At 42.2% G+C, this 56341-nt stretch overlaps 2 protein-coding genes and 3 long non-coding RNA genes across 5 annotated transcripts; 3 read left to right on the top strand and 2 right to left on the bottom strand.

Moving 5' to 3' along the window:
• Window positions 1–21936: 21936 nt before the first annotated feature.
• On the bottom strand, window positions 21937–23909 carry LOC147856440 (uncharacterized). The gene is made up of 3 exons (XR_015530683.1): window positions 23516–23909; window positions 23228–23420; window positions 21937–22514 (listed from the first exon to the last, which is right to left on the bottom strand). It is a non-coding gene; the product is annotated as an uncharacterized LOC147856440 (long non-coding RNA).
• Window positions 23910–31974: 8065 nt separating this feature from the next.
• On the top strand, window positions 31975–34411 carry LOC147856439 (uncharacterized). Its single transcript, XR_015530685.1, has 2 exons — window positions 31975–32471; window positions 33728–34411. It is a non-coding gene; the product is annotated as an uncharacterized LOC147856439 (long non-coding RNA).
• Window positions 34412–39818: 5407 nt separating this feature from the next.
• LOC147856438 (serine/threonine-protein kinase SRK2A-like) lies at window positions 39819–43412 on the top strand. The gene is made up of 9 exons (XM_087329237.1): window positions 39819–40094; window positions 41041–41115; window positions 41218–41319; window positions 41475–41528; window positions 41649–41741; window positions 41856–41948; window positions 42212–42316; window positions 42435–42533; window positions 42832–43412. The coding sequence occupies exons 1-9, from the start codon at window positions 39885–39887 to the stop codon at window positions 43108–43110; spliced, it is 1110 nt and encodes a 369-aa protein (XP_087185363.1). The 5' UTR covers window positions 39819–39884; the 3' UTR covers window positions 43111–43412.
• Window positions 43413–43836: 424 nt separating this feature from the next.
• LOC147856436 (LEAF RUST 10 DISEASE-RESISTANCE LOCUS RECEPTOR-LIKE PROTEIN KINASE-like 1.1) lies at window positions 43837–47619 on the bottom strand. Its single transcript, XM_087329236.1, has 3 exons — window positions 46821–47619; window positions 46682–46729; window positions 43837–45962 (listed from the first exon to the last, which is right to left on the bottom strand). The coding sequence occupies exons 1-3, from the start codon at window positions 47617–47619 to the stop codon at window positions 44875–44877; spliced, it is 1935 nt and encodes a 644-aa protein (XP_087185362.1). The 3' UTR covers window positions 43837–44874.
• LOC147856437 (uncharacterized) lies at window positions 45257–46569 on the top strand. Its single transcript, XR_015530684.1, has 2 exons — window positions 45257–45396; window positions 45512–46569. It is a non-coding gene; the product is annotated as an uncharacterized LOC147856437 (long non-coding RNA).
• Window positions 47620–56341: the final 8722 nt, after the last annotated feature.

The raw sequence follows: 56341 nt of genomic DNA, 5'->3' as shown, positions 1-56341 counted from the left end.
CGAACAGGTGTCGGTTGGCACCGTTTTGTACTCAGCACCGGTGACCTATATAAAGGCCCGGTTACAATGTAAAACTTTGACGGCAATTAATAGAGCTTCTTGTTTTATCTTTAAGTGTTGATTACCGTTCTGTGTTAATTGTTCTATCATGCGTGTGTATCAAGTCTAATGCCATATTGCTAAGTAACCAATTAAGTCTGATGAATCGTTGTGTCTTAAGTTATCTCGCTGTAGCACCCCTTTGGTGAAGTGTCTTCCGTAGACACCCTGTGTTAGGCCATTGTCCGGCCCTAAGGAATAACAGAGTTTTTGGCGACTACAATTCCTGCACAATCGCAGCGAACAACGGTGGGAATGGATGACTAGACCAATGAACGACCCGGTTACGAAGCAAGCAAGGAGACTTGCTGAATGGCTGAGGAAGCGAGAGGCTTTCCAGCAAGCGACAGAAGAAATCAGAGCGGATCGCTCATTTTCCAAGGTGATCCGGAGAGTGGCCAAGGAGTCACTTCGGTTACCACAAAACGACTACCCGGATGAAGGAAGCAGCCTAAGTAGCCTTCGGGAAGCGAAATCCCTTCTCCAGGCATTGGCAGCGGGCGAAGGCGAATCCGAAGCATTTTTGGCTTTTGAAGTGGATTCAGAAGGGGAATACAACGCGCATACGAACTACCGCACTAGTAACGACACCCCAAACGGACCGGAGGACGAGGAGTCGGATACCTTGCCGACACTGGAACCAGAATTGACAAGGTTGGAACCTCCGACACCAGAAGTCGAGCACACACCGGAACCAGAAGTCGAGGAAGAGAGACCTCCGACACCAGAAGTCGACCACACTCCGGAACCAGAAGTCGAGAAAGAGAAACCTCTGACACCGGCAGTTGAGGAGGAGAGGCCTCTGACACCGAAAGAGGAGCAAGAAAGACCCCTAACGCTGATAGAGGAGCGAGCAAGACCTCTAACGCCGACAGAGGAGGAGGAAAGATCACCGACACCACCAGCCCGCATACCGACACCAGACGACGATATGTCGTTCCAATATCCTAGATACTGGGATGATCCGGACGCGGAAGCCCATGTTCATGTGTTTCAACAGACCTGGGAGGCAAACCATGTGTCTCAACGCTTAAATGCGGCCGAAGAGGAACACTAAAAAATGGCAGAGTTCAGCATGACCCTGGAGGGACCTGCCGCCAGATGGCACCGAACACAAGATCCCAGCACCATCCCCACGTTTGAAGCATTAAAGACCAAATTCTTGCATTTCTTTCACAAGGAGATGGACAAACGGGAAATGGTAGGCCTATTTTACATTATCCTGCAGGAACCAACGGAGAACATTCAACAGTTTGTCATCCGGTTCCAGCGGATACACAGTCAGCTCAGTCGGGCACCACCAGAGCAAGAAACAAAGGCCATATTCTTAGCAACACTTCGGGAACCCTTACGAACGGTGTGCACCGTCATTGATTTCCGCACTAGCAACATAGATCAAGTGATCGACCGAGTTCGGGAAATGGAAAAATCAAGTTCATGGCTAACCATGGGCGCACTTCAGCGTGCACTACCGACAAATGAGGACCTCCGCTTCCGGCAAGCAATTCAATGTACGACATGCATGAATGCCAGACATTCGGCGTTGGAATGCACCATGCGTTCCCAATGCTTGCTCTGCCACTCCAGAAGTCACATAATGGAACGGTGTGAGTATAACTTCTTAAATCGGCAAGCACCACCAGTCCGGAAAATTGAACCACGAAGCAACTGGGAGGAAGAAGAAGAATGATGGCGGCGAGAGGAGCGCTACCGGCTGGCACAAGATGTTCGGTACAGCGATCGAAGAGACGCTTATGACCGGTATGACAGACATGATAGATATTGGGACTATAATGGATGGTACGAGAGATACAACCGGGATCACTCCCCTGGTTACAACCAACGACGCGACGACTATGGCAAGTATGATGACCAGCCCCGTCAAGGTTACCAAAACAAAAAGAATTTCAACAAGAAACGTCATTTCAACAAAAACGGGGGTCATCCATGGGAACCGGAAAAGGGCGCTCCAAGCAGCCAACCGGACCAAAACCAAGCACTTACCACAGGACCTCAACCGGGTGCGGGCACAAACGCTGAATCCAGCAACACTCGAAAGGTGTACTGCTATTATTGCCAGCAAGAAGGCCACAATAGTAACCAATGTCCGATGAAGGGCTACGACAAGCGACCAGCAGTAAACATGCTAGACGCAGAAGTCGCAGACTTACAACAAGTCACTACAAGATCAAAAGGCAAAGCCACGGAGTGGGAAACTCAAGAAGCCATCCGGAAGTAGGCAACCGAATGGGTGAAGAAGGCAAATGAGCGGAATGCAGCAGAGCTTGAACAACAAAAGGAGAATGCCGAAGAGCTCACCGACTTAGGGCAGCCCGAAAACCCAACATGGCAGGCGTTACAAGAATGCCAAATAATGTTGCCATTAGGCCGGCTATTGCAACTGGTACCATGCTTCATAGAAGGATTGAAGACGGGAAGGACGGAAGTCGACACACCACCGGCTCCAACATTCTTTTCAAATCCGGAGGAAGGACCGACGATAGTAGACACGAGCAGTCCGGCAATCAGAGCCATCGTGAAAGGAAAAGAGCTACCCGACCAGATTATCGATGGAGGATCCGATGTGAACGTGATCACCCTCCGAACGTGTAACACTCTAGGAATCCATGACTGGGAACCATGCCCGTTTTGGCTTCGGATGGCGGACACAAGCTCAGTATGGCCGACTGGGTTAATACGTGATCTGGAAGTGACCATCGAGGGTCACACATTTCGCATTTCGGTATTATTTCTCTAGCTACAGGCTCAGGGAGCGTACCCACTATTGTTGGGATTCCCTTGGTTAAAAATAGCACACATCAAGCAAAACCGGATGAAGAATATAATTACGTTCCAGCGTGGAAAAGCGAAAATGCGAGTACCGACTCAACCACGGTCGGGTTCCGGCAAGGAATTGACGCCGCTATATGCGGAATGTGTCAACATGCTGGAAGGATTGGCAAAGGAAAGCATTCGTGGATCGTCACCGAAAAGGGAACGAAAAGATGTTCGGAATCAGTAAGCCGGTACTAGTATTCCAGACCCGGATGGGTAAGATGTTGGGGAAGCTACGGTTTCGGTGGACCGGACCATATTGGATCACGCGTGAGTTCAACGATTCCTACCAGTTAGGGACACTCGCCGGCGAGGTTCTGGGTCAATGGGTCAATGGGTTCCGACTCAAACCATACAATGGACCCATGCCAAGAAACCCATTTGAACAAGTAAAGGCCAACATAGAACCGGACACCGGTGAGTCGGAAGAGATGGCAACACGTTTAGCAATCGGCAAGCTCAAAGCCGGTAAGAGGGAGCACGAGCCGCCAAACGGCAAGAACGACGCGACGACAAGCAGTCCAACAGTCAGCAAGTCCCACAATTTGGATAGGGGTTCAGTGGGACCGGATGCGAATTAACCAAACAGTTTTATTTAAAAAATAATAATAATAATCAAATCAAATCAAATCAAAGTAAATCATGCAAGGGTGAGGTGTGAACGGACACATGCAAGAACAAGGAGTGAACAAGCACTTTGAAATGGTACGTAGTGGGCTATTAATAGGGTATTAAACCGCCACCACATGGCACGACATTCTATTTTAGTACACGACGTGCACACACGCGGGGAAGAAAAAAGGCGCCAACATGCAGCAAGAAAACTCCCATCGCATGGAGGTCTTCACATTTCGCGAACAGAGGAGCACAACCGCACACAAGCGATTAAAGATCAATAGACGCGAGCCCACGCACACAGAGCCTCCTGAAACACATCCCTCACCAGCGTTGACCAACCTCGAAGAAGCCATGGACTGCCAAGCACTCTCTAAAGCAACCAAGAAGTGGCTAAGGCAACACGGGTTAGAAGGTTTCCTCATGATCATGGAGGTGCCACCGCATCAGGAGGCGGAGAAGATAGTAAAGGAAATCGACATAGAGCTGATCACGGAGGAGGACATCCATGATTTGATTGGCCTTCTAGAGGGAGGCATCTTCACTATCGACAACCCTACCCCGGAGCAGCTCCGAAAATATTTTGGCGAATACTCTCTAGCCAGCAAGGCCTACAGGACACAGGGCAGCAAAGATACATTATTTCGAGAGATTGCCCATGTGCTCCATGAATTTGGACATGTATACCCTCGACCCCCGTGCATGCCTCAAAAACGAGTTGGCTTAATCATAGCAACGTATGAAGGCGTGAAGGTGGACTGGCCGGTACTGATTGCGGACGGCGTCTGTGCAGCCATCGACTCTGTAAGAGGCAAGGAGGGTCGGAAAATATGGACTGCAGTGGCGCAATGGCTCACCCTATTGGCGCCACCTATCGATCCTGCCAAGACCACAAAGCGGGGGAGAACGACCGAAGGCACCCCAAAAACGGCTTCGAAACGGCAGCAGTTGTTGGCCTCTAAGACAACCAAAGGGACGGCGACCGACACGGACAAGGCGGCAAAAGAGCACGCCAATAGGAAGCGGCAGGTGGAAACGTAGGAGGAGATACTGGCACGGCCAATCAAGATCATATTTCACCGACTGGTTCAACAAGAGTCAGACCCCTTGGTAGCAAAAATCAACATCGGGACTCATGGGGAAGTAGAGGAAGAACTATTAGAGCACCTCCAGCGGCGCCAAAAGGCAAGCACCGCAGAACAGGCTGGGGAGCGTTCGGACCCAAAGAAAGATGGAACGCCTCTACCCCGCATTGAGCACCCCGCACCAAGGGTGGAACCGGAACCGGTTCGGACAGAACCGGTCACAGAGCTCCCTGCACAACAAACTATACCGACGGGTCAGGATACGTCAAGACCCGAAAGTCAAGCGCCAGCAGTACAGTTGCCTCTCGCATCGGCAGGTCAAGAGCAATCAGAGGCGGAGCGGCCAAGGGAGGTGCAACCAGAACCAGAACGGCAAAGTGGTCACCAACTAGAAACAGAGTTGCGGCTCGACGCAACCGGACAAGACCGACCACTGGCTAGTGGAACCAACAGCCAACCCTCCGGACAAGACCGACCATTGGCTCGTCGGTTACCGGTGCATCGTCGGATGCCAGATGCCGCCGGATCACCGGCTCCATCGCCGGTCCGGTTTTGGTTAGCCAAAACCCTTTACGAGTAGCTAGCCCACCTCCACTCTTAGGTCAAGTTACCTTGAACTCTCTATGCTCCACACATAAACACAAAGATAATATCTTTTGCTCCACCTTATATATGATGAGAGCTGTATTTGTCGTGCCTATGTGGGATATCTCACAATTTTCTCCTTTCCTTTTACAAACTTTATACCCTCATATCTTGACATTTAGTTGTTTGTTTCTCGTGTAATAAAGTGCATTCGAAACCTCCATCATTTTGTACTTAGATATTAAATCTATTTAAAATGTTATCTTCACAATTATTGTACTACGTGATTCATACTCGATTTTGTACGTTTTATGGGATTTTCACATTATTGCCGAAAATCTTCACGACAACGTATGGAGCTCCATAAGCAGCATTATGAAGAAAAGGAAAGAGCGACAATGGTATTGCAAAGGCTGCAGAACACCTACCAAAACCAATTGTCACATTACCAGGAGCAGGAGGCGGACACGGTGACACTGATCAAGCAATTGAAGGAAGAACGGCAAGCCGCGGAGGACAAAACAAAGATGGGACTTGAGCGGATCCAGTTTATTGTCCAGGCATGGAGGAACAAGACAAAACACTTGATTGACGAATGCTCCGCGCAATGGTGGGACAAATGGGCAAAGCACACAGTCAAGCTCCAGTTGCTAAGGGCGACGCGGAAAACCGGCAGAAGGATGGCGACGACTGCTACATGCTAACAAAGGAGGACTTCACCGCCATAAGAGATGAGTTCGCAGAAGACTTTGTAACTCTGGCGGAGGAACAGTCAGCAGTGGTTCGACAACTAGTAGCACAGTTGGACGATGATCGACTGGATGCTCAATCCAATTTGAAAGCTATGAGCGGACTAGGATACGGAAAGAAGAAGCAAAGCAGGCGGCGACCGTCAACCTCAGTGATGAGGAGCCATCGTCGGGGCAAGGACCGGACAGAGACAAGGCCAGGACGAGTCAACCGGACTCAAATCCGGCACAACAGTTGACGGAGGAATCACCGCCACAACCGCCGGTACCAGGAGCCGAACTGACGCCATCCAAGGAGCCACAGTCGGAGGATCCGGAACCGGAGCAATAGCGGCCACAGCAACAACAACAACAGATTTCCGAAGAACCATTGGACACCCTAGAGCAGAGTATTCTAGATATCTTGGACGAAGTCTAAGGGCCAGATAGTGGGATTCGACGTACAAGGTACTGTCCCACAGGCATGCAATGTGTTACCTGGCCAGCAAAGGAGTTAAAGACCAGAATGTGAAAGGGATTGTTTATTCGGAATAGATTATAATTAAGTATGTTATGAGACGTGAACGAACGGACCGGAATCGGTATGCTGATCTGGATCCGGGCCGATTCCGAATAGGTGTCAGTTGCACCGTTTTGTACTCAGCACCGGGGACCTATATAAAGGCCTAGTTACAATGTAAAACTTTGACGGACAATTAATAGAGCTTCTTGTTTTATCTTTAAGTGTTGATTACCGTTCTGTGCTAATTGTTCTATCATGCGCGTGTATCAAGTCTAATGCCATATTGCTAAGTAACCAATTAAGTCTGATCAATCGTTGTGTCTTAAGTTATCTCGCCGTAGCACCCCTTTGGTGAAGTGTCTTCCGTAGACACCCTGTGTTAGGCCATTGTCCGACCCTAAGGAATAACATGGAGCACTTCTTGCATTGTCAGTCGTGCCTCAGGAATCGGATGGCAACACTTGAGCTCAACATGGAGGATGCACCTCCAAATTGTATCTGTCTCCACGTGACCTTCCGGTACATCCGTAATCCGAGGATCCAACACGTCCATTAGGGTACCACTCTCTCGCTTCGACCACACCTAGTCAAGGAACATCCGCTCGTCGGGTAGGTCGAAACTCGGCTCGATGGCCCGACGCCCACACGCCACCTCTAGGGCGAGCATGTTGTAGCTATACACATCCACCTTGTTGGTCAATGTGCATGTGAACACGACCTCAGGTGTGATGTATCCAAGAGTTCCAATGGCCGTCATTGTTTGGGTCACTTGGTTGTTGTCCTTGAGGAGGCGTAGAAGCCTGAAGTTGCCCAACATGGCCACAAAGTTAGACGTGAGCAGCACGTTGGCGGCCTTCACATCTCAGTGCACTGCACCCGCCCCATGCAGATGGTTCAGAGCTTTTGTTACTCCCTTCAGGATCTCCATCCTCATCTCACTTCTCAAGGAAGTTGTGTTCTCCTTCCTGCTGCTGAACAGGTGCTCCGCCAAGCTTCCATTGCTCATGAATTGGTAGACCAACATGGCCTCCCCTTTCTAGTAGCACCATCCTTTCAGCTCCACCAGGTGTGGGTGTTGCAGCCTATTGATCATATTGATCTCCGAGAAGAACTCATCGCTCTTCCTCAGCCCCTCTCCTCTCTGTTCAACCACTTCACTGCAAATTCTTCGTACACCATAGATTCACCTTTCTTGCCAGGTTGCAGCATTACTAATATTCTCCCTTTGTAGACAGTGTTGTATGCGTTGTTAAGATTGCCTGCTTACACCACAAATGATAAAGACAAAATATCAGTTATGAGAAAAAAGACAAAACAACAGTTACAAAGAAGTATGTATATATATATGTATGTATGAAGTATTGTTTAGTTTTTCAGTGAGTGATACTACATTGGAGTAATTGTTGTTACTGTAGGTTCTTACATTGTAATACACATGTCTTAATAATATTTTCCTTGTTATACATTGTTTCAATATCTCTCTCTCTCTTCCTCTGTTGTCACTCCATTCCATTATGTTCTAATTTCTTGTACATGGTATCAGAGCTTAGTTGCACGATCTGAATCTCATACTCCCCTCCCCTATAACCAACAAAACTCACCATATATTATCTCAGATAAACAAATCTTAGTACTATCACTATGGCAAGCTCAAGCAGAAAATATACCTTGGACAAATTAACAGAGAAAAACTACAAAACTTGGAAGACTCGAATGGAGCTACTACTTAATGTTGAGGAGCTCCTCGACATCACAACTGGCACCAGTCCAGAACCTAAAAAACAAGAGTAAGAAGAATGGAACAAGTGGCGAAAGCTAGATAAAAGAGCTAGACTAGAGATAATATTAAATGTAGATGAAAAAAAGTCAGAAATTATTCGAAAACTCACATCTGCAGCAGCGATGTGGGCAAAACTAAAGTACCAAGAATATGTGGGCAAAACTGAACGACCAAGAAGGCAAACCGACCCCAGGCACATAATTTGGTTATCCAACAAGAAGATGATAGAAATACATAATACTCTTTTGAAGAGGCACTTGAACAATATGGAGAACATGATGAAGAAGTGTACATTCAAGCATATAAGGCAAACACACTTGAAGAAAAACAAAATGAAGATGATAGCACTTGGTTCTTGGATACTGGGGCTACTCACCATCTAACATATCGAAGAGACTGGTTGGACAACTACCAAGGGCCCCCAATACCATTGAAGGTCACCTTCGGAGACAAAGGTCAAAAAGTGGTAGTTGGGAAAGGTAATATCAAATTAAGGCTCATTATTAATCGTGTTGTACAAATTTCAGATATATACTTTGTACCTAGAATTGCAAAACATCTATTATCAGTGGGACAAGCTACTGCAAAAGGAATGACAATTAAATTCAGCAAACATCAAGCTACCCTATATATCCAAGATTATCAACATGAGATAAAAATTGTATGTCCAAAACGAGGGCAACCATATCCTGACATCAAGGCAAATCAAGGAGAAGCATTAACTGCTGAATTACATCAAGGAGGAGTAGACAATGTGTGTCATGATATGGCAAGACTCGAACCCATGACCTTATGCTACATGGGTCGAGCTCTTACCATTAGACTATGAATTGTAATTTGTAGGATATTATTTTCATTTATGCTTTATCATAGAAAATTGATGTATATTCCAGATCTCTCTAGAACATTCTAGAAGCTTCAGGATTATTCCTAAAAACACTATAAAAGGAGGGACAAGGCATTGTTTTGAACCAAATTGGTTCGACACCAGTCTTAAGCCTCTTAGCCATTTTGTACTTATCCTTCACATAATATATTGGTTGTTATCATCATCTCTCTCTCTCTCTCATCCTCGCTATCTCTCTTTTCGCTTCTCTCTCTCTCTCTCTCTCGGGAGTCTTACGTAGTCCCGTCCTCTTAGTACTAATAGTACTGCTCTTCTTTAGTACTAATTCCATCTCTGCTTAGTACTATTCCTGACAGTTTGAACCAATTTGTCCTCCTACCCTTTTCCCTATACTATGGCTACTGTTAGCGCCCAAGAATATCAATCCATTTTCTCCGAGCTACAATGCTTAAAAGAAAATTTTGTTGCCTTGGAACAAGAAAACCAACGGCTGATAGGGGATCTGCAACAAATCGCTCTAGAAAAGCAACAAACACAGCACTAGCATGGGGAGTTAGCATTACGAGTGCAACAACTCGAAGCGGCATTGCAACAACAAGGATCAAGTCCCCAAGGATTTCATAAAGAGCCGAAGATTGGACTTCCTGTGAAATTTGATGGAACGCTATCGCAATTCAGGGGATTCCTTAATCAGGTACAATTAGTCCTCCAAATGCATCCTTCCCGATACCCCACTGATGCATCCCGAGTCGGCTTAATAGGCACGTTGCTTAGCGGCTCAGCCTTAGCATGGTTCGCTCCGCTTCTAGAAAAACAATCGCCCTTGCTTAATAACTTTGAAGATTTTATTAGTGAGTTCAAAGCCTGCTTTGGAGACACCGATAGCATCACGACGGCGATCAACAAGATCCGGCGATTGCGTCAAGGCGATCATCCAGCCTCTGCCTACGCGGCGGATTTCCGCCTACTCGCTTCAAACATACCCTGGGATGATCAAGCACTAATGGAGCAGTTTCGCTATGGCTTGCGAAATAATGTCAAAGATCTACTTCTAACCTTCCCCGAAGAACCAAAGTCTCTTACGGAGGCAATCAGTCGAGCGGTCCGATGTGACAACCGCCTTTTCGAACGGCGTTCGGAACGTCAATTACAGATACCACGCGCTAGGCCGGAGCCCACTTACGCCGCAGTCGCGGCTAAACCGTTTGCACGAGACATACCTCAAGCAAATACTTCGACACCGATGGAGATCGATACCATGCGTCGACGCGGCCCGTTATCGGAAGAAGAAAAGCAACAACGACGTGCAAATCGATTATGTCTTTATTGCGGTGGACCAGGGCATATCGCAATCAATTGTCCCCATAGGCCAAGAAGACAGGTAAATCAAATTGTAGCTTGTACTAAACCCGAGTCAATTCTTCCCTTAGGAGTGTCTGATAGTATTAATAGTACTAATAGAGTGTTTGATAGTATTCATAGTACTAATAGCCCAAGTATCTCAAATAAATTTGAAATCCTTAGTCAATTAGATGAAGAGTTAAACGATTGAGTCCAGCCAAAATAGGAGTCGTTTGGTTGGACTACAGCCCTAGATCTGTACAGCCCATTAGTGGTTCCATTCCTTCCAAGCAAGTTAGCAATGTGTTCCTAGCCCAAGACATTGTTAGTACTAAAAGTACTCCCCCAGTACCCGTCCTAGCACTTTTAGATTACGGAGCTAATTCTTGTTTCATGGATCGAAATTTTGCCCAAGCTTCTCAGATATCCTTAAGAAAACTTCCTTGTCCCGCATCTGTAGTAGTCATCAATGGTCGTCCCATTGCTTCCGGGAATATTGTAGAAGAATCAGAACCCATTAAAGTTGTCCTAGGTAGTTTTGTGTGTGTAATATCATTTAATATAATTAGTAGTCCAGAGCATCCCATTGTCCTAGGATTACCTTGGTTTGAATTTCATAATCCAGCCATAGATTGGAGAACAAGAGAAGTCTGATATCGACCACCCCAAGAATCAACTCACCGGGTTTCAACCATTTCACTCCATCAACTACGCGAAGAAGGACCCAAGGAGGCAATGTTCCTATTTGCAATATCAGTACATCCTTCTAGCACTATTAAGAAGGACTCCTCAGTACAACTTTCGGCAAAATATCATCCTTATGCCGATGTATTTGACAAGGTAAATGTTGGGGACGAGGTCGTCTATGCGGAAGATCAAGGAGCATTCGATTCTGTTCTGTATACCTGCGTATGACAGATTGTAGGTCGTTGCACAGAGAGAGAGAGAGAGAGACACACACACAAAAGACTTTCTATTCAATAGAAACAATAATACAACACCCAACCTTACAAAAAGGTTACAAGGTCAATATATATAGTGACCGACTTAGGGCAACTACCCTTTATGCTAATTACACAAATGGCCTAAAGGGATAGTGTGAATACGTCCATTATACACTTGTATTCGACACTCCCCCGTAATGGGCGTATACATGGGTTATCTAAGATTACAGGTATAGACTTAGGTTCTCGGACATATCAGCTTTGTTCGAGTCGGCAGGGTCCGAAGGCAGAAGACCGAACTGGTCGGGTCGGAACAGTTGAAGCCGATCATTAAGGAACTGATGTCGGTTGTCGGGAACCATCCTGTTCTGTGTCCGGCTCTAACCGGACTGGTTTGTCGTTACACCCATCTGATGCCGAAGAAACCGAAAGCGGTCTGCCGAAAGACACTTGGTCATTCCATCTGCGACATTGTCGGTTGTGGATATTTTCTCTAGACCGATTTTCCCTGAAATGACGCAGTCCCGAACGAAGTGATATCGAACGTCGATATGTTTGGAGGCGTTGTGGTGAACCGGATTTTTCGACAAGGCAACAGCACCTTGACTGTCGCTGTAGACAACTGGAGCCGAGTCATGGTCGACTTGTCGAAACGTGTGCGCCAGCCGACCGAGCCATAAAGCTTCTTTTGCTGCGTCGGACGCAGCTACATATTCTGCTTCGGTCGTTGAGGTCGCTGTGCACTCCTGAAGTTTCGACTTCCACGAGATTGCTCCATTGCCGAATTTGAAGCAGTATCCGGTTGTTGATTTCCGACTGTCTATACAGCCGGCGAAGTCCGAGTCGGTGTAACCGACTACGCCTGAGGTTCGGTTCGGACCGAAAAGAATGCCATGGTCTTTTGTGCCAGCCAGATATCTGAACACATGCTTGACTGCGTTCCAATGCGATCGGCCAGGATTGTGCATAAATCTGCTAACGACTCCTACGGCATGAGAAATATCAGGCCGTGTCGCGACCATCAGGTACATAAGGGAGCCGACTGCCGGTGCATACGGTACCGACTTCATATCTTCCCCCTCCGGGCCGGATGTCGGGCAGTCTCGCTGAGAGAGCCGAAGATTCATTGGGAGCGGGGTTGAAGCAGATTTGGCTGATTGCATGTTGAAGCGTTCCAAGACACGTCGGATATAGTCGGTCTGAGACAAAAAAAGATGTCGTTTATCGCGATGCCGACTAATCTTCATGCCGAGTATGTGTCGTGCCGGACCGAGGTCCTTCATGGCAAACTTCAACCGCAGTTGCTGAATGAGATCGGCAAGTTCGCCCGCGTGGCGTCCAGAAATTAGCATGTCGTCCACGTAAATGATGAGGAAGATGGGTGATCCATCGTGAGCTGTGTTGGTGAAGAGACAATGGTCATCATCGCTTTTGGAGAAGCCGATCGATTGGATGAAGTCGTCGAACTTCTTGTACCATTGTCGTGGTGCCTGTTTGAGGCCGTATAGACTCTTCCTGAGTCGGCAGACTAAATGTTCTTGGCCAGTTGCCACGAAGCCTTTTGGCTGCTCCATATAAATTTCCTCCTCGAGATCACCATGGAGGAAGGCTGTTTTGACATCTAGCTGAATCAGCTCCAAGTTGTCGGCTGCCACTACGCCGAGTAGAAAACGAAGGGTTGTCATTTTCACCACTGGTGAAAAAATCTCGTCGAAGTCGACGCCATATTCTTGTCGGAAGCCCTTCGCAACTAATCTGGCCTTGTACTTTGGGGTGGTCGAATCAGACGTCTCTTTTAGTCGATAAACCCACTTGCAAGGAAGAGCACGTCGGTTCTTAGGTAATTCGACCAGATCCCAAGTCTTGTTTGCCCGAATGGAGTGCATTTCCGACTCCATCGCCAGATGCCAGGTGGCTGAATCGACAGATGTCGATGCTTCTTCGTAAGACGTCGGTTCGCCGGCGTCGGTGAGGAAAATTCCAGGAGAGTACCTCTCCGGAGGTTGCGACAGTCTCTCGGATCGTCGAGGTATGATTGGACTGGTCGCATCGGGTATCGTGGTCGGATGGTCCGAAAGCGGATTGTTCTGCTGTGCCGAGTCGGAGTTGTCCGAGTCGGTAGTGTAGGGTTCAGCTACCCGTGAAGCTGACCGTGTGTTGAGAGCGGGGCCTTCTTGAAGGGTCGGCACATCGGAAAATGTTACCCTTCGGACTTCGATCGGTTTTTCGACTGATGGATTCATAGCCGACTCGTTGAACACAACGTCCGAACTTCGGACGATTTGTCTGCGTTCGGGATCCCAGAGTCGGTATCCCATTTCGCCGTCGGATCCATATCCAAGGAAAATGCATTTCCTGGACCGAGGTGCAAGTTTTCGGCGATCATCTTTCGGAATAAGGGCGTACGCCTCGCATCCGAAGATCCTCAGCTTGTCGTAATTCGGCTTACTGCCGATCCATCGTTCCTGAGGAATTTGAAGTCCTAGAGGTCTACTTGGCGACATATTGATTATGTGTACTGCCGTGAGTAGAGCCTCTGCCCAGAAGCCATCCGACAGTCCGGAGTGTTGGAGCATGGAAACTATCCGTTCTTGGATTGTGCGATTCATGCGTTCGACAATCCCGTTTTGCTCCGGGTTGTGTGGTGCCGTAAATTCACGTCGGATGCCGCGTTGTCGGCAGAATTTGACGAATTCATCGGATTTGAACTCTCCCCCATTGTCTGTCCGAAAGCATTTCAGCTTTCGGTCGGTTTGATTTTCTACCATAGCGAGCCAATCGGTGAAGATCGAGAAGACCCGATCTTTGGTGCGAATCGGATAAGCCCACACCTTTCGAGTCGAATCGTCAATAAAAGTGACGAAGTAAGAGGCACCGCCGAGAGACTGATGCGGCATTGGGCCACAGACGTCCGAGTGGACCAAATCAAGAGGTCTCGTTTCTCTTGGTGCTGATGTCAGGTGTGATGCGGCTGCTTGTTTGCCATACTGGCAATGCTCGCAGAATTGATGGTCGGAGAAGGAGAGTTTAGGGATGTATCCGGCTCTAGATAGATGCATGATGCCGGCCTTGCTGAGGTGTCCTAATCTTCTGTGCCATAGTGATGACACAGGAATATCCACCAAAAACAGGTTACCCTCTCTGAGCGTAACATGTAACGGATACAGGGAGTGTATCTTGGGTCCTCTAGCAAGTAGGAGGTTCCCCCTGTGGAGTGTCCACCCTCCCGAAGAAAAACCGGCACGAATGCCGTCTTCATCTAGTTGTCCGACTGAGATCAATGGCCTTGAGAGCTCGGGTACATGTCGGACATTGTGGAGTACAAGTGTAGAGCCACCTGCAAGGTTGAGCTCTATTGTGCCGATTCCGATGATGTCACAGTGTTGTGAGTTGCCGACTCGAACTGAGTCGGAGTGACGGATCGTATATTGCCGAAATTGGGATCGATGAGGAGTCACGTGAAATGACGCGCCCGAATCTAAGAGCCATGTGCTCGACTCTTCAGTTGTGAGTAGGACTTCTGATCCGACTGGATTTTCGATTGATAGTATATTCGGGTCGTCTGGTAGCACATCAGCTGAGAAGCTGACGTAATTGATCTCCTCATGCCGGCCACTCTTCTTGTTGTTCTTGTTCTTGAGTGCGCGACAGTCGGCTTTGATGTGTCCGGGTTTCTTGCAATAGTTGCAGATTCGGTTATCCCGTGACTGGCTCCGTCTTCGTTGATTGTTCGGCGGTCGTGAGGAATCTCTTCCTCGTATGTTCGATCGGTCTGTCGAACCTTGTACTACATAAGCGTCGTCTGTTGAGTCTTTGGCGAAAGACTTTCTCCGAGCTGCTTCGGTCAGGATTGCGCTCGTGACTTCGGAGTACTTAACAGCCGTGGTTGACGCGTTGCACACGGTTGTGACGAAAGTTTCCCATGATGAGGGAAGGCTACTCATGAGTATCATTGCTCTGAGTTCATCCTCGATTGCCGTCCCCTGTGACGAGATTTGGGAGCTTATGCTTTCGTACTCATTGAGGTGTGCTTGAACCGAATCGGATTCTTTCATCCGCAAGTTGTAGAGGCGCCGGATCAGAAACATCTTAGTTGCGGCGACCTTCTTTTCGTAAGTGTCCGACAGTGTTTTCCACAGTTCGAATGTTGTCGTACACGATTGCACCGTAAAGTATACCGATTCCGATAGGTGCATCCGAATCGTGGCGCGGACGATTCTGTCCAGCTTCTGCCACTCAATTGGTTTGTATCCTTCTGGAGGTTCTTCATTTTCGATGGGATCGATTTGCCCCTTGACTATGAGATAGTCCTGCATTTGTTCCTTCCAGAAGTTGAAGTTCGATCCATCGAACTTTCGGAGACTCATTTCTGACGAGCCGGATGTTGATGCCATCAAATTCGGTTTCGGTTGACGAAGCTCGGTTCGGAGTTGACTACGAACCTTGTTGGAGTGCAGTCGGTTGGCTCACCCGATATCGTTCTAGTCGGATTTGAACCCGAGTCGGTTCGGCTTCGGAACTTGCTCGAATTGACTCCGGTAGCTTGAGGGACAGAACCAACTGGTCTTCCCGAATGTTGCCGAGTCGGAGTGAGCCCGGTTCACTTCGGATATATATGCCGAATACCGATTATTGAAACCGATTATCTGGACCGATTCTGCTTCGGTTGACTGCAGCAACGAGAGAGACGGATCCAACTGATCCTCCCGAATGTCGATCAGCCAGATGAAGCACGAATTTGGGTTGTTGTCTTGAGACCGATCTGCACCGAGTGGTTACAATGAGCGGCGAGCAGCGTTTGATGACCTCTTCGGATGCCGTTTAACCGAATGGAGCACGATCGTGTCAATGATGCACAAGGGGATTTCACCTCGAGCGGTTACGATCACAAGGAACAGAGTACAACCTGCTGGCTTACTCCAAGCGAAGATGATCTAACGCGATGAGATGCAAGCCTCGTTTCTTTTCTTCTTCTTTCTTTCTTCGAATGACGCGAATACTGTGCAGGCCGTGATGAAGTGAAGAACCGAATGCTGTGCAGGCGGTGATGACGGCCGACAACCTAGCTCTGATACCAGTTGTTGGGGACGAGGTCGTCTATGCGGAAGATCAAGGAGCATTCGATTCTGTTCTGTATACCTGCGTATGACAGATTGTAGGTCGTTGCACAGAGAGAGAGAGAGAGAGAGACACAAAAGACTTTCTATTCAATAGAAACAATAATACAACACCCAACCTTACAAAAAGGTTACAAGGTCAATATATATAGTGACCGACTTAGGGCAACTACCCTTTATGCTAATTACACAAATGGCCTAAAGGGATAGTGTGAATACGTCCATTATACACTTGTATTCGACAGTAAAAGCCGGTACCCTTCCTCATCACCGTCCCTATGACTGTCCCATCGATTTACAACCAGGAACCGAGCCACCATGGGGACCAATTTACAACTTGTCACCCACCGAGTTAGAAGTCCTTCGAGCCTACATAGAGGAGAACTTGGCAAGCGGGTTCATCCGTCATTCGAAATCTCCGGCCGGTGCACCCATCTTCTTTGTCAAGAAGAAAGATGGCTCACTTCGTCTTGTCGTTGATTACCGCGGATTGAATAAAGTCACCATCCGGAATAGGTATGCACTTCCTCTTATATCAAGTCTTTTAGAGCGAGTTAATGGTGCCAAGTTTTTTACTAAAATCGATCTACGAGGAGCGTATAACCTCGTGCAGATCCGACCGGGGGATGAGTGGAAGACCGCCTTTCACACGCGGTATGGGCATTTCGAGTATACTGTTATGCCGTTTGGCCTAACCAATGCACCTGCAGTCTTCCAACACATGGCAAATGATATATTCAGAGACCTCTTGGATATCTGTTTGATCATTTATCTGGATGATCTATTGATTTATTCGAAGACCCAGGAAGAGCACGATTCTCATGTACTATTAGTACTAAAGCGACTCCGCGAGAATGGTCTTTATGCCAAGCTAGAAAAATGTAGCTTTGACTGCAAGCAAGTGGAATTTCTAGGCTACGTCATCTCCTCAAAGGGCATCGCCATGGATACAGCTAAAATCCAAACTGTACTAGAGCGGCAAATTCCACGGTCGGTACGAGATGTACAATGTTTTCTAGGTTTTGCTAACTTCTACCGTAAGTTTATACAGGATTACTCGAAGATTATTTTACCTCTCACACAACTTACGAAGAAGGGCCAAGCATTTCTTTGGTCCATAGAAGCAGATATGGCTTTTCGGCATCTTAAGAAAGCCTTTACATCAGCATCGATTCTAGCTCATGTGGATACAAGCAAACCATTCATCATGGAGGTCGACGCATCAGATTTCGCCCTCGGTAGCATCCTTTCTCAACAAGGAGATAAAGAAGAGTTGCATCCGGTGGCTTTCCATTCGCGCAAATTCGATGTCGCAGAAATCAACTACGAAATACATGACAAGGAGTTATTAGCCATCGTGGATTCATTTGTACAATGGCGGCATTTCTTAGAGAGCTCTCCACATCAGGTCATTGTCTTTAGCGATCATAAAAATCTTGCTTATTTTCAGAACGCTCGCGTACTAAATCGACGGCAAGCTCGGTGGGCACAATTCCTCACGCGTTTCGACTTCAAAATCACATATCGATCGGGGAAGCAGCAACGAAAAGCAGATGCACTATCACGACGTTCATATCTTGCACCTCGTCCTGGTGACGCAACATTTGATAATCAAAAGCAAGTAATCTTGGGACCAACACGATTGCACACGACGCGGATTTTTCACACCCCGATGGATTCACGGATTACCAATGACATACATGCAACCTTGAAGACGGATAGTTTTGCTCAAGACATCCTGGCGCACATTGATACTTCTCGGGCATCCTGTTCTCGGTCTCAACAACCAGGTATTGACTACCGACAATTCGAATATCATGATGGTTTGTTATTCTTTAAAAAGCGCGTATATGTCGTTGATTGCTCCTGTCGCCTTCGAAACGTCCAGCATTGTCACGACACTCATACGGCGGGACATTTCGGTCGTACTAAGACGTTGGAGCTAGTGCAACGATCTTTTTGGTGGCCCCACATGCGTCGTTTTGTCGACGACTACGTTCGGACCTGTGATGCTTGCTGCCGAGCAAAGATGCCACGACACCATCCATATGGCTTGTTGGAACCCTTACCGATTCCAAGTAAGTCGTGGCAGTCTATTTGTCTCGATTTTATCACAGATCTGCCGGTCTCGAAGGGGTTCGATGCTATCCTAACTGTCGTCGATCGATATATGAAGATGGCACATTTTGTGTCGTGTACTAAAGCCATCACTAGCGAGGAAACCGTCTCTCTTGTTATGCGTGAGGTATTTCGGCATCATGGCCTCCCAGACAGTATTATCAGTGACCGAGGACCGCAATTTGTCTCCAAATTTTGGCAGCATCTCTTCAAGATGCTCAAGGTCTCCTGCAACCTCTCCTCCGGCTACCATCCTCAGACCGACGGGCAGGCAGAACGAACAAACCAAACGCTGGAGCAATATCGTCGGTGTTTCCTAAGTTATCAACAGGACGATTGGGCCGAGATTCTCCACTTTGCAGAGTTTGCGTATAATAATGCTATTCACTCCTCGACTCGGGTCTCCCCATTTTTCGCTTATACCGGTTTCCATCCTCGCTGGTCGGTGATCGATACCCCAGAGCTACCTACCAACCCTCGTGCCGAGGATCATTTGGAGAGGCTACGCAAGATCCAGATGGATCTCTCTACTCACCTTCGTCATGCTCAACACACACAGAATACTTATGCGGATCGTCATCGGATTCCCTCCTCTTTTTCCATCGGAGATCGAGTATGACTCTTACGTCGTCACATCAAGACTACTCGACCGTGCGACAAGTTGGATTATCGACGACTCGGTCCCTTCCGTATTATGGGTAAGATTAATGATGTCACATTCCGCCTTGATCTCCCTCCGCAGCTTCAAATACATCCGGTTTTCCATTGTTCTCTTCTTGAACCTTATAAAGCAAACACCATTCCCGATCGTGTGACACCACCGCCGCCCCCACTGGAGTTGGACGCCGGCCCGGAGTATGAAGTTGTTGCCATCCTTGATTCCAAACTTGTTCGCAACAAACTTTATTACTTGGTCGATTGCCGAGGATCATTTGGAGAGGCTACGCAAGATCCAGATGGATCTCTCTACTCACCTTCGTCATGCTCAACACACACAGAATACTTATGCGGATCGTCATCGGATTCCCTCCTCTTTTTCCATCGGAGATCGAGTATGGCTCTTACGTCGTCACATCAAGACTACTCGACCGTGCGACAAGTTGGATTATCGACGACTCGGTCCCTTCCGTATTATGGGTAAGATTAATGATGTCACATTCCGCCTTGATCTCCCTCCGCAGCTTCAAATACATCCGGTTTTCCATTGTTCTCTTCTTGAACCTTATAAAGCAAACACCATTCCCGATCGTGTGACACCACCGCCGCCCCCACTGGAGTTGGACGCCGGCCCGGAGTATGAAGTTGTTGCCATCCTTGATTCCAAACTTGTTCGCAACAAACTTTATTACTTGGTCGATTGGCTCGGTTATAGTCCGAGCGAACGTACTTGGGAACCCGTCGAGCATGTTGCCAATGCACAGGATCTTCTTGCTGATTTCCAACCAAAGTATCCGGACAAACCCGGCCCGCAATTAGCGCCGACTCGTTCCACTCGTCGTCTTTAAGGGGGAGATAGTGTCATGATATGGCAAGACTCGAACCCATGACCTTATGCTACATGGGTCGAGCTCTTACCATTAGACTATGAATTGTAATTTGTAGGATATTATTTTCATTTATGCTTTATCATAGAAAATTGATGTATATTCCAGATCTCTCTAGAACATTCTAGAAGCTTCAGGATTATTCCTAAAAACACTATAAAAGGAGGCACAAGGCATTGTTTTGAACCAAATTGGTTCAATGCCAGTCTTAAGCCTCTTAGCCATTTTGTACTTATCCTTCACATAATATATTGGTTGTTATCATCATCTCTCTCTCTCTCTCATCCTCGCTATCTCTCTTTTCGCTTCTCTCTCTCTCTCTCTCTCGGGAGTCTTACGTAGTCCCGTCCTCTTAGTACTAATAGTACTGCTCTTCTTTAGTACTAATTCCATCTCTGCTTAGTACTATTCATGACAATGTGTGTCCCATATATCTATGGCACTATCGGTTCGGTCATCTACATACACCAACACTCACGTTGTGTCAAAATCAGAACTTGGTAAGAGGTTTACCTTCCACAATTTTTAAATCTATTGATATTTGTGAAGAATACATGTACGGGAAAATGGCTCAAAAATCATTCCCACTAAGTAGCTCAAAGACAAAGGAAATACTTCAACTTGTTCACCTGGATGTATGTGGACCGATAACTCCCAACTCACTCTCTTAAACAAAAGGGAAATGCACTCAAAGCATTTTGTGCATATAAGAGCTTTGTTGAAAATCAAACACAACTTAAAGTGAAAGTAATAAGAAGTGACAATGGTGGGGAGTTTGTTTCACAAGAGTGGGAGGCCTTTAACGAAAAAAATGGTATATTTCATCAAAAGTCAATTGTCTACACACCTCAACAAAATGGGATAGCCAATAGAAAGAATCGCACCTTATTAAATGCAGCTAGGAGTATGATGAAGACGAGTGGAATGGCCTCAAGATTCTAGGAAGAAGCAGCAGCCACAACGTGTTACCTACAAAATAGAACTCCTCACCAAGGTATAGAAGGACAAGAGCCATACACCATGTGGTATGGGTACCCACCTACAATATCACATCTTCAAGTATTTGGAGCGACCGCATTTGCATACATACAACCTGCCAAGAGGACAAAACTTGAGGATCGATGCATCAAAGGAAAACTTATTGGATATGGGGAGCCATATGGTCCAGGAGTAAAAGCATACAAAATTTACCTTTCGGATACAGGTAAAATAATTTTTAGTCTATTTGTGGAGTTTGATGAGAAAAGTCTATTTTCTAGATCATCGTATGTAATGAAAGAACCCGGGAGTGGACACCTTACCAAGGAAATCACAAAGTTAAGACTCCCTCAAGTAGTAGCAACGGAATCTGAACATGATAGGACAACATCAGAAAACTCACCAAATGAACACATGACAACTAGTGACAATCAAATTACAACATCCCCTTCTACAAACCCGCTACTATCAACACAATCTAGTGCATCTTACATACACAAATTCGAGCCTCTACAATATAATTATAAAGGAAAACACACAAAGAGTCAAATTCTACGAAGATTATGACATATGGATCGACACCAAACAAATCCAAATGACGGGCAACAACAAAACTATGGGACGAACACCATCAACACAACAATCATGGTGTACCAACAACTAATGCAACAGAAAACAAAGGTAAGAAACTCAATCAATTACCTCATTCTCAGACCTTAACCATTCAAGATGAGGGGTTGGTAACCTCCACTACCAAGACTGCCACCAAGCCCATGGCCATCAAATTAGTCACTCGAAGTTTTGAGCCCGAGGATGTGCTTGTGTGCCACCAACAACCCAACACCTCTTCCTCAACATCCGGATGTCGAAATCGTGAATCTGAACATACAAGTTCAAGTCACCTACAACCCTACACCTCCTCAGCGTATCCTCGTAATCTCAAAACTGGTAGTCAATTTATTGGCCGATCTGATGCTCAGAGCCCTAAAGGTGAACAAGTGTATGACCGAAGCCTCGAAATCAATGATCAGTCCGTTGCCCAATCTATTACTCGAAGCCTCAAACCTGAGCATACAAGCGGCAACCGCATGCAACCCTGTGCATCCTCCACGATTGCAAGAAAACAAAGCTCCATATCTGAGAATATGGATCTCGACCGCCTAAAAACCTGCAACCTCTCCAAAACAACCTTAAAAGACAAAGAAATTAGGGCTAAAAAGACTAAGGTAAGGTTACTTCGTGATATCTATGATGCAACTAAGGACGAGGTGCTTGAAAAGTCGACATGTCACTTCGTAACAGAGATGGAGTCCGACATATCCATCTTTTCAGCCATCATCGAAGGAGACAACTATGACACGGCCCCAATTCACACCTTCAAGCAAGCATTAAAAAGTAAAGAAAAAGAACATTGGGTTGCAGCTATTAAATCTAAATTCTCAGCACTCCAAAAGAATCACATGGACATTAGTACCGCGGAGTGGCTTTTTACGAAGAAATATGATGCCCTCGGTACTCCTGTGAGGTTCAAAGCGAGATTAGTAGCTCAAGGATTCTCACAAATACCAGGTGTGAACTACCATGAAACTTTTTCACCCACTCTAAAAATCACAACACTCTAATTGATTCTTGCCATTACGGCATATTTAAATCTTGAACTTCACCATGTTGATGTTGAAACGACGTTTTTACATGGTGATTTAGAAGAAGATATATATATGGAACAACCCCAAATGTTAGATAATAATATAGACCCTAATTATGTGTGTAAACTTAACAAACCTCTATATGGCCTAAAACAATCCCCTAGACAATGGTATGCCAAGTTTCATAGGTTCCTCTTATCAATCAAATTTCAACAACTTCAGTCGGAACCTAATCTATATATAAGGAAAACAAAAACAGAATTCTTACTCTTGTTGGGACATTGGAAGACTTGGTGATGGAATTTATTGTAGAGTTACGACAACAATTCCCTATCAGACATCTTGGGCCACTAGAACATTTTCTTGGGATTCATGTAAAATGGAATTGAACTCTAGGTACACTCTCCCTATCACAAGAAAACTTTGTTGATAATATACTAACCAAGTTTGATATGTTTGAGTGTTCTCCAATCTCCACTCCCCTCATAGTACCATGCAAATTATCATCTGAAGATTCACCGCATACAAGTGAAGAAACTTACTTTATGAAGAATATCCCATATCGCCAAGTGTTGGGGAGCATTCGATACCTCGTCAGCTTCACTCGAACTGACTTATCTTTTGCCATTGGATATCTATCGAGATTCATGGAGAATCCAAGAGTTAACCATTGGAAAGCACTTAAAAGAGTATTAGGGTATCTAAAGTACACAAGGGATATGACACTTACTTACACATCATACTCTAAAGCCCAACATTCAAATATCCAAGCTTGGCTATCTACACCACTACATGGTTGGACGGATGCAGATTTGGGGGGGGGGGGGGGCATGGATACCTCTTGATCCACCTCTGGCTATGTATTCCTATTTGCAGGTGGTGCCATTTCATGGCGAACAAAGAAATAGGCTATCGTCGCCCTCTCTTCCACTAAAGCAGAATACATAGCAGCTACTCTCACTACCAAGGAAGGATTATGGTTGAATTCCATCATTGATGAACTAGCCATCCTCAAAATCTCTGAATTCAAGTTATGGTGTGACAATCAATCTTGCATCAAAATCACTAAGGACCCAAAGATCACAGAGCAAAACAAGCATATCCGAGCACGACATCACTTCATCTCAGAACTTCTTAAAGAATCTGTTGAGCGGCAAGCTCAACCGGATCCGGATCGGCATTCGAAAGGATGAGCCGGATCGGTGAGCCGGTGAGCTGGTGAGCCGGTTAGCTGGATCAAGCAGTAACCGGACGCCAAGTAGCAGCTAGTCTACTAGGGAGTTAATATCTCATAGTTAGTGTCAGACGCTCGTGTGAGCATTGAAGTACATTGTACTTCTGTCAATCCGTATGGACTTGTATAAAAGTGTTCACTGAACACATACGATGTACAGACTGAGTAATATTTTGAATTGAGTTTCTGTGTGCTCCCTCTCTCTGTCTCTCCTACGTATTATGTATGTTCTAAGCTCTCCATTAAACCTGTGTTTCTGTTTTCGGTTTTCCACTGCATACGCACGCTATTCTTTTACATGGTATCAGAGTGCGAGGGTTGAGAACCTCTGTAGCTGACATAGCTTGAAAAGAAAACCAACCAAGAAGAACAGGAAAAACAAAATGGATAGAGGCATGGCTAGCTCGCTTCCTACTGAGAAGCTCGACAGAAACAATTATGCATCTTGGTCCTACAAGATGCACCAGTACCCGCTCGGGCACAGTTACTGGAGCTATGTCGACGGAGCAAATGACACAGCACCCGAATCAACACACAGAGATTTCCCAGTGTGGGAACAGTTTGCAAGCAGAGTACTGTACTAATTCGCGTCTTGTGTGGGCGAACAGCTTTTGAGCTATATTCAGGATGCAAAAACGCCAAAGGATGCTTGGGGAAATCTAAAGAAGATTTTCGCCGCAAGCACCACAGCCAGGAAGCTTCAACTCCGACAGGAGCTGAGCAACTTACGACAACGCGACTTGTCGGTGATTGATTACACTTGCCGGTGGTGTTGATCGGCCACTTGCCCTTCTTGTAGACGTCCATCTGGTTGATCTCCGAACCGTGGTCTACCAACGCCACCACCGGCTCCTGGACGTCTCTTATCCGAACCGGGGTCTCCGTAGTGGCTCTTGCCCAATACAGCTTCGAATAGTGGCTTTTCGCCAACTCGTCTTCCAAGGCCATGTCTTCTTGGTGCGTCGTTCGCACCTCCACCGGCTTCTCCGGCTCCGGCTCCGTCGAGAGCCGTTTACGCTTCACCAGGTCCACGATGGAATCGTGGAACTCCTTCTTGGCAATCCCAAGCACCTCCCTCAGCGACAACTCCACCTTGCTGTCGAGAATCCACTCCTCGAGGACCTTCCGCAGGTCCGTCATCCTTTCTATTTTGGTGCCCAGACGGTAACCGGTCGGCCTTGCTTTGTCTACCATGCCGGAATTGCCGGCTTCATTCCTCTTTGGCCCGAACCGGGTCTCATACCACTGCGAGGGTCCAGCCCCTCCGGCCCTCCCCACACGCTTGTCTTCTACCAGAACCTCGTAGTTTTGGCACGCGACTTCCACGAAGCCAGTCTTTTCCTCGACCGGATCGCTCCACCCGGTGACCTCCCGAACCCGTCTTTCCGCGCGGTCTGCTTCCTCCTTCCTCAATCGCACACCAGCGAGGCCTTCTAGCACAAACGGCCAGAACCCGGAGTCCTTCGTCTTCCAGCCTTCGTCGCTTCCAACCCGGATCCCTGACGACGCCAAGTAGTGGATGGTCTCTGCATGGCGCGTCGCCGCTTCTTCCATCAACCTTTTCATTCCTCCTCATCCGATATTCAGCTTTAGGGCTCTCCGGGTTTTGCTAGCGTGCACTTGCCCATTCCACAGGTACACCACGTTAGCCCTTATCACTTCTGCAAAGTCCACGCGGTCCTTCCGGACGTGACCGACCGCGTCACACCACAAGCATTGATGCCCACCCGGAGGCCTTCGGTCGCGAGGCTGCTCCCAGCCATCCCTCCTTGCATGTGCAATCTTGAGGTCTTGTACCATCTACGTCAGCTCTTCCAGAGCCGCTCCCCCGGACGGCCCCTTGACCACGTTGGTCGAAGTCGAGCCTGTATCAAGCCAATCCCAGGTTTCCTCCCTTCGCACCGGCGAGGGTCCCTCGAGCTTTCTTGCCGCATCCGCTCCTGCCCCCGATGAGCCCTTGTCGGCCCACTCACGCCTTTTGTCAAAATGCCCGCAAACCCCTTTTACCACAACCCAGTCGACCGTTAGCCCATCGTCTGTCTCCAGCAGGAGACCCACTTGCTCCCGATCCCACGCATCCACAGCTTTGACGAATAAAAGGACATGGCTCGTGTCCAATACGGTCCTGTCTAGTGCTGAAAGACGCGTGAAGCGTTCTTCAAACTCCCGGAGAAGCGCGGACGAATTCCTCCCCTTTTCGGGGGTCTCCATCCAATCCATGAAGTCCCGCTTCGATAATTGAAGCATGTCATCAAGCTCGTACCATTCGAGGAGCCGCGCTTCGAATTCTCCCCAGGTTCAGCATCCAGCCTGCACCTCGAGCACCTTTGTGTGGATGCCCGGTGTCGCCACCCGAGGGAACCCAGCCAGATGCCTTTCCTCTGGGATGTCCCTCATCACCATTTCGGCTCGGTAGGCCACCAAATAACTCGTGGCGTCCTTCCCATCGAACTGGCCTATTGTGCCGACAATTGCTTCAATGGCCCTATCGAGGGTGCTCGTGCCCTCGCGAGCACTTACTATCCGATTGATTGTTGCCACCATGGCTTCGGCGAGCTCTGATCCCCTCATCTTCGATTCCTCTGCCGCCTTGTTTCACATTGGGTTCACCAAATAATGTCGTGTTGTTCCGCTTGCGCGGGAGAGACTAAGGCGGGACCACAAGGGCCTTGAATCGAGGAATAACCAAACAGAGGGAGGAGCGACGCAGGAAACAATGGCCGAGCCACAAACACTCTCAAATACACAGAGCTCGCAACTTATTCGACAACGAAAAACAAGACAAATATATATATTAGGGTTACAACCGGCAAGCCGGTGAGCGACAACGCTCTAACACTCACACGCACACACAGAAACGTGAGATGGAGACTCTGCCGGAAGCACTCAGGCTTTCCACGAAGCAGAGGCAGCCTCCCAAAAACCTACAGAGAGCAACAACAGAGAAAGACAGAGGAGAAGAGCTCAGTCCCGGTCCGACAGCACTTCGTCCTCGACAGAACGCGATCCCCACTTAGTCCCTTTTCCTCTCCTTTTATAGCCCAAGGAGAGAGGGACGTTACAATCTATTACATCACTTTTATTCTTTGTCCTTTCGGACAGAGATACCCCTTGATTCCCTACCTAATGAATACGCGCTACCTAGGATATTCACATCGCCTAACTATGTTCAATACATCAAAACATGTGCCCGCATGTAAGGGCCGGTTCACGCACACTATTCACCAATTCCTTCTAGGGACGGTTTTCTCCACGACAACATACATGTTAAATATCTACCACTCGAGACACAAGTTGTGAAGACAGCAACACCAACAAGGGACATCAAGCTCAACAATATTGCGGAAAGGGGGATAGAGTAAACAACTTTTAGGCAATGAGCACTTTGATGTGAAAGGACCTCTGAACCCCTTTGTAAAAAACTATAGAAGTCACCATTTAACTAGTGACTTTTGTAGCTGCTCTTCTAAATTCTTCAGTCTCTCCTTTCACTTGATGTAATAGAGCTCTCATTCCCCCCTCTTAAATCTTCTATTTGAGGTTAACAATTAGGGTTAAGAGCTAATTAACAAAACCCTAATCGCTATTGTATATGTGTTAAACCTCTTTTGATAATAAGAAGTAGATTATTTATCTCTTCATCTTATTTTTCTACTACTTAATTCTATTAAGAGAGAGAGCGGGTGTAAACGCTAATCACTAGGGTTAGTTAAGGTCTAATAGCTCTAGAGCGATCAACAACCATTGCTACCTAGTTCACAACCAATAGGGTATATGTGGTTCCAAATCCTATATCAACGGGAGAAAGAACTCCATCGATCTATAGATGTGTTCCGATGTCATGCACACGGGAACCACATAATGTATACATTCATACATACATACATACATACATATGTGAAAATACCTTCTAACAATCTACCAACAACCGTTCCAACACTCCTGTTCGTAACAAGAAATCGAATGAAAGCATTGGGGCTTTTGAGAAGGAACCTAAAGAGGAGATGGAGTTTCTACAAACTCTCAAGTACGACAACTTTGAAAATGTGGTTAATTGCAAATAAGTTTACTTCTTTTTTCAGTGTCAACGTCCACGACAACACCGACACAAACACCAACATTCGCATATCAACCAACAACACTTGTAGGTGTGGTTAGTATAACTTCTCGAGATCCTTGTAATGTCATTTATACATGCAATATTGCGGTCATGAGCTAAATTTGCAAACTTTAAGTAGGTTCATGTAATTATCACAACACTTGGTTGGATGGATTTTAATATTATTTGCTAATGTTTTGCATATTTAATGGAAAAGGGCTCGATTCAACAATATCACCAAACACACTCGAGAGGACAAGGGTGGTGAAAGGTTTGTATTTTCGTACTTTAGTATTATTTCTATTACTATTGATTTCACAAATTTTCTTGTTTTATTTGAATAGGATGTACCAGAAGTCGTAACCAACCAACTTCTAGCATGATCTCAAACCATCCACTTGGATTCACTTATATGGAGCGAGGTAAACCCAAAAATGTGACTCCATCAATTTCTACACAAACATGTGTTAGTTCTCTCTGAATCCTATGTTATATTTATAATAACCTTGACATGATTAATTTAGGAGATGGGATGATGTTCAAAAAGAAGTTAAATGATTTTATTGAGTCATATCTCCCTTGAATGGAGACCCATTGGACGTAAGTTTATATAATTGTAATATGTTATTAATCTTACAATAAAGTATGCCTAAATTTGCTACGTCCTCATTTAATAATTTAGAGATCAAGACAAAACCTGCAAGAAGTTCGTCATTGAGGGTCTACAAAGAGAGATCGAGACCAAGTAATCAACGAAGATAGTCTTAAGGGATGTATTGATTCTCTTGCAGCACATGTGATTGTGTGATACAATCCATGCTCTGTATCATTGTATAATTAAGTTATAGACACTTAAATATAATTAGTTTCTTAATAACAATATACCATTTAGTAATTAATATTTAAACGAACCTTAGGGGAATCAAACCCCCCTAAAAGCAATATCTTGTTGCTTTCACATAGAGTTCCCCCGTCATACCCTCCCAATGTTAGTAATGTGATATCCAAATATTGTAATAATGTAAATGTTTGTATTTGCTATAGCCTATACCCATGCAATTTACCTTTCTAAACTTATATTGTAGTCACCCTCGTGTAGTGTATATGCGGTGCTTCTTAAGAATATGTTGATAGTAATGTTGATGTCTTCATTTTCCTTATAAACTCTTGTCGCTCCAACTTTGTAATTTCAATGGGAATTTGTTACAATTCTATGTCCTCGATATTATCTAGGTCAATCATTGATTCATCTATCTAGGATACATTAACAGTGAGAACTACATCATCTTCATCCTCATCATACTATATTCTCAGTGTTCGTCATTTAGTGTGACCACCATAGGTAATGGCATGCTCATTTGTGTCGTCATCAATATTAGGGGTTGACGTGATCAAACTCGAGCCAAACATCCTTATTCCCTATGTTTTGATGTGCCCGCCCATTATCCACTATTAATCCTCTAAAGTGTTATGATTCTTGTAGAAGAAGGTTTTCTCATATGGTATACCAACAAAGGGCTCCTTACTTTCCAATAGAAGGTTGGTAGAGCCAATAGACCAAAAACATGAAGGTTCACAATGCATGCTAGCATGCAAGCCTTGTTGCTCCACTTGAAACCAATACACTTTTATAGTGACCTATACCACAAAATACCCATATATTGGTGATTGACCTAATTTAAAACACAATCAAGGAGGCATTTAATGTTAAGTGTTATTACTTGTTTCATATCATATACCCACTTCATAAATAGCGTGTATAATCCCTGTGTATCTAAGCTCATCTTCAATAAAAAATTTACCCTTAATGCTTTTCATGTGATTGTCTTTAATATGATGCTGCTACACAAGAATCTTGCGTAATTTTTGGATAATCTCCCTTTTATGTATGTAAGTAAATGTTATCCATTGCCACATGCTACAAGTATCACTTATTGCCTATAAATAGGACTTAGATATCAAAGTTAAGGTTATGTCAATTACAAAATCCATAATCAAGGAGGCCTTTAGTGTTAAGTGTTATTACTTGTTTCATAAATCAAGATTCAAGACACTCTCTTCATAGATAGCTCGTATAAACCATATGTATTTGAGCTCACCTTCAATAAATTGGTACCTTAAGTGCTTTTCATGTGATTGTTTTTAATATGGTGCTACTACACAAGAATCTTGCGTAATTTGTGGATAATCTCCCTTTTATATATGTAAGTAAATGTTGTCCATTGCCCACATGTTACGAGTATAAGTTATTACCTATAAATAGGATTTAGATATCAAAGTTAAGGTTATGTTCATTACAAAATACAATTCAAAGGAGATGTTAATGAAAACGCAATAGATCGTTTGTCACATCCAAATGCTAAGCTGGAGTTGATCTCTCAATATCGGTTTGTTGTTTATTTTTGCTTGCCCACCTCTATCTCATACCCTTTCAAAGAGTGAAGTTGTTTTTCGCAAATGTGTACCTCTTCTTCTAGTTGTATCACTTGAATATTTGTATTTGAATTCTTTAACAAAGTGGGTCGGGCATTTAGTATTACTTAGAATGAAAGTTTACACATCCTCTTGATCCACGTGTGAAAGTTAAAACAATGTCCCTTTGTCACAATCATCTCCTCAAACATTGTGCCTGCTTTGTCATGGTCCACAACAGTGTGATACATGCGACAATTACTCAGAGAAGTAGTACACACATTCTTTATGTAGTCTTCCCTCCACCATTGATCCTTCTTGTCGTGATCTTTGACGAACAAAGCACTTCGATACACACATGCATCTCTCTACCAAAACATCCAACAGGTGCTCACTACACCAACAAGTTCAATCTCATCAATGAGGTGAATCAAAACATGCACTTGAATATCAAAGAAAGATAAGGGAAATCCTTGTTCATTAGACATACAAGCTCAACAACTTCCATGTTCTTTCACTGTATTTTATAGAGATACGATCACTACAAGAACAAGTTTCAGAGCGAGAATAAAATTACAAGAGAAATAGATAGGTTGAAGCTACATATGATAGGAGAAATTTTAATGGCAAGTTCTTCAATGTTTTTGGTAACTTGCGTGCAAGTTTACAACCATATGCAACCTTTTCCAATAGGGTTAGATAACATGCTCTATGGACATTATATGTTGCAACAAACTTTGTCAATCCACCTTTGATCCATGTATCACCTTTTGAAAATCAATATAATTGTCTCTAGATGCACACATACTAGACTCTCCATGATATTCCTATGCCATTTAATTCTAATGTTTTTATCCCATAAAATATAAGAGACATCTAGTTCTATCCTATCCCCATTTTTTGTTGGTTTTCAAGTTAATCTATATGTATATATGTACTTACAGGTGTATTATGAACATTTGATTTGAGGCAAGGCCACAATCCTGTCTACTATAACCATCTTCTTCTCCATAAAAAAGTAGACTTAAAGTTTATATGCTCGTTTGTATAAATTTATGAGTACTGTGTGCATATATGTACATATACATACTTTTCCCCATCTCTTTTTTACCTTTTTATTTTGTTTTACTCATCTTTTCTATGTAAAGCCTTAAAACTAGGAAAAATAAGATTTCATACATTGTAATGTTTCAACATCCCATTCTAAATGATCTCATTTCACTATTCCAATAAGATCATTTCACGTGATTCAATCGTTGGAATAGTACCAAGTTCCAATTATTAAATCATATTGGATTTTTGGGACTATGTGTGAGAGTAACCTAACAAGACAAGAAAAGAGTAATGAGCAAGCAATTACAAAGATGTTGATTCAAAACCAAGAAATGAAGCAAAGGGCGGTTGGAGGTCTACTAAAAGTAAACTTCCCTAACTAACCAAGTGGACCGAATATAGAGAAGAGGGACAAAACTAACAATTGGAACTTCAAATAGAGATTGCCATGAGCTCAATGGGAATATCATGGGGCACATGGTGATTGAGAGATTGATCATCAACAACATCACCATTACCATTGTTATCACACCATCTCATAATCATCCTCATCTTCACCATCACCATCACCATCAATATAAATCCGTAGCCTTTTGTATCTCAACTTTCATGACCTCCATTAAACCTGAAGTTGCCCATGCTTATGGCATCATCTTAGCATCCATGGCCTAGTGGTGTAAGGTTTCTTGGTAACCGGTGATGCCCGTGAGTATTCAAATGCTTGTTGAAGTTGCCACATGCATACTCTTTATAAATTAAAAGCTCATCAATTTATTCATTAGTATTTTAGAAGTACTAGCTATGTGGTCCGTTTGCTCATGGGTCAATGGAGATTTCAAGTTTCTTGTCGTTCTCGTCATCATTGTCTCTACTCTTCACGAGAAGCAGGTACAAAATATAAATGTAAACATAATTGTTTCTATTTCCTAACATTACTTTCATTAAGCTCATGTCCTTGATTTGTGAGGCTTACTACTAAAAGGTGGTGTAAAACACCGAGTGAAGAACTTTGCTCAAATTTTATCCAGAATAATGTTTGATTTAATTAAGGAAAAAAATAGCGTAATTGTTTTATGCCCATTGCCCATCTTGACAACAATGAACCAATTTAGTAGATTACATTGTTTCTGGTTATGATTATACAAGAATTTTTCATCCATAAACAAGTGCATAGATCTCATGTCTCCCTAAATTCTATAGATCGATCTCCATGTCACAAACCATAGGAAACACTATATCACATTTTATTTTGCACACAATTTCTTGCTTATTGATCTATATAAATTTCTTAAACCATAATATGCCAAAGAGAAGGAAGTGGGTTAGTTACAACGTTGACACGTGAGACCCCACTTATGTGGGAAGCCTACCCATTAAGATCAAGTAATCCAAAAGAACACGAAGTTGTTGGTTATTTTTAATTGTAAAAGTATCTACTCCAGTATGTTTGGGGAAATGTACGGTTGATAGTAAATATACAATTCGTTTCCCTGAAATCGATATATATTGATCTCCTTATTCATATTGCAGGGGAAAGATTAAGCATTACACACCTTTTGTTTTGCACTTAATTTCTCACTTATTGATTGATGTACATTTCTTTTAAGAGGGAAACACTGAGAGAAAGGAGTAGGTCAATTACACAATCACCACCACCGAAGACCCCCCACTTATGTAGGAAGCCTACCCATTAAGATCAAGCATGAAAAGAACACAAAGTTGTTGGTTGTTCTAAATCATATAGGTTTCTTTTCTAATACATGTGGGGAACTATATAGTCGATGGTTATTTTGTCGATTATGTTAATGTTCCACTATGATTTAATAGTTCTTTTGTGTTATTGAACGGCAATAAGTTTAATGTTTATCGCTGAAATCCATGTGCAACTACAACTTAATAGCTTTGTACATACATCTATATTATTCGTTTAGTTAATTACTCATTTATTTGTCGATATACGTGCAAGATAGTATGTATGTTTATCCTAATAGCTTAGAGTCATGCCTTGGTATAGTTCAACAATATCAATTTAATTTTCAAAAATTTATTGCTACCATTATCTACAACTTAGATTCATGGTTTAATAAATCTTGCAGCTTTATTCTTTGTAAAGCTACTCAATTCATTCTTTCATTTCAATAGAGGTTGTACATCACTATGTTGAAGTACATTAAGGACAAGATGATGTTTTACCATAGGCGGTCTACTTGGTCTCCACCTTTATTCAAAGCAAATGCTGAAGAAGCAAATATGGTAGGAAGAGACAAGCTTCCAAATTTCTGGAGATCCATGGAATTAATGTGCAATGATCTCGAAAAGGGCAAGGTTGGAAAGGATGAAACGTGTTCTAGACATGGGGTGGAGGTTGGGGCTCATTTTCATTTTTCCTCAATTTTCCAGATACCAAAATAGCAATCAAATGTCTATCCAATATACATGCAATCTAGCACAACATAGCAAACCCCATACTTGGAAGATACCTAAATTGAATTATCTATGAGCAATATGGTTCAATAAAAACAATAAGGTTGTCAACAATGTAAAAACGAAAGATTTAACCCATGGATTATGATTTTGATAAATGGTTATATCACCATAAAAACGCATTCCTAGAATTTAGGGGATTTCATTGCATGTAGGGAGGGGAAATGATAGTGTAGAATTAGAGGACATAAATCGTGACAAAAAATACTCATGAAGGGAGCTAGGGGACTATGGACGATTTGCCATAGGTGTTCATTTGTTGAGGACGAGGTTTGATGCCTATCTTAACACATTGTTGGTCATTAATTGTTGATGATAAAAGAAGTAATCATATTGTTTTTGAATTTGTCTTGTCATTAAGAAGAGGTTTACTAAGGGTGTATACTTTCCTAGATAAAAATTGGGTATGGGCAGGGTGATTTGACAATTTGTGCACCAATATGCATCACTTGCTATACAATATATATATATAGCTTTAAAAAATCAAGGTAAAGCATAGTGGCAATATATTGTCTTTATAAATATAAAATTTGAAGCATTTAGATACGTCTTCAAATTATTGCTTATGGATTCTTCGAGGTTACCTTATTGAAATCCTAACCTCACATCGTCTCAATGCTGTGGGGTCCAAGTTTGTTCAAGTAAGCATGATGTTATGTTACCTTTTGTTTGAGAATTGTGCGCACTAACGATTTGCTTCTAAAATTTAACTAATTGAAAGACCTAATCTTTCTATGTGAAAAAACCAAACTAATTTTCTATACAATGGTGATTGTATGGTATGTGATTGGAAACTAAAACGATTGTAATATTTGTTTATATCATGTTATCATCTCCTAGTGGAACACAAATCTTCGTTTTTTGCGTGCTTCGAGAGTTCATGTTACCTATTAGTCTCCTTTGCTTGTTCCGAGAGCTCATGGCTACCTATGAGGGGTCTAAGGTTCCTTTCGCTTTTTGTGTAGTTTCAGGATGAAGAAAACTTTTGAACGCACTATCCAATAACTTTTTACCTGATTCTCTCACCTTTCTTCACATAAACAACTGACCAAAACAAGAAGGTGCACCTCATTCACATGCACATGATCATTAGTGACACTTTGGGATGTCTCCTTTATGGGTCCTTTCTTAGGTTGTGCACAAGGGGTGGATATGATGTTCCACTCAAATCCTTTAATGCATGTTAAATTCTATGATTAGGAAGAAGGTAAGCTAGTGGTAGTTTTGATGAGGAGACCTTAAACTTTGAAAGCAATCATCTAGCTATCTAATTATATGAATCCACCATATATCAAAAGTTTGGGTAGACACATATGTAGATAATTGCATATGTGACTAGATATATTTTGTTAGAACCATATTGGCCAAAAAGTGCAAGTGTACATTTATCTAAGCTGAGATTATAAATGAAGGTTTATGAACATGGACATAATTGTAACTTGTGATCATAGACAAGTCGATAATTATTTTGATTCATTTACTTTATCATAAAATCCAGGTGACAACAAATTTTGGCATGTGGGATGTCAAAATGAGATGTAAAGAGTGTCCATGTTTGAACATTAGTTGATGGAGATAATATTTAGGTGCTTGAAATGGTATGTAAACGTTTTTAATGCCATGGGAATATGCCCAATGAAACAATTGAAGCAATTCCTATAGTAGGATGAAGCAACCTATAGATAAATCAAAACGTCACTACTGCTACTTCTATACATATCTCTCTCTTCTTCCCCAATCCCCTTGTCAGGGGCAATGTGCCCTTATGGCTCCACCCGTTTAAGAGCGCACACATGGTTGCCCATATGGTTATTTCGTGTATCGTGCTAAACTTGATATTAAAGAGTCACCAACTATTGTGTGTATTATGTATACCTTGCATTTATTATTGGGATGTGATCAATATATACATATTGTTATTTGGAGCATGGCTCAACCTCAAGATAGGTGACTAGGTTTTTAATGATAAGCATAGTGGCCTTACAAAGGAACTCCATCTTTCTTGCATTCATCCTAGGAATTCTAATGTAAATGTTTGCATTATATTACAATGTATTTATATTTGATCTAAATGAGATAGGCCAATATGTTGTAGAGGAATATATTAGAATCCACTTTTATGCATTACTTTATATGTATGTTTATTTGTGCATATGTGCATACACAACTCGCCACAAATGGTTTGAGTCTTGAGATAAGTGCCTTGCACATACTTTACCATGTCTTCAAATTTAGTAACACTAACAATCAACTTTGGTTTCTGCTATAATGGAGATGTTCTCTAGCTTGGGAAAAATTTAAAGTGACGAGAGCATATATTCTTTATGATAGATCTTGAGGGATCCAACAATTGGCACAATAATGCATCGTTTCACGCAAAGGAAAGTTAATTTCATCTTCCATATTGTCGGACTCCGTACTCATATTTCAAGCAAGCCATTTCTCACTTATTTGTGAATGTACCTTTCTCGTTTTAAGAGCGAGGATTCTGAGCCCAACCCACATTATCATTTGTGGGAACGTTAAAGCCAACCAATATGTCTTTCATTCTATATTGACTTTGTTATACATTTAAAAAACTCCACAAACTTCTCAATGCAATTATTCAAGCTACTGTTAGATTCCTTCACACTTTTGCTCCATGCTCATAACAAGTTGTAATGATGAGCTTTATGCAAAAGAGAAAAACCTTTATTTGATGGTGAACTTTATTGTTGAGCAGTGATCGATATGCTGCAACTTGCAAATAATGAATTATATCGTCTCGATATGTAAAATAAGTGGTGTCTTCTTGAGGTTATCGAAAGACAAACACATACGTGATCTAGGCATGACAAAGCATTGTGCAAACAAATTTTGACAACAAATGACAAATATGTATGACAAAATGCTAAAATATATAAACATTTTATGTATGACAAAAAGTACATTCGGCCAAACACACACACACACACTCCATATGTAATCTTGTAGCGAGGAATGATAAATAGATGTTTGTCCTACAAATACTAGAATATCAACGACAATATGCACGTTTTATAAAATGAGAAAGATATGGTAAATAAGTCAAGACTAGATCATAATGACATAAATTTGAGAGAGGCCAAAATGGTGAGAATTACTTAAGATATTGTTATCCATATGGCATGCACCATTAGTTAGGCGATAAAGGATATTGTGGTGTCATCGTAAGGTTGGCAATATGAAATGACCACGCATCTATTGTTCTCCTACAAATGATGAATCTCTACTTTGTTGATTGCATTGATAATTTGTTTTTAATGTTCATTGTTAGTAGTGTGATCGATCATGTTCAATGGGCAAAGTAAGTATGAATGCTTAACATAGACATGTTATCGAGTGTGGCACTTTACTATTCATTGACCCCCTTTTTAAAATAGTTTTGGATTGTGATGATAAAAGTTCTTCGTTGAGAGTAGCTACACACACACACACATATTCTTAAGACCTTGATTGGAGGTATCAAAGAAGTGATGGTAGCATCCTTCATGGTAGGGAAGATGGTAAAATATGGCATTGGATAAAAGCAAGGATGAAAATGCAAGCATATATAAGAAAAAACAATACAAAATGAATGTAGTTCGTAGTATGTAGACAAGAGCATGTGGAATCAAAAGGGGTCACAACCACTTGCAGAATACAGAAACATGGATGTAGAGTCAAATCAAGACGAGGACTTGATAAAGACGTTATGCGCTAAAGCACAAAATGAAAGAGAGTTACATTTATACATAAGATAAGAGGTCCCTACAACGCTATCGCTTATGATTTCACTGTGTTAACTTATTAAAATGATAAAACCAGAGGGCATGGGGTCCAGTGTTTGAGCAATGGGTATGATGTTGCCATCATCGTAGAATTGTTTATAGTTTTAGTTTGAAATCATCCACACACGCGACAAAGCACTCTTTACTCTAGGTTTACAACTTTGAAATAAAATACAGTTCCCCAATACAAAGAACGTTGCTCCTTTGCAAGGCGACGTGAATTAATGCTAGCAAGCAATTTCTTTCCGTATACAATCAATCATATGGTCCATATTGCTCCATGCCCAATGTTTAGAACACATTGTTCTGATTGCTAGAGAGCGTGGTGTGAGGGGGGAACCCAACAAGTGGATATCTATCCATCAACACTTGTCACGAGTGTTTGCCATGGTTGTGGGTAAGTATGGTTGAAATGACAAGTGTATTCCGAATCAAAGAAGAGATAGATAGATAGATAGATAGAGAGAGAGAGAGAGAGAGAGAGAGAGAGAGAGAGTTTTATTGATTGCAATCTATGAGAGGGGGCCTACGCCAAGATCTCTATGAGGATTGACCTTGGGTTCTCTCAAGTTTATCTCTTTCATGTTATGGTGTAAACCACCAAGCCAACACGAGAGAGAGAGAGAGAGAGAGAGAGAGAGGAGAGAGAGAGAGAGAGAGAGAGAGAGAGAGAGAGATGTGTGGGTGCGGGCGGCCGAGGGTTGTCGCGGAAAAGATTGGAGTGGTCAAGAGACACATCGGAAAGGGCCCCCCAGCCCCAACCCCTAGGGGCATCCTTCATAATTATAGAAAACCAATTCTACTTCCTCCTCTCAGAAAAGATTGGAGTGGTCAAGAGACACATCGGAAAGGAACCCCCCCCCCCCCCCCCCGCTAGGGGCATCCTTCATAATTATAGAAAACCAATTCTACTTCCTCCTACATTCATTCATACATACCCGTATTATTTGACACATCAGAAAGGACCCCTAAAACCCCTAGGGGCATCCTTGATAATTATAGAAAACCAATGCTACTTCCTCCTACATTCATTCATTCATACATCCTCATTATTATACCTCTAGGGGCATTCTTGATAATTATAGAAAACCAATGCTACTTCCTCCTACATTCATTCATACATACTGATACATACTCATATTTCTCAATTATTATTAATAAACCGAAAAGAAAAAAGAAGAAAGCATTACTTTATTTATTTAATTTAATTTTATAAGTAAGTAGAAAATAATTCTTTCTTCTTCTCCTTCTCCTTCTTCTTCTTCTTCTTCGATCGACCGCTTGCAGAGCAGAGCAGAGCAGAGCCATGGTGTCATGAAAAGACTGTTATACAAAACAATCCCACCCTAACCCTAACCCTAACCCTAACCCTAACCCTAACCCTAACATATCTCTCAACCCTAACCCTGATTCTTCCTAACCATCTCCCTTCGATACACATGGAAACCTAAAAATAATACGAAGAAGCCATTAAGAGCTCCCCCCTCCTCCCTGCGCCGCCGCCTTCCGAGCTTCGATCCATCAAAATCCAAGTGATAAATTATTCCCTCCTGTATTTGATTCGTCTTCATCATCATCTTTTTTTCTCACCACTACCACTACCATCATCATCATCATCATCATCATCATCATCATCATCATCTTCTTCTTCTTCTTCTTCTTCGTCTCAATCTTAATCTGCATCTTCGTCTTCTTCTTCGTCTCAATCTTAATCTTTGATCATAATCGTAACAATCACCACCACCATATTCTGCTTCACGATTCACCATCACGTATCTTCTTCTTCTTCTTCTTCTTCTTCTTCTTCTTCTTCACCATCACCATCACCATCACCATCACCATCACCATCACCATATTCATCTCCTTTTTTTTTGCCTGATTTCTATCCGTCTGTTTTCAGGTCTAGCAGGGACACAAATCAGTCATCCCGCTTCGTTTCTTCTCTTCTGCAGATCTATCAAGAATTTCTTCTTTTATACACCGCTCTCACACTGTCACACACACCCACATTATCTCCTGGTAATTTCTGATGGAACGCATATCGAGTGCCCCTAGCGGTGCAGGTGTAGGAGGAGCAGGGATGGGAGGGAGCTCCCTGGATATCCCCATCCATGATGATAACGACAGGTACGAGCTCATAGGGGAGCTCGGGACAGGCAATTTCAGTGTCGCCCGTCTCATGCGCGACAAGATCACCAAGGAGCCTGTAGCCATCAAATACATACAGCGTGGCGAGAAGGTACTCTTCTTTTTTATGCCCTCTCTTCCTTCTTCCTTCCATTCCTCTGCTTTCTGATATCAACATATATGTCTGTAATTGTTGTCTTCGATGTCTGAGCTATGGCTTCTTTGGTTCCTCTCTCCCAGATATGTTTACAGCTATGGCGTCTTGACCTCTCTCTCTCTCTCCCATCCCCAATTATTCTGTTTATTGATATCAGGGTTTCGCTGCTTGCGATTATGGTTTCTTTGTTTCTTGCTTCTTTCCACCATAAATAGATGCGTTTACTGCTATGGCTTCCTGGCCTCTCTATCCCGCTTATTTTCTCATTTCTGTATGTCTTCTTCACAACCTCCTTACATCCTTCTTCTTCTTCTTCTTCTTCTTCTAAGCATAGATGTGTACTGCTACGTGTTCTGATGCATTACTATCCGTCTTTCTCTTCCTCCATGATAATTTTACATGAAGTGGACTTTTGCATCTGTAGTTCTGTAGAGCTATGACACGTCTTCATTCTCCTCCTGTTCACCTGATGTGCACGAAAGTGACTTCTTTGTAGCTTGATTTGTGTGTATTTTCAGATTTACCCTGCTATGGCTTCTTTGGTAGCTTAAACAGGAACCTTCACCTTGATAAATCCATAACCAGGGACATTCTTCGAGCATACATACACTTAATGTCTGATATTTTTTGCCTTGCTCCTGTTTGCAATTCTATGGCTCAACTACAGCTTCACTAGTTTGTTCATTCTGCTTGTCTCTATCAGCACGTGTACAGACGACTATTCTTGCACAGTAAATACTGTAATTTGTGTATAATAGTGTTGCAAGACGCTAGACAATTTGAATCTTGCACCGTAAAGTCTTTAACCATTTCTCCAGGCCCATTTTTTCTGAGTGATTGATTGTTTATCTACAAGTGAACTGTACCTTGAGTAAGTCGCTAACCTTGAATTTTCTTTCAGATTGATGAAAACGTGAAGCGTGAAATCGTGAATCACAGGTCTTTGCGGCATCCTAACATTGTCCGGTTCAAGGAGGTAGTGCAAATTTATCCAGGGGTCCCAAAGAGCGAACAAGTGGATGGGTGATTTTTCTGATTGAAATGTGATAATAATGTCCTGAATTTTACTCATATGCAGGTATTCCTGACCCCTTCTCATTTGGCCATAGTTATGGAATATGCGGCTGGTGGGGAGCTCTTTGATCGTATCTGTAATGCTGGGAAGTTCAGTGAAGACGAGGTTCGCGTCACGCTATCGACATGATTCTTTCATAGTTCTGCATCTTGATTCTTGACTGCCATTTCTTGCATTTGAATCTTGACATGCCCACAGAAATCCATAATCTGGAATGACATGCCATCATTACCTTTGCTTGATATGGCCTTGCACTCCAGGCACGTTTTTTCTTCCAACAGCTCATCTCTGGTGTTAGCTACTGTCACACAATGGTATAGAGTTTGATTCAATTTTCATTAATGGATAAGCATTTTTCTCTCATTGTAATCTTAGTCTTCATGAGTTCTTTATCTCATCGCATTTCGTCTTTGTTGCTTGCTCTCTCTTACCAGCAAATATGTCATCGAGACTTGAAGCTGGAGAACACTTTGCTGGATGGAAGCCAAGCACCACGACTCAAAATTTGTGACTTTGGTTATTCCAAGGTAATAACGTTCATCTGGAAATTTGGACATTTTGTATGTGCCCATTCCTTGATGTGTTGGGACTTAGCTGTAATCTTTCCTTGATGTGTAAACTTAAGGTGATCTTTTATGTAGTCATCTCTGCTTCATTCACAACCAAAGTCAACAGTTGGCACACCTGCGTACATTGCACCAGAGGTCTTAGCAAAGAAGGAATATGATGGAAAGGTATTAACTTGAAGTACTGTTTGGTGGTAAGACATCTAGAAAATCATGTGAAAGAAGGAATTTGTTGGCAAATGCATCTGAAATAAGAATTTGTTGAAGATGCGGAGCTCGATGGCAAGGCATCTTGAAATTATAGAAAATGATGTCATGCCTTTATAATGTAGTTCGTTTCAATTGCTTATGTTAGAGTTTATGAGGTGTTACCCTAATTTTGTTGATATGCTTGGATTCTCCCCTTATTTGGCATTCTTTGCTGTTTTCAGATAGCAGATGTGTGGTCGTGTGGGGTGACCTTATACGTTATGCTGATGGGGTCCTACCCATTTGAAGATCCTGAAGATCCTCGTAATTTTAGGAAGACTATTCGGGTATTATATGCTATTTCACAAATTTTCCAATTGTCTCATTGTTGTTTATATAGAGCCCTTACAGATTTGTTTTGATGTGTATTATTTTGACAACATGTTTTCTTTTCTGTTACTATAGAGGATATTGAACGTTCAGTATACAATCCCAGATCATATGCCGCTTTCACCGGAGTGTCGAGAGCTATTGTCGCGCATATTTGTTGGAGACCCATCGCAAGTAGGTTTACTTGTTTTCATTTTTGGATATGCCTTTAATACAAGAGATTGCTTGATGAAGGTAGAGAGGACGAGAAAGAAATTTGAATGTGGCAAAAACTGATACACAGGAAACAGTACAAACTGAATCCAAAGATTCAATGTTGCTTGTAAATTTAATGCAAGAAACGTGATGCAAAAACCTAGTGTTTTATAGAACAATAGATAATTTTGTTTATGGAATATTGTTATGAAGCGAGGATTCCAAATATAACTAATACAAGAGGAAGAGAGATTTTTTTTGGGCTTTTGGGTCTCAGAGGATAAGCATGGCAGAAATCAAGGCACATGAATGGTTCTTGAAGAATTTGCCAGCTGATCTAGCTGAAGGAGCAGAGTTGGGTGCTGAATATCAAGTCGAAGCATCACAAAGTGTAGAAGAGATAGATAGAATAATCACCGAAGCGAGATCTGTTATACCAGGTTATGGAATAGAGAGCTATCTTTCCGACGTTGAGTTTGATGATATGGATTTTGATAATGATGATCTAGATGACCTCGACGACCTCGGAAGTGAAGTGAGTGAAGAATTTGATTAACTGTTTTTAGTAGGGTTTTGTGTGGGTCACTGTGATCATCTTAAAGAAGTTGATGTCATTATTAGGCTGACATCTCCCCTTTGTTTGGGTTCTCTGTACAAGGCATGAATGAACATATATAAGTTGGTTTGCTTTATCAGTGCCAGCAAGCTGGGTTTCTTTTAGGGTTTAGACCATATATTTTGTTGGGAGATTTTCGCTTCTTTCCGACAAATAGCTCATCTGTATGGGTTGCTATGTAATTGTGAAGCCCCCTGGCTTTTTCATTATATACTGAATGCATTAGTCAAACTTTCACAAAATCTTTTAGAACTTTTGTATAAAAAATTGATGCTCTCTCTATGTGTAGTCTCTCTAACTTCTTAATCATTGTACTCAGTGGTTATTAGCTGTCACTGAGGTCTTTATTCTCTTATATCATACATCTTTTATGGGTTTGTGCTGATCAATCTTAATTGTAATCGTTACTATCAACATTCTTAGTTATAGCATTATATATCAAATGCAAGTATCAAGATTGTGTTTATTTCGTCATCAGTATGGAAATCATATGGACTGAACTACCCATAAACCAGGAGTTGATTTGTGAGCATCTTACATTTGATCATTGAATCGAGTACTGATAAACTCGGGAGAGGCAACTTTTTATAAAGTTCTAGTATAGCACACAATCTTTTAAGAAAATCAGCATCATGCATCAGGAAAAAGATACATGGGTTCATAAAAAAACAAATAATCTCTCCATCTCTCAAGGAGAAGAAAATATGTAGCAAATGAAAAAAGGTTATATATGGTACAAGGGATTTTAGACATAAATGGTTCATCACATATTTTAAGATTCGGACAATGAGAGATGTTGCAAAGGAGTAAGACATATTGAGAGTGGAGGTATAGAACATGATAACTCAAAAAAGCTTTCCAAGGGTTGAGGTCCTCGATTTGTTTCTTGTGGATTGACATACTTGTTACTCACCACATAGTAAGGTATACAAAACACATTTGTATGAGTATGGTTGCAACCCTTCCATGAAGGTGGTCAATGGTTGATGTTACTTGAAAGTTGGAAGGTCATAATCCTAGGAAATCATAGTTATAAAGTTTGCAAGGTACAAAATCTTTGGGGGAGGGATGAGTTGCAGGATATAAACAAGGACTATTAAACTAAGTCTTGTGTGATAGTGGTGTAGTAATGAGAGGAGTGTGCTAGGGCAATGATCATGATCAATCACACTATGAAATTGATGAATATCGAAGGACTATCGTCAAGATTGATTCTATGTTATGAGATGGATAAAAAGGGAAGGGATGTAGATGTTTGGTAGGGAAATAGAAAGATGACGTATCAGAAAGGCAGAGTCAATATATAAGAGCCTTGTAATAGTGTTGATATATCCAAGGACCCAATATTGGTATGGCTATCCAAGGATAGTTAGTTGCATCTGAGGACTAGATGCTGGTACTGGCATCTAAGGATTCCTAGAACCAATATAAGACAAGAATCCATGGGTAGAGATGCAGACACTATCAAATATCCGAATACCCAAATACTAATGCCCAAGGACCAACCCCTAAAGAAATTTTCGAGAATTCTAGAACCCATCACCCAATTAGCCAAGGGCTTAGTAGCCATCACGAAACCAAGGCCTTGCTAGTCAAATGATCAAGTGCCCTATGTTCGAGCAACCCAATACTAGAAAAGAGAATCTTGACTAACCCTCAAAACTAGTAACCTATTAGCCCGACTCGGGCAAGAAGAAGCTGTGCCTAGGTGTTGAGGTGTTGTTTTTGGAGGTTCGAACGGATGAGCTCGAGTTGGGCGGAAACTTCTCTCATGTCCGGGCGAGCTCTGCGTTCTAAGGCGATACAGCGGAAGGCGAGCTTGCCCACTTCTTGGGCACTGTCACACAAAGAGGGACCCATTATTATCTCTTCATCCAAAAGCTCATTCATAGCTCCTTTCTGAATCCGATCGATGGCAAGTGAAGAGAGGTTGATTTCAGTATGTGGGCGAGAGAGATCAACAGCCTTCTTGCTAGAAATCAGCTCAAGAAGCACAACACCAAAGCTAAAGACATCACTTTTGTCTGTAACTTGGTAGCATTGATGATACTCTGGATCTACATAGCCAGGGGTACCTTGAGGACCTGTAGAGACATGGGTTGCTTCCATCGGTACTAGTCTTGACAACCCAAAATCTGCAACTTTTGCCCGGAGTTCTTCATCAAGAAGGATGTTGCTTGTCTTCACATCTCGATGATATATCGGTGGTGACACTGCGAAATGAAGGTATTCCAATGCATTTGCTATCTCACATGCTATGTTGAGCCTCTTCTCCCATTTGAGCTGCTTGCTATGTCCATGGATGTGTTCTTCTAATGTGCCATTGCACACATATTCATAGACAAGGAGGAGGTCTCGGCCTTCGACACAGAAGCCCTCAAGTTGGACAAGGTTTGGATGTTTCACCTGTGATAAGATCCTCACTTCGTTGTAGAAGTGTTCAAGGCGTCGGTGATGGAGGTGGTTTAACCGCTTAACCGCCAATAACCGCCCATCACAAAACTTAGCTTTGTATACGATGCCATAGCCTCCGTCCCCGAGGAGTAGATCTTCTGAGAAGCCTTCAGTTGCATGAGAGAGCTCTTTGTAAGAGAAGAGTGTGAGTGGGATTGGACCTGTCATTGTGGCAATGACGTGGACGAGCTCCATTCCGGTTTGTTTGTCCGAGCCAAAATAATCTTGGCTATATCCAATCGAGTCGGAGCGGATCTTCCGGAATCGGACTTGCCATGGACGAAGGAAGAGGCATAATGCACCTGCCACGATCAAGAATATCCCTGCTGTTGTGATTCCTGTGGATCAGGGAAAACACTGGCATTGAATACGTGGATAAAAGCATGAAATGGTGACTCAAAAAGTAGTGCTTTTGGATGTATCCTACTGAATTACTATTGTTCTAATTTTATATTGTGTATTATCTCATGAAATTGGGAACATTTTAAAAGTACTATATTTAAATTTGTGAGGTCTTTCCAAAGGAGGCATATCCATCATAGGTTTGAACCACCAGTGAAGTTGGACATTCAAAAAAGTACATTCCTTTGGCCATCTAAGTGCCTAAAATTGGTAGAGATACCTGAACAACATAGCTAGATTTTACCCATGTGTGAAATCTATGAAATGAGCCCAAAGTCTATATGCAAGATGTGTGAAATGAGGAGAACAAGATGTATATGATGAGGTCAAGGCATACGTGCAATCAAAGAAAGAAAGATGGACACCATGAAGCCAAGATATATATGCAAGATATAAACAATAAGGAAAACAAGTTTTATGAAATGAGATGCAGGCATTTGTATGCAAGATATGTACAATGAGGAAAAGATTTCTATGCTCTTCTTATGGCTATATGTGAATGTATTGCTAGTTTGTGAAATGCAAATTTATGGTATGGCTATATATGTGATCCATTGCCAAACCTGTGAGATGGTTGGTCTATATGGGATTTTAGTGCTAGATTATGTCTATATGAGTTTTTTGCTAGGTCATTATGTAGTCTTCATGAGCTTACCGATGACCAACCTCGTCCGCTCTATTGGACATGAGCCAGGAAAGCAGCCTGCACCAAGCAAAAAAGAACAAAAAAATGAGCTGGAAATAGTTGCGTGAAAAGCTTCCCATATTCCGAACTGAGCCCATCTTTTGTATACCTTTGCATCCAAGGGATGAGTGACACATGCATCTGAACTTTTGTTCCTCTCTGGGGTCATAACCACAGATACCTTTCTTTGCTTGACATGTGCTACAATCTTCCATGAGTTCAGAAGGGAGGTTGTTCCATTGAATTTCGATCCCATAGGACCATGAAGTGGGGCTGTAAATAGGGTCCTGTGGACTGTAAATGCTTGTGTAGGATGTGCATTGCATTGTGTAAAGGTCAATTCGATTGCCTGGATCTATCACTCTACAACAACTTGTGAAGAAGTCATGGTTGTGGCATCCACCGATGAAGGCTAAGCATGTGGGACCATGGCAATCATATTGATTTGTGAGGAAATCCACTGTTTGAGTGAAGGAAAAGCAGTTTAGGAGGAGGATCGTATCTCGTCCGAGCACAAGTCCTTTGTTGGCAAGGTTTATGTCAAGACCAGCACTAAAAGAGTTAAGATGTGCACAATCGGACATCAAGGGATCTCTCATAATGAGTGTCTTGTTGTTGTAGTCGATGTTGTCCACCAAGAAATCCTTTGAATCTATTTGAATGATCAAGGTGCTTCCATTAATACAAGACATGAAGAATTGAGGTGTTCCGCACCCTGGATCTATACCTATTGGGAATTTAATCTCATGGTGACCGCATGAGGTCCTACAACCCCCTAATATTGAAGGGGGTGTTGCACTTGTGTTGCCAATCTTTGCATTTGTACAAGGGAAGATGAACAAGAGAATTATGAAGAATGCGAGATATCCAAAGATGATTCTTGGTCGTGATGCCAAGAGAGGACTCATTTCTAGGGATTGCCAAAAGCCTAATCGGAACTTCTATGAAAGAGATGCACCCACCTCATTTGATGTCTATCTTGAAAGATTGAGCGCTTGTGTTGCCAATCTTTGCATTTGTACAAGGGAAGATAAGGAGGAGAATCACGAAGAGCTTGAGATTTCCAAAGAAGATGTTTAGTTGTGATGCCAAGAAAGGACCCATTTCTAGGGGATTGCCCAAAGCCTAATTCAAGCTTCTATGAAAGAGATGCACACACTTCATGAGATGTCTATCTTGATAGATTGATCTTGAAATGTGCTTGTGGGCAATATACTAGGGATAATTGAAGTTTCTTAACTTCATAGATTGGGGTTCGAATGTGCGCATGGTGTGTATGTGAGTGCGCTATGCACATTTACTTGAACGAAATTCAGAATCTTCATTATTGCTGTGCCCTTAAAAGGCCAAAAAGATGGATTACCCTTCATTCGAGTCATGAAAACTTTGTGTGTGGCAAAATAACAAGACATATGGGGCAAGAGGAAATTATGCACTCTTTGTACATGAACAATGAATGGCACGGAATTATTTGCTTTATGCATGTGACATGGAACTCATCATCTTTGCATGTGTGGGAGTCTTCGCCGAGGAATTTTATAGCTTCTTCGCTTTTACCTTTTGGGAAGAGTATTTCGGGGGACTTTAGATCGTGGTTAAGTATAGTCGAAAAACTAAGAAGAATGCCATCTTTGTTCTCTTTACCTACTCTACTCTTGGAAGTCAAACCTTCTAACTTAGCAAGTCAAAGCACTACATCTCTAATTAACCATATTTTATAACATTGTATGGATACTATCTAGTTAGTCTATTGTTTACATGGAAAATTGGGGAAATCACCATATATTTTAGGATTTAGCATGCAATTTCCCATAGGGAATTTGTTCTGGTTGTGGTCGAGAATTTCAAGTGGCTTTTGAGAAATATCAATTTTATGCGGTCACGAGGATCTGGCATTTATATTTAACTTGTTGGGAGGATATGTCATGCTTTCAACATGGAATGCTTTTAGTGTTTTCATTGCAAGTCATGGTGTGTTCTTAAAGCAAAGCTGACTTTTTATTAATATCTTAAAAGCTTTTTATTAAATTCACTTGAGGAGCCATGGTGTACATTTTGCTTCATATTATTTTTATAAAAGGAAATCTCTCCATACCTTAAATACTTTTGACTCCACATCAACTACAGTCATAAGAAGAATGTGAGAGATTGTTGGCGTGGTGTGATGTTCATTCTTTGATTCAAATGATTGAAGATTCAAATGTAAACTTGCAAGCAAAAAATGATGTAAAAGAAATTGTGACGTGTTCACCTTCAAGGTTCTATGTAAATGGATGAGAGGGTTTGAATGATCAACCTCGTTGATTATCGACATTGTGCACATTGGCTTATTCTCCTTATGCGAGTGTTGATGTGATATAACCCTTGGAAGCTCAATTGTAATGTTTTTAACTAATATGGGAGATATGTGTAAGTGCGATCCGAGACCAAATTCTGATACTAAATTTGTTAACTTGCGTATCCAAGATAGGGGCATGGTTAGCCAGTAGCTTGCGTGTAAATTCAGTTTTGCGCTTTGGTAAAGACTCATTTGTTTTATTTCTTTGGGTTCTGATTTTGTGTATCATCAAATGTTTGCTTTGAGATACAATTTTATATTCAAGATTGTAGTGTTATTCTTTATATTACCCATAACAATAACAATCCAACAAATCACATAATAACTTTTCTTTGTTTATTCTTGATCCATATCGAGGTAGTAATGGTGTGTGCGACGCTTTTAATATTGTTACAAAGTCCACTTGAATGATTGAAAATTAATATCACGTAATAGTTTAATTCCAGTTGCCGACGTTTCTCACCCAATACAATTTCTTAAGGTTGTTTCTTACACAATGTAAGTGTTATCAAATCAATGTAATGGGTGAACAAAGTAGATTTGAAAAGGCCAACAAGGATCAAATGTAAGTTGATTAAATGGAATAGATTGTGAAAGAACATATCGTCAAAAGAGCCTAGAAATGTACCCATGGGAAAAAGACTATAATGGTTTGAGGTCTCATTGTTGGATGCCTAAAAACCAAAAGAACTCGCGAAACTTAAAAATAGGAAATTATAATGACAAACAATGAGCGACACATTGTCAATAATAATGTAAATGAGCAAGACAAGAAAAGATATATAACATAGTTTCGGCTTCCTTGGTCGCATATGTTGTAATTGGGAGATGCAATTTTTTGTTGTTGGTGCAACACATTTAAAGCAAATTGATAGTAAATGTCGTTATAGGAATAGTCGCACCTTAAAACAACAATGAATTTGTCTAGCCTTTTCCACTAGACCATGGATTTCCATAAATGGCATGCTTCATTGTAGAATGTATATAGCCATGGTGTTGGCAAAAAATCTAAACCTTAATTTTTAGAAGAGATAATAAAAATAGGGGGAGTGTGGTTCATGCTTCTGTTATAAGAGAAGGCACAAGCATATGGGCCATTGTAAGTTATTGAGCCTCTTGCAATAAAGTCTGAACTATTACATACAAATATGCATACCATATCATGTAGAAGAATACATGACCTACAGATTTTTTATATCAAGATTTTGAGCAATTTAGGAAACATTATTTATAGTGTGTAATTTTAACCACACATGGGCATACACTGTTAGATGTGAGCAAATGACAAAATGAAATGAAACTTTTATTACTTAATGACGATACATAGTTTGTTGCATTCATTGCTTACAATAAACATTGGTTTGACTAGAGGGTTTTGATCACAATTAGTCAAATTTACTTTTACCCCCTCCCACACTTCCTTTCTCACTAAATAACATTATTTGTTGGTGTTACGTGAGGATTCCTATTATCACTAACTCCTTTTATTGTTTATGCACAAATGAATTTCTTGTTTTCCATTCTTGACGGAGAACCTCCTCATTTTTGCTTGGGCCATCCAATCAATGGTGTGCCACTTATTTGATATTGTCCCCTCCTTTGTTGCTAGTTTACAAGCTCTTGTTGTCACCATCTCCACAAGTATTCCCCTCCATTATTGATTCCTCTTTCAAGTCTTCTTGGTAGATGTGACATGATTGCTACATTGGTCTAGGTATCCACAATAAGGTTAGAGGCTTGTCCATGGGTTGTGTTTTTTCAATGGTGTATGCCACATTAGTTGATACTTGTGTTGATTAAATTATGCCCATTGATCTTTGTCACCTTGTCAACCACTCAATGCTTGCATTGTTAATACAACTATTACTTAAATTATACATCTACCACTTGATGAGTGATTGCACGAGAAGGGAATGGTGCATGTATGAGAGGGGTTTTAATTCAACCTCGATGTTTCTACCCCAAGTGTAGAAATACAAGAGGGAGAGGGGGATGGTGTATTTTTGGGGGAAGTTATGGGTTTTTTAGGGTTGTCTCTTTCTTCCTAAGGGACAAGGTGGTTTACCTCATAAAGCTATAGGTTGTTCTTAAGAAAAGGAAAAAATTACTATAGTTATGGAGGAAGTTGCCTCTGTTCGCGGTCTCCTCTCAAGGACCGATCTGGAAATATTATCACCCTTGGCCCTTGCCCTGATAATCTTCTTTGTATATAACACTCTCTTATTGTACATTTTGTAGCCTTCTGACATTTTTTCTTAATACTAATGAAGGAAATCTTTTTGGAAGAAGAAGAAGAAGAGTGAGAATTAACTTTTTGGCCTTTCACACTATGTATCAATCTCCCACTAACTCCCACTAAAGGCCAAGAGGTTCGGTGAAACTGATGGGAAGATTGTACAAGACTTGAACCTCCTACTTGTTTAATAGATTACACAATATACATGAAACAAGAAGAACTAAGCAATTCCCTTCGAGTGACAACAATGCTCTAGTGCATCATGCAATAGAGTTTTGGTCAATGCATATGCGACATTTTCTTGTGAAACAACCTTCTCAAGACTGATGCAGCCAACAACTATGCATTCTCGGATGAAATGGTATTGCACTCCAATGTGCTTGGTCATTTTCATGGTATAATGGGTTTTTAGCCAATGCAATGGCACTCTGACTATCACAAAACAGGATGGGTACAAGTTGAGGTATGCCCATGTCATAAGCTAATTTGGAAAACCATACAATTTCCTTACATGCCTCATTGGTTGCAGCATACTCTCCTTTTGTAGTAAATAGAGTAGTGCACTATTGGAGACGAGATCTCCAAGATATAACACCTCCCATAAACTGAAAAATGTATCCCGAAGTAGACTTTCTATTTTAAAAACAACCAGCATAATCATAATCTATATATCTAATAATGGATATATTTCCACCACCCAAACATAGACACTTATTCCTAATGCCACTTAGATATCTTAATATTATTTTAATTGCTTCTCAATGCTTCTTATTAGGGTTTGACAAAAATCTGCTCATAGCTCCCATTGCAAATGCAATGTTTGGCCTAGTCGTTATCACAACGTACATGAGACTACCAGCAATAGACCGATATGGAATATTGCTCATGAACTCTTCATCATCAGATTTAGGACATTCATTTTTGCCCAAATTTACATGCATAGACAATGGTGTGGTCAAAGGTTTTGCACTCTCCATATTAAACTTCTTGAGTATTTTACATACATACTCAAATTGAGACAAATAAATACACCCATTACTCCTATCACGAGTAATACGCATGCCAAGGATGTGTTTTGCATTTCCCAAATTTTTCATATTGAAAGTTTGATTTAGATTTTTCTTTAGCTTGGACAACTCATCCTTGTTTCTACAAACGATGAGCATGTCCTCTACATAGAGTATCGAAATTACATATGAGTCATCTAGACATTTCTTCGTATAAGCCCTGATTTTTCATTGCATACCAAGGATGTGTTTCACATTTCCCAAATTTTTCATGTCGAAAGTTTGACTCAGGTTTTTCTTTAGCTTGGACAACTCATCCTTGTTTTTACAAATGATGAGCATGTCATCTACATAGAGTATCAAAATTATAGACGAGTCATCTAGACATTTCTTCGTATATAGGGATGAGTTTTCATTGCTCCTATCATAACTTTGGGACCTCATAAAAGCATTGAATTTTTTATACCACTTTTGAGGAGATTGTGTAAGTCCATATAAACTTTTCTTGATCTTACATACCAAAGGCATTTTAACATGAATTTCATAACCCTTCGGTTGCTCCATAGATCTCCTCACTAAGATCTCCATGCAAAAATACAATTTTACATCCATTTCAAATAACTCAAGAACCTCTTTGCAGCCAATGTGAGCATCATGCGTAACATAGTCTTCTTGTCTACTGGAGAGAAGATTTCATTGAAATTGACTCCTTGTTCTTGTTTAAAGCCTTTTACCACAATATGAGCTTTATACATGTGTATTTGTACATATAAACCCATTTACATGCTAGTGCTTTCTTTTACACTAAGTCCCCAAGTTCCATTCTTATGGATACTATCCATTTATCACTTTGCATTGCATGTTTCCACTTAGCATGATTGTTGACTGATATAGCTTCATGGTAACATGAAATCTCACTAGCATTTGTTAGCATTACAAAATCAGCAAATCTACTAAATGGTTTGGAGACACGCGTAGATCTCCTTAATGATTCCCGAACATGAATACCATCAGGTTATGCTTGGGAAAGATAATTTTGAACGTTATCTTGTTGAACATTATCATGTTGAGCATAATTATTCTAGCCATCATTATGTTGACCAACAACAATTTTATATGGTTGACCACACGTAGAAGCATCTACCTTAGTGGAATTTTTTTGTTTTGCGTCAACAAAAGGTACATCATCCTTAAATACCACCTTTCTCGCTTCTACCTCCTTTATGGATTGTTTATGCATATTTGTTTGAAGTTTCATTAAAAATGACATCGTTACTTCTGACCATAGTGCATGTGTTTGGATCCCATAGGCGATATCCAAATTGCCCATCAATTCCATAACCAAGAAAATTATGTTTTCTACATTTATAATCCAATTTCTTCCTAAGTTGTTTTGGAATGTGCACATATGTGTCACATCTAAAGACTCTAAGATGATCATAATGAGGCGTCTTGCCTATCCACAACTCTTGCACACCACTTCTAGGACTATGGCTGTAATAAGTGATAGATTGATTACATGAACTGTTAAAACAACTTTTGCCCAAAACCTTGCGAGAGGTTTGCATGGTGTAGCATAAAGACAACTATATCCTAGATGGTTCTATTCATCCTCTCAACTACACCTTTCTGATAGGGTTGTAAGGAGCCGTAAACTCACTCTCAATTCCTCTAGACTTACAAAAGTCATCAAATTTGTGAGAGGTATACTCACCTTGATTGTCTCAACGTAAAGCCTTAAGCTTTATGCCCTTACCCCGTTTGTTAGAGAATTGCCCTAAGACATAGATGATTAATATTTCAACACTAATTTTTCATGATAAATGAGATAAGTATTTTTGTATTAGCTTTTATAATAGCATATACATTTGGCAAACGAGGTCACATGGTGGTGGTGATGAAACAAGTCATTTTATGAAAGTAGGATATACATCATCCTTTCCTTTAATCGGTTAAACCCAAACTTTCCTAGTGACAAAATACAATGTACCACCCAAAGATCTTGTGGGCATAGGTCCACAAACATCCGTGTGAACAAGATCCAACGGTCTAGTGGATGAGTTAATACGGGTCTTGTGCGCATTTTTGGTTTGCTTACCATGTTGGGAAATTCACAAAATGCAAAATCAGAAAATGACAACTTAGGTAAATGGCCATAGAGGGAAAGAATTTCCATGTCATCTTGTGACATGTGGCCTAAATGGCCATACCAAATGCCCATCATAGGTTGGTTTGTAACAACCAAAATGTGTTCCTTTTTATGAACAAATACTGGGTAGAGGGAACCAACTTTATTCCCTTTTGCAATAATCATATTTCCTTTCAATATACAAAAGGATTGGGAAGAAAATATTACCTTATAAATGTAATGAATCAATGGTGATTCTTGTGTAGCGGAAGAGATGTGTGTTATGTGTATGTGTGAGAGGAAAGAGGAGAGGAGAGAAACACAAGATGGATAAGAGACAAAATGAAGTACTCAAGAAGAAGGAGATGTATATTAACAAGGAGAATATGATAAATGAAAATGTAGCATTACAAGGAGTCACAACCAACTTAGTATGAAGTATGAGGAGGGTGCTTTATATAGAGTCACCATCTCTCTTCATTAACTTACAACAACCACTCTCTCTCTTGGGGAATGTGAAGACTCATAGTCATGGAGAATATGTAACTCATTAGTTATGTGTCATAGAATATGATTCTATGACACATAGTTAATGTGTAGAGAGTAGTGGTGTGACTCTTGACCTTTGAGTAATCATAGATTCTCAAAAGGTGTGTTCACATGTTGTGTTATGTTGAGCTTGATTCTCACAATAACTGTTGTCATCACGCTAACCAACACATTAAAGTACAAGTTAGTTGATGAACATGGTACATGGTAAGATCAGAACCATTGCTAAAAGGCATTGAGATATCTCTAATACCAATCACATCACACTGATGTGAGTCTCCAAGTTTAACTTTGCCAAGTGATAGAAAGAGAGAGAGAGAATCAGAAAGCATTTTCTGTTGTAACCGCTGGTTGGCGAAGACATAAAGCTCGAGGTCGTTGCCTCTGAGTCTCGCATTGTATCCTTCCTCTCATAGTGATAGTTGGAGTCTATGGGCTCCCAATGAAGAGAACAAGGCAAATGAGCATTGGGAGAAAATCGCCACCATGCTAGAGAGCAAGGACGTTGTAAATCGAGTTTCGGTATTTCGGAAGTTAGTGAGACTTCGGTACAAAGAAGGATCAAGCATGGCAGAGCACATGAATGCATTCCCTCCTTGATAGCTGGGAGACGCTAGTTGTCACTCTGGGCAACGCCGGGCCGGAAGGAAAACAACTGTACCTAACAAGGGTAAAATTAAGCTTGCTGGAAGGATCGGGAATCCGGAACCGATCCGAAGTCCTTGGTTACGGAAGATGACCATAACCGGGAAAGAGGCCAGAATCGAAGTCCCCAAAACCGGGACAAATTGACGACAGGGTTGAAGTCAAGGGGGAGACCCACTTGCTTTTATTGCGGGAAGATGGGGCACTTCCAAAAGAACTTTCAACACTTCCGGAAGGAGAAAGGAACCGACAACACTGACTCGAAGAAGGGTCCAGACCAAAGGAGTTCGGATAGGAAAGGAACGTCGGCAATCGTGACAAGCGAGGAAAAGTTGTTGCTCATCACCGAGGAAAACAAGCTACATATTGTCAGTGACGAAACGACGTGGGTGGTCGACTCCAACGCGTCGTTCCATCTGAGCTCCGAACAGAAGTGCTTCTCATTGTACAAAGTTGAAGATCATGGTTGTGTCCGGATGGGAAATGAAGGTACGTGCCGAATTGTTGGCGTAGGGGATGTGTGTTTGACAACATCAACCGGGTGCAAGTTGCTGCTAACAGATGGACGACACGTTCTGAATGTTTGTTTGAACCTGATATCAACCGGTCGACTAGATGATAAGGCTACATGGGTATCATCTGGAATGGAGTCATGAAGTTTTACAAAGGAAGCCTGATCGTGGCTCGAGCCTGGAAGATCAACACACTGTACCTGATGCATGCCCGG

Source organism: Azolla caroliniana, unplaced genomic scaffold (genome assembly GCF_043228905.1).
Source record: "Azolla caroliniana isolate FFs.n. ecotype wild unplaced genomic scaffold, voAzoCaro1.0.p SCAF_13, whole genome shotgun sequence".
Lineage (NCBI taxonomy): Eukaryota > Viridiplantae > Streptophyta > Polypodiopsida > Salviniales > Salviniaceae > Azolla > Azolla caroliniana.
This window is presented reverse-complemented; position numbering and strand designations above follow the sequence as displayed.

Bases quoted from the DNA above. Each gene is read 5' to 3' on its own strand.
- LOC147856438 (XM_087329237.1), top strand. From the start codon at position 39,885: ATGGAACGCATATCGAGTGCCCCTAGCGGTGCAGGTGTAGGAGGAGCA. The intron at 40,095-41,040 runs GTACTCTTCTTT...ATTTTCTTTCAG, and splicing joins ACATACAGCGTGGCGAGAAG to ATTGATGAAAACGTGAAGCG. The intron at 41,320-41,474 runs GTTCGCGTCACG...CTTGCACTCCAG, and splicing joins GGAAGTTCAGTGAAGACGAG to GCACGTTTTTTCTTCCAACA.
- LOC147856436 (XM_087329236.1), bottom strand. From the start codon at position 47,619: ATGAGTCCTCTCTTGGCATCACGACCAAGAATCATCTTTGGATATCTC. The intron at 46,730-46,820 runs GTATACAAAAGA...TGCTTGGTGCAG, and splicing joins CTCATCCCTTGGATGCAAAG to GCTGCTTTCCTGGCTCATGT. The intron at 45,963-46,681 runs GTAAGCTCATGA...CCTGATCCACAG, and splicing joins GCGGACGAGGTTGGTCATCG to GAATCACAACAGCAGGGATA.